Source organism: Mustela nivalis (assembly GCF_964662115.1).
Source record: "Mustela nivalis genome assembly, chromosome: 2".
NCBI classification, from domain to species: domain Eukaryota; kingdom Metazoa; phylum Chordata; class Mammalia; order Carnivora; family Mustelidae; genus Mustela; species Mustela nivalis.
In genome coordinates, this window is record NC_139021.1 from 187,122,376 (window position 1) to 187,191,487 (window position 69,112).

A 69,112-nucleotide genomic window follows, 5' to 3' on the forward strand; every position below is an offset into this window, starting at 1 on the left:
CTCAGATCATGGTTTAAGGTAAACCCAAGTTGAGAGCCCATCCTCAGCTCTGTCTCTGCTGCTGGCTTCTCCACTCCAATACCTGGGGGCTCTGCCACACTCAGGCATTCCCGGCCTTTCTGTGACCCTGTGGTTCCTGAGACCACACTGTCCCCACAAGGGCTCCACCCCCTTCTTAGCTTCTGGAGCAAAATCCCTTGGTGGAACAGACTCTACAAGTTCTGATTTTGTGCTCGCTGCTCTGCCCCTTGCCGGAAGCTGGCCCTTCCCCCCCGTGGTCTATCTTCCATATGTCACCTCGGAGTCACTTCTCTGCACATCCTACCTTCCAGAAAGTGGTTGGTTTTCTTTTCCTAGAATTGCTGCTCTTCTTCTCTTCGATCTCCTGTAGAGTTTGTAGGTGTTCAGAATGGTTTGATAACTATCTAGCTGCACTCCTGGGACCCGATGATAATTAGGTCTTCTAGTCCTCCACCATCTTGCTCCAATATCCAAAAAAAAAAAAAAATATTTTTAAGGGAGGAAAGACATTTGAATAACCCTACCATTATTGAACATGCAACTTTTCAACCATTAGCTGAACATTTACTAGATGGGCCTCATCTAGGCCAGTACTTCTCAAACTGTCTGTAGTAAAGAGTTGGTTTGTTTTGTGGTTTCAGTTGTTTTCCAGTCAAATATAGGCCAATATTTAAAAATTAGAATAAAGTGAATTACTAGAAAAAGGACCATGTGCTTAGAAATCACAGTGGTGTTAATGTGCATGGGTTTCTGTTTTCTCTGTTTCTGTGAGTCCTCACTGCAGACAGCACTGGTCTGTGTACCACATGGTAAGCAGCACTGTACCAAGCTGCAAGCTGCAAGGGCTAGTTATTTGTCCTGGGACGATTTATATCTATATGGGAAAAACAAATTTTATCCTTAGCCCTTACCATACATAAAGATCAATTTCACATGGATTTAAGATGTAATTGTGATAATTGACTTTCTCTGATTGACTTATAATTATCATGTGGTTTCACTTACTTGTGGAGCATGAGGAATAACATGGAGGACATTAGGAGAAGGAAAGGAAAAGTGAATTTGGGTAAATCAGAGGGGGAGATGAAACACGAGAGACTAGGACTTGGAAACAAACAGAGGGTTTTGGAAGGTGAGGGTATAGGGGAATGGGTGAGCTTGGTGGTGGGTATTAAGGAGGGCATGTATTGCATGGAGCACAGGGTGTGGTGCATAAACAGTGAATCTTGGAACACTGAATAAAAAAGATATAATTGTGAAAGGCAATTTTTAAAAAAGATTTTATTTATTTATTTGACAGAGAGAGATCACAAGTAGGCAGAGAGGCAGGCAGAGAGAGAGGAAGGGAAGCAGGCTCTCCGCTGAGCAGAGAGCCCGATGCGGGACTTGATCCCAGGACCCTGAGATCATGACCTGAGCCAAAGGCAGCGGCTCAACCCACTGAGCCACCCAGGCGCCCCATGAAAGGCAATTTTTTTTTGTTTTCTTTCTTTCTTTCTTTCTTTCTTTCTTTCTTTCTTTCTTTCTTTCTTTCTTTCTTTTATTTTCAGTGTAACAGTATTCATTGTTTTTGCACCACACCCAGTGCTCCATGCAATACGTGCCCTCCTTAATACTACTTTGGGTAATCCCATTTGGTTTCTGGTTTCTTTCTTTTTTTTAAATTTATTTTTTATTTTCAGCATAACAGTATTCATTACTTTTGCGCCACACCCAGTGCTCCATGCAATCCGTGCCCTCTATAATACCCACCACCTGGTACCCCGACCTCCCACCCCCTGCCCCTTCAAAACCCTCAGATTGTTTTTCAGAGTCCATAGTCTCTCATGGTTCACCTCCCCTTCCAATTTCCCCCAACTCCCTTCTCCTCTCTAACTCCCCATGTCCTCCATGCTATTTGTTATGCTCCACAAATAAGTGAAACCATATGATAATTGACTCTCTCTGCTTGACTTATTCACTCAGCATCATCTCTTCCAGTCCCGTCCATGTTGCTACAAAAGTTGGGTATTCGTCCTTTCTGATGGAGGCTTAATACTCCATAGTGTATATGGACCACATCTTCCTTATCCATTCATCCGTTGAAGGGCATCTTGGTTCTTTCCATAGTTTAGTGACCATGGCCATTACTGCTATGAACATTGGGGTACAGATGGCCCTTCTTTTCACTACATCTGTATTTTTGGGGTAAATACCCAGTAGTGCAATGGCAGGGTCATAGGGAAGCTCTATTTTTAATTTCTTGAGGAATCTGCACACTGTTTTCCAAAGTGGCTGCACCAACTTGCATTCCCACCAACAGTGTAAGAGGGTTCCCCTTTCTCCACATCCTCTCCAACACATGTTGTTTCCTGTCTTGCTAATTTTGGCCATTCTAACTGGTGTAAGGTGATATCTCAATGTAGTTTTTATTTGAATCTCCCTGATGGCTAGTGATGACGAATATTTTTTTCATGTGTCTGATAGCCATCTGTATGTCTTCATTGGAGAAGTGTCTGTTCATATCTTCTGCCCATTTTTTGATATGATTGTCTGTTTTGTGTGTGTTGAGTTTGAGGAATTCATTATAGATCCTGGATATCAACCTTTTGTCTGTGAAAGACAATTTTTAAAAATGGGCAAGCATCTGATATTTCTTGGACAAAGAGAGATTTTTTTTAAAAAACCCCAAAAGTGTTAAGCTCAAAATAAAATATCAATAATTTAAAAGTATTTTTTTCACAATGAAAAGGTAGCCCAAAGAGTGGAAAATTATTGCAACATACAAAACTGAAAAAGGATCATTAACCAGAAGACATAAAACATCTTCTCCCATTCCGTGGGTTGCCTCTTTGTTTTTTTACTGTTTCCTTTGCTGTGCAGAAGCTTTTGATCTTGATGAAGTCCCAAAAGTTCAACTTCGCTTTTGTTTCCTTTGCCTTTGGAGACATATCTTGAAAGAAGTTGCTGTGGCTGATGTCGAAGAGGTTACTGCCTATGTTCTCTTCTAGGATTCTGATGGATTCCTGTCTCACGTTGAGATCTTTTATCCATTTGAGTTTATCTTTGTGTACAGTGTAAGAGAATGGTCGAGTTTCATTCTTCTGCATATAGCTGTCCAGTTTTCCCAGCACCATTTATTGAAGAGACTGTCTTTTTTCCACTGTATATTTTTTCCTGTTTTGTCGAAGATTAATTGACCATAGAGTTGAGGGTCCATATCTGGGCTCTCTACTCTGTTCCACTGGTCTATGTGTCTGTTTTTATGCCAGTACAATGCTGTCTTGGTGATCACGGCTTTGTAGTCTTCTCCCACGGAATGAGAGAAGATATTTGCAAATGATAGTACAGACAAAAGGTTGATATCCAGGATCTATAATGAATTCCTCAAACTCAACACACACAAAACAGACAATCATATCAAAAAATGGGCAGAAGATATGAACAGACACTTCTCCAATGAAGACCTACAGATGGCTATCAGACACATGAAAAAATGTTCATCATCACTAGCCATCAGGGAGATTCAAATGAAAACCACATTGAGATACCACCTTACACCAGAGGGATGTGGAGAAAGGGGAACCCTCTTACACTGTTGGTGGGAATGCAAGTTGGTGTAGCTACTTTGGAGAACAGTGTAGAGATTCCTCAAGAAATTAAAAATAGAGCTTCCCTATGACCCTGCCATTGCACTACTGGGTATTTACCCCCAAAATACAGATGTAGTGAAAAGAAGGGCCATCTGTACCCCAATGTTCATAGCAGCAATGGCCACGGTCGCCAAACTGTGGAAAGAACCAAGATGCCCTTTAACGGACGAATGGATAAGGAAGATGTGGTCCATATACACTATGGAGTATTAAGCCTCCATCAGAAAGGATGAATACCCAACTTTCGTAGCAACATGGACGGGACTGGAAGAGATGATGCTGAGTGAAATAAGTCAAGCAGAGAAAGTCAATTATCATATGGTTTTACTTATTTGTGGAGCATAACAAATAGCATGGAGGACAAGGGGAGTTAGAGAGGAGAAGGGATTGAGGCAAATTGGAAGGGGAGGTGAACTATGAGACTCTGAAAAACAATCTGAGGGTTTTGAAGGGGCAGGGGGTGGGAGGTTGGGGGATCCAGGTGGTGGGTATTGGAGAGGGCATGGATTGCATGGAGCACTGGGTGTGGTTCAAAAATAATGAATACTGTTATGCTTAAAAAATAAAAAATTTAAAAAAGAAGACATAAAATATCCCTACAGTGAGATAAAAACAGGAATCCCAAGAAGAAAGGGGAGCCAAGTACATGAGTAGGCGCTTTATAGAAAAGGAAACAAGTATGATGAATAATCATATAAAGAGATTCTTTGCTTTATTCATAATCAGGGGAATGCAAATTGGAACCACAATTAAATATCATTTTGTATCCACTAGATGAGCACAAATTAAGAAACCTGTCTATATTAAGTGTTGGAGGGATAGTGAACCAACAGGACCATGCAGACATAGTGGTAAGAGTATAAACGTGTTCAAATACTGAGAAATGATATGGTATCATGTGTTATGTTGGCGAACATAACGGCTTAGAGATATTCTTGCAGGGTGTTCCAGAAGCACCCATGAAAATGTTCCAAGCAACATTCTGCAACAGCAAAAACTTGAGAATAATATGATAGGGTGTTAGGTAAGTCATGCAGTTGGTGCAACCACATCTGACAACAGGCACATGGAGGTAAAGATGGCCTCAGAGAATATAAATGCTATGAAATATCTTTTAGAAATTTAAAAGTAAGAAAAAATAAACAGTACAAAAACATAAGAAAAATCACAGAGAGTATTAGAAGTGAAGTCAAGACAGTGGCTGCCTCTGGAGGGAGGCAGTCACGTGTGAGAGAAGTGTGCAGGCAGGTGAAGTTTAGAATGCAGGGTTGTGGTTTTTGGATTTGGGATGGGTTGCTTGGTGTTCACAATGTTATAATACTGTATATTTTATAAAAGAGATACCTCACACTTTTTAAAAGATTTTATTTTTTATTTGTCATAGAGAGATAGAGAGAGCACAAACAGGGGGAGCACCAGAGGGAGAAGCAGACCCCCCATTGAGCAAGGACCCTGGGATCACAACCTGAGCTGAAGGTGGGTGCTTACCTGACTCGGTCACCCCGGTGTCCCTTCAACATTCTTTTCAGACATGTTTTTAAAGACAATAAAGGACCCAGTTGCTTCAGAGCTTCTTTGTTCTTGCGCTTTCCCTCTGCTGTCCTCGGGTGGTCACCACAGCTACCGGCCCTCTTTGGGCATCATGTATTCTGGGGACCCTTTTGTTGCCCTGCTCCCCACCACTGGTCACTGGTGTGTTGGCATCTCCTTTGGAGTCTTGGTCAGTTGAAGCTACACATATGAAGTCCAAGAGGCTTCTTCTTCCACCCAGAGGGGCTAAGGCTTTTGCGTGTCAGAGAACAGTGTTCCTTGCTCCCAGAACCTTAAATGGCAGCTCACAGATGGAATCAGAGCCAACTGACAGATGAGAGAACACTTACATGTTGTCCCCAGTCCCTTGATGTGGAGAAACAATCCTTGGTCAAGCTGGTTTGCTTTTTGGACATTGTGATGTTGTGTGTTCTCCGCTTTTGTTTCACTTGGAAAAGATTTTTGGCTTTCGTCAAAAGTCATTATTTCTAATCAAGAGTTCATTAAACATTACATACTTGTTTGCACAAATTTCTATTTTAGTGTTATCAACCCTTTTACCATACAAAATAAGAGGAAATTTCCAGGGGAGGTTTCTATTTCTCTCTCAGTCTTTAAAGGTTTTAAATTTTTATTTTAAGTAAACTTTCCACCCAGCCTAGGGCTTGAACTCACAATTCTGAGATCAAGAGTCACATGCTCCACCAACTGAGCCAACTAGGTGCCCTTTCAGGAGAAATTTCTGAAATTAACTCTTACAAGCACATTTTCAACTCCATTTCTTTTTTTTTTTTTTTTTTTTTTTGCATCCAAAACCATAAGATACCTAGGAATAAACCTAACCAAAGAGACACAGAATCTATACTCAGAAAACTATAAAGTACTCATGAAAGAAATTGAGGAAGACACAAAGAAATGGAAAAATGTTCCATGCTCCTGGATTGGAAGAATAAATATTGTGAAAATGTCTATGTTACCTAAAGCAATCAACTCCATTTCTATGACATTCCCTTCTTGCTTATTCAGAGCCTTCTTGGTGCCCAGAGATATCATATTCTTCTAACTTTCTCCTCTGTGATCTAAGGATTTATGGTTACCGAGTAGCCTCTTTTTTAAAAAATATTTTATTTATTTATTTGGCAGACAGACAGAGATCACAAGTAGACAGAGAGGCAGACAGAGAGAGAGTGGGGAAAGCAGGGTCCCTGCTGATCAGAGAGGCCGATGTGGGGCTCAATCCCAGGACCCTGAGATCATGACCTGAGCTGAAGGCAGAGGCTTTAACCCACTGAGCCACCCAGGTGCCCCCAAGTTGTCTCTTAAAAAACTTCTGAGATTGGACGCCTGGGTGACTTAGTTATGTAAACATCCAACTCTTGATGTTGGCTCAGGTCATGATCTCAAGGTTGTAAAGCTGAGCCCTGTGTGTGGCCCTGTATTGGGCTCCATGCTCAGTGGGGAATGTTGGATTCTCTCTCTCCCTCTCCCTCTATTCTCCCTCTTGACACGAGTCAGCCTAACAGAAGCTGTTTCCCCCACAGGATTTGCCACTGAAGAGAATGGCATAACGGGAGGCAGTCAAGGAGCACTATGGTTTGACAATCATCTTGAGAGGGAGGACTACTCTGTGGGTAGTCACACGTGCCCCCCAGGTAGCCCACCCTCTCTGTATAAGGCCTGACTGAGCATAGGAGATTTTATATCACATGAACTAAAGTGCGGGTTATGAAGAACTGAGAGACCCCAGAGGTGCCTGTATGCAGAGGAGAGGCCATGTGAAGGAGCAGCCCAAGAACAGTGGTCTGCAAACCCAGGAGAAACACCTACAGACATTGTGATCTTGGAGGTGTAGCCTCCAGAATTGTGAGAGATAAATGTCTGTTGCTATGCCCCCGGTCTCTGGTGCTTCATTTCAGTGGCCCCAGAAAACTAACACACATGGCAATCCTCCTCAAACTGACACACAGATTTATTATGTTTATTATTATTATTATTATTTATTATTATTAATTCCTACCAAAATCTCAGTTGTCTTTTTTGCAGAAATTGACAAGCTGAAAATTCATGTGGAAATGCAAGGGACTCAGAGTAACTAAAAAAAAATCTTTAAAAAGTGAAAAGAAGGACACATGCACCTCAAAGTTCACAGCAGCGATGTCCACAATAGCCAAACTGTGGAAGGAGCCGAGATGTCCTTCAGCAGAGGGACGGATAAAGAAGATGGGGTCCACATACACAATGGAACATTCCTCAGCCACCAGAAAGGACGAACACCCACCATTCGCATCGACACGGACGGGATTGGGGGGATGATGCTGCGTGAAGTAAGTCGAGCAGAGAGAGTCGATCACCCTGTGTTTTCACTCCTGTGTAGAACATGAGGAATGACATGGAGAACCACAGGGAGGGAAATCAGAGAGGGAGACAAACCATGAGAGACTCTGGACCCTGGGCAACAATCTGAGAGTTTCGGAGGGGATGGGGTGGGGCAGGGGGTAGCTGGGTGATGGATACCAAGGAGGGCACCTGTTGTGATGAGCACTGGGTGTTGTACACAACTGATGAGTCATTGAACTCTACATCAAGAACTAATGATGTACTGTACGGTATTTAACTGAGCATAATAAAAATTTTAAAAAATGAGCAACACAAAAAAAAAAAAAAAAAAAGGAAGCAATTTGGAGGACTCACTTCTTGACCCAAAAACTTATGGCAAGCTACAGTAATCAAGACAATGTGGCACTGACATAAGGACAGACACATAGATTAGAAGAATAGAATTTAAAGTTCAGAAATAAGCACCCACATTTATGGCCAATTGGTTTTTGACAAGACAAAGGACACTCTCAGGGCTCTCTCCATTGCTGAAATAGTTTTTTCAACAAGGGGTGTTGGAGCAAAAGAATGAAGTTGGAGACACGTCTCATGCTGTGAAAACCCTTACCTCAAAGTCGATCAGAGACCAGAGAAAACCAGACAGCAAGTCTGTGTGACCTTAGATTTGGGAATGGTTTCTTGTATACAAACCAAAAGCACAAATGGCAAGAGGGAAAATAGATTAATTGGACTTCATCAAAATTTGCACCTTCTGTGCTCAGAAAACACTACCGAGGAAGTAAAAAGACGGCCTTTGGAATGGGAGGGAACATCTGCAAATTGCATGTATGACAAGGGATCTGTTGTTCAGGTGCAGCTTGGCTCAAGCTCATCTTCCATCTGAGCTGTCAATGTTCATGGCGGTTTCCCTGCATGATTGCGTCCTCTGTGATGTTAGGGGCATTGTATGTAGCATCTACTTATTTTTTTACTTATATTTATATTTTATTTTAACTGCAGTACAGCTGACACAGTGTTGTACGAGTCTCAGGTGAAACAGCATCATGGCCCAGCACTTGCACACGTCTCCCGAGCTCAGCACAAGGGCACGCCTCCATCCCGTCACCTAACCGTCCCCCCAACTCCCCGCTGGTGACCATCAGCCCATTCTTTAGAGTTAACAGTCTGTCCCTTGGCTCGTCTTTTTCTGTCGGGTCATTTTGTTTCTAAATTCCACATATGGGTGAAATCCTATGGCATCTGTTTTTCTCTGACTTCCTTTGCTTAGCACAACACTGTCTAGCCCCATCCTTGTCATTGTAAAGGGCGAGGTTTCATTCTTATGGCTTAATAATTCTCCACTGTACTCACAGACCCCTCTCCTTTCTCCGTTCATCAGTCAGGGGACCCTTGGGCGGCTTCCATCTCTCGTCTACTGTAAATAATGCTGCTAAAAACATCGGGGTTCGTGTGTCCCTTTGAATTGGTGTTTCTGTATTTCTTGGGTAAATAGCCCGTCGTGCAAGCCCTGGGTCATATGGAAGTGGTATCTGTAGTTCGTCTGCGGGACCTCCACACAGTGTTCCAGAGTGGCCACCAGCTCGCATTCTCATCAACAGTGTAGGTGGGTTCCCTTTCTCTGTATTCTCACCAACACCTGTTTTCCTGTGTTGTTGATTTTAGGCAGACAAACTTCTTATTTATTTATTTATTTTTATTTTTTACTTTAAGATTTTATTTATTTATTTGACAGAGACAGATCAGAAGTAGGCAGAGGCAGGGAGAGAGGGGGAAGCAGGCTCCCTTCTTAGCAGAGAGCCTGATGCAGGGCTCGATCCCAGGACCCCGAGATCATGACCTGAGCCGAAGGCAGAGGCTCAACCCATTGAGCCACCCAGGCACCCAGGCAGGCAACCTTTTTAAAAAGAAGGCTCTGCTAGTCTCCTAGGACTTAATTTCAATTCCCTACTGCTAATTCTTCAAGTGTTGAAGGCTCCTACCAGGAGTGAGAGGTCCTATCAGCACACGGGAGGTTGTTTAAAGTTAATGGCAACCAAGGCACTTGTTTAATTTCCCTTAAAAAAAAAGTTTTTATTTATTTATTTGACAGACAAAGATCATAAGTAGGCAGAGAGGCAGAGAGAGGGGGAAACAGGATCCGTGCCGAGCAGAGAGCCCAGTGCAGGGCTCAATCCCAGGACACTGAGATCATGACCCAAGCCTAAGGCAGAGGCTTTAACCCACTGAGCCACCCAGGCGCCCCTAACTTCCCTTTTAGGTGTACGCATGAAGTTGATATACAGAATTAAGTCAGTGTAAAAGAACTCTTTATGTCTTTTTTAAAAAAGATTTTATTGGGTGCCTGGGTGGCTCAGTGTCTTAAGCCTCTGCCTTTGGCTCAGTTTATGATCTCGGGGTCCTGGGATCAAGTCCCACATCATGCTCTCTGCTCAGTGGAGAACCTGCTTCCCCACCTCTCTCTACCTGCCTCCCTGCCTACTTGTGATTTCTCTCTTTGTGTGTCGAATAAATAAATAAAATCTTTTAAAAAAAGATTTTATTTATTTATTTGAGAGAGAGTGTATGAGCATGAGCAGGGGGCATGGCAGAGAAAGAAGCTGACTTCCTGCTGAGCAGGGAACCAGGCATGAAGTTCTTTCTATCCAGGACCCTGAGATCATGATCCGAGCCAAAGACAGACACTTAACCAACTGAACCACCCAGATGCCCTCAAAGGAAATCTTTCAATAAGTCTAACAAAAATCAGAAATAACAAAAAAGAATTGGTAGCAATTTTTCTTTCCTAATAAGTCTTAAAGTAAGAAAGCCACCTCTGTAGGGAGGATCTGGGACTCCCACTTTTTGCTTTATCCAGTTTTGTATTGTTTGAATTTGTTACAAAGAACATGTTTTACTTTCTTAATTAAGATGGTCTTTTAAGGGCGCCTGGGTGGCTCTGCCCTCAGCACAAGTCATGATCTCAGGGTCCTGGGATCGAGTCCCGCATCAGGCTCTCTGCTCAGCAGGGCGCCTGCTTCCTCCTCTCTCTCTCTGCCTGCCTCTCTGCCTACTTGTGATCTCTCTCTGTCAAAAAAAAAATTATAAAAAAATATGGTCTTTTAATCTTTACAAATAATTGTTTAACTTCAATAAAATCTCTCCATGTTGTTTCACTAGTGAGTTCTAACAACATTTCAAAGTCCAGATAATTTCTTGATGGTTTAAAGCATCTCAGACATAAAGAAAGATGGAGGGCATTTCAATTGTTTTCTTGAGTTAGCACAGTTCTTTTTTTTTGTTTGTTTGTTTTAATGTTATGTTAGTCACCATACAGTATATCGTTGGTTCTTGATGCAGTGTTCCAAGATTCATTGTTTGCATATAACACCCAGTGCTGCATGCAATCTGTGCTCTCCTTAATATCCACCACCCTGCTCACCCACAATTCTTATGCAAGAACCTAATAAAACATAAGAATCTGCCCCCCAATTCTATTTACAGACACAGATACAAAATAACCAAAAGTACTGTTAATAAGTTGAGTCCACCAGCTTGTGAAAAGAGGGTCACCCCATGAAAACACTGGGGGTGATGTCGCGCTGTGAGTGCTGTCACATGAGACCCTGTCTGCAGCCAGCACCGTGCAGCAGACCCAAGGAGAAAAGTCACAGGACTGTCTCAGCTAGAAACTATTTTATCCTCTCTGCACTCACCCAAGGTCCTCTTAGTGAGCTAGGGAGACAAGAAGGTGGCTCCAGTGTGACTGAGTCTTTGCCACAAACTACCAACAGCAGATGTGATGGAAAGCCTGCCAAAGGACCTCATTCCTACCAGGCCAGCCCTGTCATCACCGTTCGTTAGCATCGTCCTAGAAGGTCCAGGCAACTGAATAAGATGCAAGATGAACAAAAAGGCCTTGCTTCTGAAAAGAAGTACTCAAAAATGTCACTATTTTCAAAAGATACGTATTCCTGTATTTAGAATTTGATGTTATTTGGGCGCTCTGCACCATTATGGCCAGAGGCCCTGGAACAGTGGGACCTTGCCTCAGAGCACAGCTGCACCCCTGTGTGGTCCAGGCTCACCAGCGCCTGCCCTCGGGCTCCCTCGCCACATTTACACCCTCGGGAAATGTGTACAGACACAGCTGTTCTCAGCCAGTGGGAGCCTGAGCAGACGTGAAGACTCTTAATGCATGAGATCCGGTACTCTGCCGTGGAGGCACTCACCAGCACATAATCGATGCGGCCTTAGATCTGGCCCCTAAGCCACCCCTGTAAACATAATCTGAACCCCCCTGTCCAAACCAGGGTGATCTTCTGACCCAAGGTCCAGCGTGGTATTTCCCTGGATGCTGTTGGCTGACTTTGGTGCAGGTGCCAGCACCCAGGGTTGATAGATACTGAACATCATAAGGTGGGTGCCAGGACAGAGTTTCTCTGATGCAACCACCTCAGGAGTCAGCTTTGGAAATGATGGCCAACAGTAGCTAATAATAAACTAATAACGCTGGGCGAGAAGAAAAGGAAGATGGCATTGGCTGGCTGGCCGCCCTCCTTCCCAAGGGTGCGTTATAAAAGCTGTGGCTTCAGAGCATTCACACAAGTCAGCAGTGAACCCAAAGGCACCATGGCTGCCTTGGGCATCACAGTTGCCCTGTTGGTGTGGATGGCCACACTAATGCTTATATCTATCTGGAAACAGATCTACAGCAGCTGGAAACTGCCCCCAGGCCCCTTTCCACTGCCCATTATTGGGAATCTTCTTCAGTTAGATATGAAGAATGTTCCAAAGTCTTTCACCAAGGTAAGAGAATTATTGTTGGTTAGGGGAGGAGAATTCAGAGATTAGACATAGTGTGTGTGCATTCAATTCACTGTCAGACAAGTTGTTATTCAATTCCAGCCTGTTAGGAGTGAACTGACTTAACAGTAGCATCCAAGAGGGATATTAACGATATTTAGTTAGTGGTACAGATTGGACCTTGAGCTCTTGAGTGGGCATTGGCCGTGGCTGGCCCCAGAAGCCTGCTTGAGTCGTGGGTTAAATGCTTTGTCAGTGGATGGCTAGGTGAGGCCAGTGTGCCTGGGGCTGCTGCTGTTCACCATCCCAATGTAAGGAGGACCATGTGTTCCCACAAGATGCACACTGTAGATGCCAAACTACAGAGTACAAAGTGGTGTTGACCCACCTCTGGTGTGGTTCCACTGTCCACAGCTGTTGTGAATAGTGAATGAGCTAACGAATCTAAAAACTGAATGAGTTGCTAAATCTATTCCATGAGTTAATAAAAGAATGCCATAAAGCACCTTACATGTGGGGAAAGTGTTTGAGGTAAGGGAGATGTTGATAGTGCTTTGTGCACCATGGAGGATGGACTTGTGGAGGTCAGGACAGTGCTGACTCAGGGTCCTCCTGCAGCACCGTGGGGTCTGGGACTTCGGGGATGGCAGACAGTGGGGGTGATGGGGCAGATGTTGGCAAAGGATCCTCAGGGGTGGGACAGGAGCCAGCCCACCAAGTTAATTTTGTCAAGGAGCCCAGGCATTCTGGGCCCTTGCTCCCTGCAGAACAAAGTTTCTATGCGAAGGGTCTTCCCTAGTCAGGCTGGACAAAGACTGTCTTTTTCCAGATCCCTCTGTGTTCTCTTGGTCAACAACAACTTTGGGTTTTAAGCGTGGCCCACCTCCTCCCTGAGTTCCCAGTGGTCTCACTTGGCTCCTTGCTTGTCTCTGCAGCTAGCAGAGCAGTACGGGCCGGTATTCACCTTGTACCTGGGCTCCCAGCGCACTGTGGTCCTGCATGGCTACAAGGCGGTGAAGGAAGCTCTGCTTGACCACAAGAATGACCTTTCTGGCAGAGGAGAAATCTTCGCATTCCAGTTGCACAAAGACAGAGGTGAGCCCCACTTTTCAGAGGACCCCTATGGTGGGTGGGAGCCAGGGAAATACCAGGGATGACGATCACCTAGCACAGCGTACAACCAAATGGAAGAGTAAAGAGACCCTCAGCAGTTCAGGTGCTTAGGACAGACTTTACTGAAAGCTCCTATGAAAGACTTGTAACCAAAAAAGCAGGACCTCCCGCACCATCACTCTGACCAGCAGGACAGGTGTGTTATAGAGAAATACCACAGAGGGAAATGCCTCTGGCGGATGAGCTGTGCTTTCCTCCCAGAGCTCCCAGCCTCCTGGGGCCACAGTTTGGAAAGCTCTTCTCACTCACAGCGCCCCCTGCTTCTGGGTGTTGGTGCTCCGTGCCCCGAGGCCCCTCACCTAAGACCAGGCACGGATGCCCCCGAGGTCTGTGGGGCTGTGGGCAGCTGCAGTTCACATTCTAACCCTGGAGGCCTCTGATACGCCACCTGTGCTGTTCTGAGCACAAAAGCCCCGGCTCGCAAAGGGACTTCCACGGGATCCCGTCCTGCCGGCCTCACCTCTCTTGGCAGCCTGTGTCTCCAGAGCCTGGGTTCCCATATCGAGAATAGGCAGTTGCCTCGTATTAGGGATCTGGTGGTCTGAGTGTTTACCGGACTCCCGACTACAGTGCCTACCTCCTGTGTCTCCTGGGACATCCTGGAGCCCCTGCGGGCACCTGCTCATAGCTCCTCCAGCTCACAGCCCCGTGAACTTGCTGCCCACCACTGCCTGTCCCCTGACCGTGTATGCTGATTCTTTCCCACTTGCTCACTGTCATTTTAGCATCCATATTCATCAGGGATGTTGGTCTGAAATTCTCTTTTTTGGTGGGGTCTTTGCCTGGTTCAGAGATCATGGTAATGCTGGCTTCATAAAAAGAGTCTGGAAGTTTTCCTTCTGCTTCAATTTTTTGAAAAAGCTTCAGGAGAATAGGTATTATTTCTTCTTTGAATGTTTGGTAGAGTTCCCCAGGGAATCCGTCAGGTCCAGGCTCTTGTTTGGGGGGAGGTTTTTGTTCACTGCTTCAATCTTGTTACTAGATATTGGTCTATTCAGGTTGTCAATTTCTTCCTGATTCAGTTTTGGAAGTTTATAGGTTTCCAGGAATACATCTATTTCTTCTAGATTGCATAACTTATTAGCACATAACTGTTGATAATAATTTCTGATGATTGTTTCTATTTCCTTGGTGTTAGTCGTAATCTCTTTTCATTCATAATTTTATTAATTTGGGTCTTCTCTCTTTTCTTTTGGATTAGTTTGGCCAATGGTTTATTGATCTTATTGATTCTTTCAAAAAACCAGCTTCTAGTTTCATTGATGTGTTCTACTGTATCTCTGGTTTCTACCTTATTGATCTCAGCTCTAATCTTGATTATTTCCCTTCTTATGTGTGGATTTGGCTTAATTTGTTTTTGATTCTCCAGTTTTTTAAGGTGTAAAGAGAGCTGCTGTTTTCTGGATTTTTCCAATTTTTTTGAAGGAGGCTTGGATGGCTATGTTTTTCCCCCTTAGGACTGCCTTTGCTGTATCCCGTAGGTTTTGGACAAAAGTGCCTTCATTCTCATTGGTTTCCATGAATTGTTTCAGTTCTTCCTTGATCTCCTGGTTGATCCAAACATTCTTAAGCAAGGTGGTCTTTAGCTTCCAGGTGTTTGAATTCCTTCTGAACTCTTCCTTGTGGTTGAGCTCCAGTTTCAAAGCATTGTGATCCGATATGCAGGGAATAATCTCAGTCTTTCGGTATTAGTTGAGCCCTGATTTGTAACCCAGTATGTGGTCTATTCTTGAGAAGGTTCCATGTGCACTTGAGAAGAATGAGTATTCTGTAGTTTTAGGGTGGAATGTTCTATATATATCTATGAGGTCCATCTGGTCCAATGTGTCATTCAGTGCTCTTGTTTCTTTATTGATTTTCTGCTTGGATGATCTGTCTATTACTGAGAGTGGCATGTTAAGATCCCCTACTATTAATGTATTAATATCAATATGACTCTTTATCTTGATTAACAGATGTCTTATGTAGTTGGCTGCTCCCATATTGAAGGCATAAATATTTACAACTGTTAGATCTTGGTGGATAGACCCTTTAAGAATGATGTAGTGTCCTTCTGTACCCATTCTCAACAAGATCCTAGCTAATAGAATCCAACAGTACATTAAAAAGATTATCCACCATGACCACGTGGGATTTATCCCTGGGTTGCAAGTGTGGTTCAACATTAACAAACCAATCAATGTGATAGAACAAATTAATAAGAGAAGAGAGAAGAACCACATGGTCCTCTCAATTGATGCAGAAAAAGCATCTGACAAGATACAGCATCCATTCCTGATTAAAATGCTTCAAAGTACAGGGATACAGGGAACATTCCTCAACTTCATAAAATCTATCTATGAAAAACCCACAGCAAATATCCTCAATGGGGAAAAGGGGAAAGCCTTCCCACTGAGATCCGGAAATGACAAGGATGTTCACTCTCACCACTCTTGTTCAACATAGTATTAGAAGTCCTAGCAATATCAATCAGACAAAAAAGAGAAATAAAAGGTATTCAAATTGGCAATGAAGAAGTCCAACTCTCTCTCTTTGCAGATGGCATGATAGTTTATATGGAAAACCCAAAAGACTCCACTCCCAAACTACTAGAACTCATACAGCAATTCAATAATGTGGCTGGATACAAAATCAATGCACCGAAATCAATTTTTTTCTTATACACTAACAGTGAAAATACAGAAAAGGAACTTAGAGAATCAATCCCATTTGCTATAGCACCAAAAACCATAAGATACATTGGAATAAACCTAACCAAAAAGGTAAAGGATCTGTACTCGAGGAACTACAGAACACTCATGAAAGAAATTGAAGAAGACACAAAATGATGGCAGACCATTCCATGTTCATGGATTGGAAGAATAAACATTGTTAAAATGTCTATACCGCCTAAAGCAATCTATACTCTCAATGCCATTCTGATCAAAATTCCACTGACGATTTTCAAAGAAAGGGAGCAAACAATACTAAAATTTGTATGGAATCAGAAGAGACCCTGAATTGCTAAGGAAATGTTGAAAAAGAAAAACAAAACTGCGGCATCACATTGCCAGATTTCAAGCTTTACTACAAAGCTGTGATCACCAAGACAGCATGGTACTGGCTCATGTAGTTTTAGTGAGATTCTAAAGTAGATGAGGAAGAAAGCAGTCTCCCATCTACCCTAAAAACTCAGAAGCCTCTAGTTTTTCCTTAGTTAACTTTGGTGACAAATCTCTAGAATACCTGTATCCACTTTATGCAGAAATTTCCAAGTGATGTGCTTATAGCTGTGTCTGCTGTTCTTATGTGCTGTCCCCTCATTCCCATCGACATGCACAAGGTCGAACCCTGTCACTGTCAGTGACATTTGATTTTCTTTCTTGGACGTTGTGGGCTGGTTTTACATCTTTGGGGTTGCCGAAAGCAAAGTTAACTTCCTCAGTTTTTATCATTAACACAAGAGGAGCTTTGCTGCCCCACAAGAGCAGGAGTTGTGGGGTCAAGGAGCTCCATCCTGGTTCCAGGGAGCCCTTATCTGCCACCCCTGGTCCAAGTCATGGGCCCCTGAATGCAGCCAGGTAGGGGCCATATTCACATTCTGTGTGTTGGACTCAGGGGGCTTTGTCCTGTCCTGGCTGTGGTTCCCAAGTCCTATTTTCACATGTGCCACGTGGCCCAGACCCTGTCCATGGGACACCTCTGATGCCCTAGACATAATGATGCAAATGTTATCTGTCAACATTATACTGAGCACAGGGCCCACATTAATTCCAATAAATTTCACTTCAGTGAATGTTTATGAGGCTCTGACCCAGAAGCATTACTGTCTCTATTTCAGCCTGTTTTGGGTTCCAAAGTCTTAGCTCCTCTGGGATCTCCCTCTCTGTCTCTCTATCTCTGTCTGTCTCTCTGCCTCTGTGTTTGTCTCTCTGTCCCTCTCTGTCTCTTTGTCTCTGTCTTTGTTCATATGTCTCTCTGTCTTTGTCAGTGTTTTTCTTTCTTCTTGTATTCCTCTGTCTCTCCGTGTCTTGTCTCTCTGTCTCTGTTTTATCTCTTTGTCTATGTCTCTGTCTTTGTCTCTCTCTTTGTCTTGTCATTCTGTCTCTCTTTGTCTCTGTCTCTCTCTCATCTCTCTGTGTCTTGTTTCTTTGTCTCTGTCTTACCTATTTGTCCCTGTCTCTCTTTGTCTCTGTCATTCTGTCTCTCTGTCTCTGTCTCAGTCTCCAACTCTTTCTCTCTGTCTCCCCTTTGTCCCTCTGTCTTTCTCTGTCTCTGTCTCTCTGTCCATTGCTCACATTTTCGGGCCTCTCCCACCTTCCCCCTGCTACACAATTCTTTCCAGAGCCATCTTAAAATTGTCTGTCTCCTTGTCCACCCCGCCCAGCCCCCATGTCACAGCCATTTAGGTCCAGGGCACTCCCACTTTCTGCATTCCCTGTCAGCTTCTCAACCCTTAGCCCACAGCTCTGGCCTCTGGCCTGCCAAGGGCACACTCTCTAGTGACCCCCGCTTGTCTGCCCCACGTCCTGGGGCAGGATCTGTCTGCTGCAGCCACTGGAGCCACTGCTGAGACGTCAGTGGACCCCCCAGACACGTGGGGGTATGGTCACACATGTCTAGGATCCCTCTTGGGCTGCCCAGCTGTGTCCCCGGCATCCACCTAGCAGGCTCCATAGGGCCCTGCAAGCACCCAAAGCTCCTCATGCACAGACCCAAATGCAGGAACCCAAATGCCATCCCTCGATGGACGTCCCCTCTAAGGAGGACCCTGGGTGCCATGTACCCACCCAGCACTCCCACCCAGTCAGGGGCCATGCTGTCCAGCCAGCTGTTGTCTCTACCTCATGTTCCTTTCGGGTGGAACTGGGCCCTAGTGTGTCCAGTGCCCCCTTCCCGCCTCATCTCGCACCTCCCGGTCCCTCTCAGACCCTCCAGACTTCCTTCTAGGATGCGCTGTGCCTCGGCCTTTCTCAGACTTCTGCTTGCCCCTCCGAGGGGAATGTGCACGAGGTCTCCCCATATCCAGAGGCTGGCAGAGTCTGGGAGCCGAATGACAGCTCAGGTTTCAGTAAGGACACTTTTTAATTTGTAGTGTGGAAGTTCGAAACCAGTGGAAACAGCACAGCTTCTGGGAAAGGGGCAGGGGCTTTCGCTGGTGGGCAGCTGTGGTTTTGTTTCACGTGGGAAGACTCTGGGCAAAGTGGACAAAGGCAGTAAACTGATGGTGGGAAGAACACCGGGGGAGGTGAGGTGTCAGGTGGAAAGCCAGCCTCGGGGCACCAGCCAGGCGTCTGGACACCCAGATGCTTGGGTGCCCAGGCCGGTCAGTTCACCACTTGGGTCCCTCCCGCCTGGAGCCGCTCACCTTGTCCCTCTGCCCCAGGGCATGCAGTAAGTGCTCTGCTGTCCCCTCTTCCCCAGGGATTACTTTCAACAACGGACCAGGCTGGAAGGACACCCGGAGACTCTCCCTGACGATGCTCCGGGACTTCGGCATGGGGAAGCGTGGCAACGAGGAGCGGATCCAGAGGGAGATCCCCTTCCTGCTGGAGGCGCTCAGGGGCACCCGGGGTGCGTGTGGCCACCGGGTCTTTGCACACATGGTCTGGTGGGCAGCCTTGCTGGGCCTGCGAGACCCCGGACTGAACTGAAGCAGTTGGAGCTGAGAGGGTTGCCTTAATCCACAGACACTGTCTGCAGCTCTGGTCCTCTCCATGTCCGGTGTGTTTATCTGGAATAACTGGAACGTAAAGGGACCCCCACCCCCCACCGCAATAGCCTCCCACAAGCCTTGTAGAATTACAGGGATGCTTAGGACGACAGATCACAGACTCTGGAAAGTGTGAGTGGGTGGGAGCCGGCCTGACCACTCCCCTGTGTTGCAGGCCAGCCCTTCGACCCCACCTTTCTGCTGGGCTTTGCCCCCTGCAACGTCATCGCTGACATCCTCTTCCGTAAGCACTTCGACTACACGGACGAGACGGCTCTGAGGATCCAGAGGCTCTTCAACGAGAACTTCAGGCTGCTCAGCACGGGCTGGCTCCAAGTGAGGCCCCTTAGTCTGCACTTGCCCTTGTCTGCTCCTCTGAGGTTAGGAAAAGGATGAGGACGGGACCTGGGGACAGGAAGACAGGACCACAAAAGCCAGGGAACCCCCAGGGCTGGTGCAACTCACCATCTGAGAGCCTGGATGTTGCTTCTGAAGACATCCATGGGCCCAGTGTTTGCCTTGCTGACCACGGGAGACCGTTTTACCCTTTAAAACAGGACCCTGCTAACACGCGACCCCACACACCCACAGCGTGGTGCGGAAAAGATACTGTGAGCCCAAATGTTCTAAATATCACAATATGACATCCATGAGTTCAAGTCGGAGGACATATATAGCCCAGTACATAAAACCATGTTGCATCTGGACAAGAAAATAGAAATCCCTCCCCCTCTTTTTCTAGCTTTATAACATTTTCCCAAGCTATCTGCACTACCTGCCTGGAAGCCATTGGAAAATGTTAAGAAACGTGTCTGAAATAAAAGACTACACTTCGGCAAGAGTGAAGGAGCACCAGCGGTCGCTGGACGCCGGCTGCCCCCGGGACTTCACGGACTGCCTGCTCCTGGAGCTACAGAAGGTGCGGTGCGGACGCCGGCCCCCGACCCCACCCAGCTTGTGGGCAGGGGCGTGCAGTGCACATGGTGGTTGACGCTGTGACACTCCTGCGGCCCCCGGGGGCATGTTCTGATGTTCCTGGTCTGACCGCACCCTGGCTTCATGTGACCATCCCACCTGTGCTAGAAGTGTGGGGACGCAGACCTTGCCTGCCCAGCTGGCCTCACTGTCCACACGTTGGGCAGCAAGGTGGCTTTGCTGGGGACGCCCTCAGTGGCTGCCAGGCGGGTGTGTGGGCCCCTCATGGTGGTTCCTTCCAGGCTGTACTTCCTCACCATTTCAGACTTTGATGACTGTGTCTCCTTTGGGGAGAAGCCTTCCACCCTCCTCATCAGCATGTAAACCCCAAATTGTACATGACTTCACGGGCTTCCAGCATCATCTCTTTGACAGCCCTCTGGGACCCCCACCCAGATGGTGAAGCTTCTCCTCTCTCCTTTGACATCTCTTTGCTTCTAGAACAGTATGTGAATTCCTGGACAACTGCGGGGGGCTGTCTGAGAAGCTCTTCCATGAGTGGGGCTCCTCACTGCCCCTCCTGGGTGTCTGGCGTCCTGGTGACGTCCCTGCCTCCTCGACCCAGTGGTGCTGACTATAGGTGTGGAGAAGGCCCAGGGAAGCGTGTGGCCCTTGGGTTGTTAGCATGGACCCCACAGCTCAGTCCCGGGCAGCTGGAGGTCATGGCTCAGGACTAGGGAGATTCTTACTACACTCCTTGCTCCCCCACCCCCCACGACTCCGCTCTGTAGGCGGAACACCAAAGCTGCACAGCCCAAGGGAGGAGCACAGTCCTGCCTGTGGCCGGTCTTCTGGGAGCCTTGGTTTCCCTAATTGTGCCATGGAGATGATCATGTCTCCACAGGATAACTTCATGCACATCTGCCCTCTTCTCTCTGTGGAGCTGACAGCAAGGCTGTTGGGTGTGTTTGAGGTGGAGGGAGACAGAGGTCTCTTTCTCATCCACCAAAGAGCTCTTCTTTTTTATTTTTAAATTTTTTTTAATTTTTTATAAACATATATTTTTATCCCCAGGGGTACAGGTCTGTGAATCACCAGGTTTACACACTTCACAGCACTCACCAAAGCACATACCCTCCCCAATGTCCATAATCCCGCCCCCTTCTCCCAAACCCCCTCCCCCCAGCAACCCTCAGTTTGTTTTGTGAGATTAAGAGTCCCTTATGGTTTGTCTCCCTCCCAACCCCATCTTGTTCCATTGATTCTTCTCCTGCCCCAAAGGGCTCTTCTTATGGAGTCCCTGTGTGTCTCTAATGTCTGCAGGAAAGATACAGTTCGGAGCCCTGGTTCACCCTGGACAATATTGCTGTGACTGTGGCTGACCTGTTCTTTGCGGGCACAGAGACCACCAGCACCACTCTGAGATATGGGCTCCTGGTTCTCATGAAATATCCAGAGGTCGAAGGTATGCTGCACAGGAGACAGGGTTCTGGGGCCACACTTTGTCAGGCCAGAGTGTTTGGGGTGCAGCTTTCTGCCTGTGAAATGAAAGGCTGGCCGTGCTTGCTAAGCCTCATGGCAGTGACATGGGGTTCACCACCTGGGTTCGGTGGAAGTGCTGCTGTATGATGGGTGCCTGGTGCTCTGGGATGCCGTGCCCCGCGCCCCACTGACACATACCTGACTTCAGAACGGAAGAGCCTGCAGCAGCGTGTGGAAAAGCCAGGCCTTCTGCATTCTGCTCCACAGAATAACCTACTTTTGACAGTGAAAATAATGTCTACCTTGCCCTGGAACAAGACCTGGCTGGCTACACATAGCACAGAGAGAGAGGGCAGGGTGGGGTGAGGGTGTCCTCATGCCTAAGACCTGCCCCAGCGTCCCGGCTGCCCCTGGGCTCTGCTCCGGGAACACTAATCACCCTGAGGCAAGCTTGCTGCTGCTGCCCATAATAACTTGGCTCCTGCTGTGTGCCAGGCGTGGGTAGGAGCCCTGAAATACACTGTGTTCTTAAGGGCAGGTATTTTGGATACGAGGTAATTTCCCTCAGGGATGCGGACTGTGACCTGTGCAGGATCAGACCTGGCCCCAAAGGCATTGCTTTTTCTGTCTCACAGAAGGGTTAGGGGTGAAGGAGCCCAAGTCTCTGGAGCAAAGCCTTCCACAGATCTGAGAACTTCTGACCAGTCTGGACCGGGGGGACTATAGCCTGAGAAACTGTGATTAGTTGTGAGCAATCTCCCATATAGAGAAAAAGACAGAAAGTAAATAGGACTGACACCCTCACACCATTGCTGGATCTGACATGTGTTAGCCTTCACAGGAGCTGCTTTGGGGCTCTTGGAAACCTGTTGCCGAAGCCCTGCCCACCCCAGGCTTGTCCCAGGACTGTGTGTCACCTCTGCACTCAGCTTCGTACCCTTAGTGCTGGTTCAGTGTCAGCATGAGTTTCACACTTTTACCTGGGAACCATACAGCACACGACTTTGTCATTCACTCAGCATACTGCAAAGGCCCCAGCAACTTGTCAGTAAGGGAGGCCCAGACTCTGCTCCTCCATTCTTCATGCAGAAGGCCACATGCACCCGTTTCCATTCTGCCTCTCACCTCCACAGCTCCTGAAGCATGCAGTAAACCAGCCTGGGGTAATAATTAATACAGAGATTTCCCTCCGACTGAAATTTCTAAGACCTTTTGTTACCCTCTACTCCGGGCGTCAGGTCAGGCACTGGGTTAGCTGCCATCAGCTAGCAGCTGGCCCTAGCCTCACAGAGCGTGACTCTCATTGGCCTTCGTGGAGGAATTATCCAAGGGTCCCCAGCATCCAGGACACCCCCAAGCACTGCTGAGGGTGCCCTGTAAGCCTCTGCTGGGCGGTGAGTGGGTGTGAGCTGGCCCGGAGCGGGTCCTTTGCCTCTGTCCTCTTCACGTCTCGGCAGAGAAACTCCACGAAGAAATCGACAGGGTGATCGGGCCAAGCCGCATCCCTGCCATCAAGGACAGGCTGGAGATGCCCTACATGGACGCCGTGGTACATGAGATTCAGCGGTTCATCGACCTCCTGCCCTCCAACCTGCCCCATGAAGCAAACCGGGACACGGTGTTCAGAGGTTACATCATCCCCAAGGTCAGATGGGGCCTGGCATGCATGTCTGAGCACCACCCGCCAGCCCTTCTGCTGGCCCACGGGAAGGCAGGGTCCCTTGACAGATGTGGCTGAATGGGGGGGGGGCAGGCCAGTGTTCTTCCCCCTGGAGTGCTGCTTCCCCAGCTGTCCTCACATGGACCTGGTGACCAAGCCGTGGAGGAAATGGAAGGGAACCCTGGGCCAGTGCCTGGCTTTGTGGTACTTCCACCCCAGGAACCACGGATAGTACCATCTAGCTGGTGAGCTCCTCCCGTGATGAGATTAGAGCTCTCGCTTCTGTTTAGAATCGGCCCCTGACTGCCTCCCATCTAGTCCTGAAGCAGACGACGTCTCCTGCCGGGAGCCCCCGTGGAAAGCCCATGTTCTGGCAACTTCACTGACGCCAGCCTTTGTTCCTTCTAGGGCACGGTTGTAATTCCGACCCTGGACTCCCTCTTGTTTGACAAGCAAGAATTCCCTGACCCAGAGACGTTTAAGCCAGAGCACTTTCTGAACGAAAATGGGAAATTCAAATATAGTGACTATTTTAAAGCATTTTCCGCAGGTGAGAAGAGGGAAGATGTAGGGAGGGTCTTCCCTGGGAACTGTCCCTCATTGCCGCTCTCTGCCGTGGTCACGCACTGGTGCGGGGACCCAGATGTCTTCTTCCCGTCCACAGAGGCCAAATGGCATCTTCTCGTCAGAGGTCCTGGGAGCGAGAGGGATTTTCCCTTCTGCATAGCAGATACCGTTCTTCAGCGCTAAAACCCTACCCAATGGTGCTTAGTGAAAATCCCTCAAAACTTTATTACCTAATTCTCCATACTTTTAAACAAGGGTCAGTAACTGAAACCTCAGGGTTGGTTACTGAGACTCACCATGGGACACTCTGGCCTTCCCTAGGCTGTGTCCTCGCGTCCTCTCTCAGACCCTTGGTCTCTCCCAGGGCACTTTCAGTGCTTGGCGGGAGGGAGTCCATGTAAGCAAATCCCTGATACTCCGTGTTAGAGGCCGCCTTCCAACTGTGGCCCCACTTCTTTCCTGCAGGATGTTAGGGGAGCACTGGGCAGGGATCACTGTTCCAACCCCATATAGGTTTATGCTGCTGAGTCCTGGTGAAGGAGACCATATGAAGCCCTATCCCTAAATATGTCTATCACAGATATTTTTATACTGAACGGTGTCATGTGCTTCCTTCTAAGGGGCAGAGAGGGGTCCGTTCTGCTTGAGGGTGACAGTTTACCCACAACCCCCTCCACCCAGTCCCCCGCCCCGCCTCACCTGTGCTGCCTCAGAATCTCAGGAGCACTGTTGTCACTTCCAGGAAAGCGGGTGTGTGTCGGAGAAGGCCTGGCTCGCATGGAATTGTTCCTGTTCTTGACCGCTATTCTGCAACACTTTAACCTGAAGTCTCTTGTTGACCCCAAGGATATTGACCTCAGTCCCATCGCCATCGGGTTTGCCAAGATCCCACCCCATTACAAACTCTGTCTCACTCCCCGCTCAGGCTGAACACCACCCCCACCCCTGCCCCAGGCTCTTTGGGGCAAACCTGGAGTTAACCCAGGCCCCCACACCCTCTCGGCTTGGCCCCTCCAGGAAGGCCCTTTCTGCAGAGTCTCAGTGAAAGCAGTCGGCTTCACAGGGAATAAATCGGGCTAGAGATGCTGCTTTCCACAGTTATGTGCATCAGATGAAATTTGGCAGCAAAGTCCAAAAAAGAATGTATAAAGCTAATTAAACAAATTGAAACAAACTGCGACCTAGTTGAGTCTGTGCTGGGGTCCTTGGAAACAAGGGTGAGCGGTACTCTGGAAAGGTAAACACGCCTTTTCCAGGAAAGCAAAGTAGCCCAGCCACCAGGGTTCACAAAAAAGAATACCAATGCTGTTTTGTAGTTTGGAAAAGCAGAAAATAATAGACCTTTGAAGGCTTGTTAACCATGTCAAAAATGTATCTGCTACCATCTGTCCCTGGGATATGACGTTGTTCCTTTGGGTTCACTTCTCAGCATCACGTGCTATATTTTAAGATTAAAATATGTCTGAAAAGTCAACATAGACATCTGTTTCTATCTCTTATCATTAAAACGTGACTTTGTACCTGGAACAGAAACTCTAGGCTCGTGGGAACCCCGGGTAGAATAAGGCAGAAGTGAGGAGATAACTAGCGATCAGTCTGCTCAGTGAACTAAATCATGTCGTGAAGCAGAAGAGGAGTTTGGAACAAGAACTCTGTCCGCACCCTGTCGGCTCTCACCAAAGCCCCCTGGGTGCTCGGCCTTCATGCTCTGACTGCCCACCTGTGGGACGAGACTGATGGAGGCCCCTCTACCCCATAGCCTGTGAGGGCTGGGCCGTGGAGGCTTGCAGAGTCTTTGGAACCTGTGGGGCAACCAGAAGTCCTGCATAAATGTTCCTTAATAAAATGAGTAATTTTCGAAGCCAGTTGTGTAGCAGCTTTCAGTCTCTCTCTGGCTGACCTCCCGCATCCCTCTTATATGGGTCCTGTGAGGATCATGGGCCCCCCCAGATAACACAGGATAGTCTCCCTGTCTTAGAGCTCCTACCTTCATCCCACATTCAGAACCCCTTTTCCAGGTAAGATAGCATAGCCCCGGGCTCCGGGATTGGGACGTGTGTGCCATCCTACCCACCACGAGGCACTAGCAAAACCAACACTGACAGAGGGGCAAATCACAAACTGAGGGATGGCTGCCCCATTCTGAAAGCTGTCTGTCATTTTCCTGACACACCTACACAGAGTAATACTGCTTCCAACAGAAAAAGATAAGAACGTGTCTTTTCATTTTCTCTGGGAATTTAAAGTGAGAGAATGTCTAGGAAAATCCTAAAGTACTCAAAAGTGATGGAAAACGTTGGGAGGGAGAGTGGGGGGTGTTGGGGTGTGAGCGCTCAATGGATTCGGGCAGCAGCCAGCTCTCAATAGACTTGGGTTGGTTCCTGATCAGCACATTCCAGAATGCCTCCATGCTGTGGTCTCCTGAGCTCCAGCTCTTACGAGCCCTGTTGTCCCCTCAAGGGCAAGCATGGACTGCCAGGTAAAACTAGCTGGAAAATTAGTCTGAACTTAAGAAACCCTCCACTGATCTGAACCACCTTTGGCAGAACAGAAAGAGAAAGGGTGGGGTGGACAAGGGAACAGAGGAATGACTTGGTCTGTTTGCTGTAACGAGGTGCCACAAGACTCGGGCTTATCACTGACTGAAAGGTCTGGAGGCTGGAAGTGCCAGCTCCAGATGCCAGCAGAGTGGGGTTCTGGAGAGGGCAGATGGCTTTTGGGTTGCAGATGTATGACTTCCTGCTGTGTTCTCATGTGCAGAAAGGGAACTAGGTAGCTCTCTGGCCTCTTTTCCTAAGGGCACTGATTTCCTTCATGGTCAGAACACCTCCCAAAGGCTCCTCCTCCTAAGACCATCACATTGGGATTAGGGCTTCCACATAGGAATTCTGGGGGGACACAGACATTTAGTCTATAGCATTCCATTCCTAGCTTCCCCGAATTCACATCTTCCCAGTGTAGAATACCCTCCCTCCATCCCAGCAGCTTCAAAGTCTTACTGCTTGCAGTCAGCGTTTAAGTCCAAAATCCTTTCTCCTCTAAATACCCACTAAATCAAATGGGGTGAGGCTGGAGGCACTGTTTCTTCTCAAGCAAAACCCCTCTCCAGCCGTTACCCATGATGCTAAAGGAGTTATGTGGTGGGGCAGGCGTCTGATAGACACTCCCATGTCAAAAGGGAGAAATGGAGTACAGAGCCTTTACCTCCTTGGTCAGGCTTATTCTCAGGTGTCTTATGACTTTTGGTGCAATAGTAAATGGAATCAGTTCTCTAATTTCCCTTTCTGTATTTCCATTGTTAGTATGAAAGAGAGCAACTGATTTCTGTATATTGATTTTGTATCCTGCCACATTACTGAATTGCTGTATGAGTTCTAGTAGTTTGGGGGTGGCATCTTTTGGGTTTTCCATATAAACTATCATGTCATATTCACAAATGACAGTACAAAGAGCTGATATTCAAGATCCATAAAAAACTCCTCACACTCAATATCCCTCAAACAGATAATCACATAAAAAAAAATGGGCAGAAGACGTGAGCAGACACTTCTCCAAAGAAGACATACAAATGGCCAACAGACACTTGAAAAATGTTCAACATCATTAGCCATTAGGGAAATACAAATCAAAACACAGAGAGATACAACTTTACACTAGTTAGAATGGCAAAAATTAACAAGACAGGAAACAACAAATGTTGGCAAGGGTGTGGAGAAAAGGGAACCCTCCTACAGTGTTGGGAATGTAAGCTGGTGCAGCCACTCTAGAAAACAGTATGGAGTTTCCTCAAGACATTAAAAATAGAGCTATGCTATGACCCAGCAATTGCACTACAGAGTATTTATCCCAAAGATACAGATGTAGTGAAAAGAAGGAGCATGTGCACCCCAACATTCATAGCAGCAATGTCCACAATTGCCAAACTGTGGAAGGAGCCGAGATGTTCTTTAACAGATGAACAGATAAAGAAGATGTGGTTCATATATACAATGGAATATTACGCAGCCATCAGAAAGGATGAATACCCACAATTTGCATCGACATGGATGGAACTGGAGGGGATTTGTAGGTGAAATAAGTCAATCATTTGTATGTCTTCACTGGAGAAGTGTCTGTTCATATCTTCTGCCCATTTTTTGATATGATTATCTGTTTTGTGTGTGTTGAGTTTGAGGAGTTCTTTATAGATCCTGGATATCAACCTTTTGTCTGTACTGTCATTTGCAAATATCTTCTCCCATTCCGTGGGTTGCCTCTTTGTTTTGTTGGTTGTTTCCTTTGCTGTGCAGAAGCTTTTGAACTTGATGAAGTCCCAAAAGTTCATTTTCACTTTTGTTTCCTTTGCCTTTGGAGACATATCTTGAAAGAAGTTGCTGTGGCTGATGTCAAAGAGGTTACTGCCTATGTTCTCCTCTAGGATTCTGATGGATTCCTGTCTCACATTGAGGTCTTTTATCCATTTCGAGTTTATCTTTGTGTACGGTGTAAGAATGGTTGAGTTTCATTCTTCTACATATAGCTGTTCAGTTTTCCCAGCACCATTTTTTGAAGAGACTGTCTTTTTTCTACTGTATATTTTTTCCTGTTTTGTCGAAGATTATTTGACCATAGACAGATAATCATATCAAAAATGGGTAGAAGATATGAACAGACACTTCTCCAATGAAAACATACAAATGGCTATCAGACACATGAAAAAATGTTCATCATCACTAGCCATCAGGGAGATTCAAATTAAAACCACATTGAGATACTACCTTACACCAGTTAGAATGGCCAAAATCAGCAAGACAGGAAAAAACGTGTGTTGGAGAGGATGTGGAGAAAGGGGAACCCTCTTACACTGTTGGTGGGAATGCAAGTTGGTGCAGCCACTTTGGAGAACAGTGTAGAGATTCCTCAAGAAATTAAAAATAGAGCTTCCCTATGACCCTGCCATTGCACTACGGGGTATTTACCCCAAAGATACAGATGTCGTGAAAAGAAGGGCCATCTATACCCTAATGTTTATAGCAGCAATGGCCACGGTCGCCAAACTGTGGAAAGAACCAAGATGCCCTTCAATGGATGAATGGATAAGGAAGATGTGGTCCATATACACTATGAAGTATTAAGCCTCCATCAGAAAGGATGAATACCCAACTTTTTTTTTTCATAATTAGAAATCTCTTTATTGACAGTAAGTTAAATACCACATTATTTTTTTAAATTTATTTTTTATTTATTTTAAGCATAACAGTATTCATTATTTTTGCACCACACCCAGTGCTCCATGCAATCTGTGCCCTCTATAATACCCACCACCTGGTACCCCGACCTCCCACCCCCGCCCCTTTAAAACCCTCAGATTGTTTTTCAGAGTCCATAGTCTCTCATGGTTCACCTCCCCTTCCAATTTCCCCCAACTCCCTTCTCCTCTCTATCTCCCAACTTTTGTAGCAACATGGACAGGACTGGAAGAGATTATGCTGAGTGAAATAAGTCAAGCAGAGAGAGTCAATTATCATATGGTTTTGCTTATTTGTGGAGCATAACAAATAGCATGGAGGACATGGGAGACGGAGAGGAGAAGGGAGTTGGGGGAAAATGGAGGGGGAGACGAACCATGGGAGACTGTGGACTCTGAGAAACAACCCGAGGGTCTTGAAGGGGCAGGGGGTGGGAGGTTGGGGGATCCAGGTGATGGGTATTAAGGAGGGCACGGATTGCATAGAGTACTGGGTGTGGTACATAAACAATGAATTCTGGAACACTGAAAAAATAAAATTAAATAAAAAAAGAAATAGCAACAACAGAAAATTAAAATTATGTGAGAAAATCCTTAAGACAGCTTCTTTTACTGTGGGCAAAAAGCAAAGAAGAATACTGGAAACAACAGAAATGTACCTTCTTGGGGGAATGATTTATTGAGCGTGGTGTATGTCAATGTAAAAATGAACAAATCTTTTAGAATCTCTAAAAAGAAGAGTTTTGTTCGAGCCCAAGTGAGGACAGCCTGGGGAGCTGCCCGGGGAACATGAACTTCACAGAGAAGGGGACGCCCCAGGAAACAGCATTTGGCACAGGGCTGTGGACATTTACATAGAAAGTTACAAGTCATCAGACAAAGGTCATCAGACAAGGTTGCAGACCTCATTTTCAGCTTCTGGTGTGTGCGGGACTGTGTGACCTTGATTATATGGGCACAGGAGAGCTTTCTTCCTTTTGCTTATCTTTGTGTTTGGAACGCCCCTATTTGGTTATATTTTAAACAAAGTCGATGTACAAAGTGCGCTAGGGCAGAAACAGAGCCATGTTTTGAGGCTTTGGTCATTTTGACCTTGGTAAATGTTGAGGGATGGCTTCTCTGGGAACCCAGGAGCAGGGCTTTAAAACATTAAAAGTTGAAAATTTTCTTTATTTTCTCATGTATCACACCATAGGATATTATGCAGCATTTATTTTATTTTATTTTTAAAGATTTTATTTATTTATTTGACAGAGAGAAATCGCAAGTAGGCAGAGAGGCAGGCAGAGAGAGAGGGGAAGCAGGCTCCCTGCTGAGCAGAAAGCCCAATGTGGGACTCGATCCCAGGACCCTGAGATCATGACCCGAGCCGAAGGCAGAGGCTTAACCCACTGAGCCACCCAGGCGCCCTATTATGCAGCATTTAAAGGAATAACGAGAATCTGCATCTATTGATTCAAAGAAGACGCCCAAGAAATATTTGGTGAAGGAACAAAGCACAATAGGCAAGGGGTTCCTGGGTGGGTCAGCCAGTTAAGTGCCTGTCTTTGGCTCAGGTCAGGATCTCAGGGTCCTGCGCTCTAGCCCTACAGTGGGGTCCTTGCTCAGAGGGGAGTCTACTTCTGCTTCTTACTTTCCCTCTCCCTCTGTGTGTGTACTGTCTCTCTCAAATAAATAAAAAAAGGAGAAGGGAATTGAGGGAAATTGGAAGGGGAGGTGAACTATGAGAGACTGTGGACTCTGAAAAACAACCTGAGGGTTTTGAAGGGGCGGCGGGGGTGGGGGTGGGAGGTTGGGGGAACCAGGTGGTGGGTATTAGGGAGGGCACGTATTGCATGGAGCACTGGGTGTGGTGCAAAAACAATGAATTCTGTTACGTTGAAAAGAAGTTTAAAAAAAGTCTTATAAAAAGTAGGGGAGTGGAATAGCAAGTCCCTGTTTTTTGTTTTAAAGATTTTATTTTATTTTGTTATCCACAACTAATGAATCGTTGAACACTACAACGAAAACTTATGATGTACTATGTGTTGGCTAACTGAACATAATGAAAAATAAAAAAAGAATAAAAATAAAGATTCTATTTATTTGAGAGAGAGCATGATTACTAATGGGGGGAGTGGCAGAGGGAGAGGGAGAAGCAGACTCCTCGCTGAGCAGGGGGCCCTAAGCGGGGCTTGATCCCAGGACGCTGGCATCATGACCTGAGCTGAAGGCAGAAGCGTCACTGACTGAGCCCCCCAGGCGTCCAGCAAGGCCCTGTTTTTTAGGATCCAGCAGCACTGGCTCCCCTACCCCACCTCCATGTGGTCATACATGTGGCCAAAAGGAGCAATGTGTCTCTGGCTGATGACCCCAGGGACTTTGCAGGGGTGAGTCCGGAGGAGAGATGGGAGAGGTAGTAACTTTTTTTACCTTCACATTGTTCCCCCAGTTAAAATGAGGATCTATCTCAAAGAAATGGACTTTAATTTATAATGCAGGAAAGGAATAAATGGTCATTACATTTCTCATGTAAAACATTGTCTTAATATCCTGACGTGAAATTTGACTAACTGATACATAATTGGGGAACATGTCCAGTAAGTTAATGTGCGTATTGTTTGGGTAGATGGTGTTATCGCCTTTTTTGAAAATTGGCTGTATCATTGAAAAATCAGTAAGGTAAATATCTCCTTAGAAAAGTGGTCAAATAACAGTTCAGATATTACCAATGACCCATAAACCTAAAAATACTAATTGTTAATCTTGTTGATAACCAAATACCAGCCATTTGAATGAAGAAGCAGCCTGCTGTGGGGCGGAAAGCAGGAAGAGCTACGGAAAGCGGGGAGGTGCCTGAGGTGCAGGTGCCAGGGGTTGTGGAGAGCACCTGTATGGTAGAGACATGAACAGCTGGACCCCATCCCCGGGTCCACAGTGAAGTGGGCACCAGCCCACTGTCCTGAACTCCACGGTTTCTATCCAAACCCAGCGGACCATCAGAGTTAATGTATAATCACCACTTAAGACATGAGAGAAGACAAGGTCGTTGTGGCGAGTGTGCAGGAGAGGCTGGGGGCTGGAGGTGCAGGTGAGTCTGCAGAAGAGGCAGAAAGGGCATCATCAGAAGCAGAGGAAGGGGCTGGGGCAATGCCCTGGAGACCACATGGCATGGACTATTCTTGGAGCTGAGTGGTGGGAGGCCCCACAGGGCAGGAAGGCAAGGTGCAGGCTCGTGTGTGTGGGGGGGTCTTGAAGGTCTTTGGGTTTTACCCTCGGGTAAATTCCTGGGAACCCACTGAGGGTTTTTCAGCAGGTGAATAACCTGGCCTGATCTATGTCTTTTTTTTTTTTAAAAGATTTTTTTAATCCATTTGACAGAGAGAAATCACAAGTAGACAGAGAGGCAGGCAGAGAGAGAGAAGCAGGCTCCCTCTGAGCAGAGAGCCCGATGCGGGCCTCGATCCCAGGACCCTGAGATCATGACCTGAGCCGAAGGCAGCGGCTCAACCCACTGAGCCACCCAGGCGCCCCTGATCTATGTCTTTAAAGGAGATTCTGACTGCTTTGTTCTAAATGGACCTAATGGGGCAGGCATGATGTAGGGACCCAGCGGGAAGGGAGAAGAAGGTGCCACAGGTGAAGGCACTGCCAAAGCCAAAGATGGAGAAGATCAGGCAGGACGTGGTTGGGAAGAAGAGGGGCTCAGGGCCTCCAGTTGAAGACCATCTTCCATCTGCCTGCTCTATGTCTGCTGGAGTAGGACTCAGTCTGGCGGCTGCCAAGAGACACCCAAGTTTTCCCTTTGGGGTTTCCTTTCTATTCCAGGAGAAGAGTCAAACTCATGATGAGATGGGGGACAAACAAAGGGACGAGGAGGAGTCCTGTCCCTGGGGATACTGTAGAGTTTTAATTAAGTGACTTTGAAGATGCCAAACCCATCACATTTCTAAACGTGGCTCAAGGGAGCATGTGGGTCTCCTGTAGACTTGATTTGCAATTACAACAAACTGTCTTCAACCGTGGCTGACATTCTAAGGGACAGTTCCATGGCCCACACAGGGTGGTGACATGGCTCTGCTCAGTCTGCCCACCCTCCTGGTGGCTTGTGGGGCTTTCCTGCTGTTCACCTTTGTGTGGAGAAGAGGAGGCCCACCTGGCCTTCTTCCTCTTCCCATCATTGGGAATATCCTGCAGGTGGAACTTCGGGACCTGCCCACCTCTCTCTCCAGGGTAAGACCCCCTCAGGTATGACCAGCTGCTCCCTGGGCTTATATAAGTGCTTTACTCAGGTTTCCCAGCCAATGTTGGTGGGGGGAGTTTGTTTCTTTCAGTTGTACTAGAATATCCCATTTTTTGTTTATTTGATCCTCTTAAAGAGACCAGGAGTTGTGACCCCTCAAACATGATTCCATTCCTAACTGACGGCTCTCTGAGGTCCCTTTCATGGTCTCTGACATGAGAGGAAGCTTCCAGCTTTGATTCACACTGACACTGAACAAGAGCCCCATAATACATGGGGCACCTGTTTAGTGAGGATTGTATCCACGGCACAGTGTGGTCGTTTCCAAAGCTGCACCCCATTGTCATGGTACAAAGTGCCCACCACCCATCTGGCTTTCCAACTGTAGATCTGGAGGTCAACTCCAGGGAGACCTGTCAGCATGTTATTGCCACATCCCTGCCCTTTGGTTAGTCTAGTGCCTTGTGGACCCAGGGATCAAAGGCATCCCCTCAGGAAGGGCTATGAGGGGTATAGGGGCATCAGAATCCTCAGACAGCAGTGGATTGTGACCTGAGTGAGGGAGAGGTGGATGAACATGTCCTAGACTTCCTTGCGGTCTAGAAGCTTCTGCAGGGCCTTCATGAAGTCCCTCATCCCCGCTGGTGGAGAGAAGGCCGTGGGCACTCAGTGTTGCCCACTGGAGTGTCTCCACTTTTCCCCATGCCCATCTGGGCACCTTCCTGCCCCAACCTGGCTGGGATTCTACTGCTAGTCATGTGCTTCTCTCCCTGGCATCAACTCTCCTCCCCTTTCTCCCTTCCAGGAATCGATGCCTCTGCCAGGTCAGGCTCAGAGGGACACGGGTGGCCCTACTCACAGTCCCCAAGCTCCCGGGGCCCCTTCATACTCCTGCAGCCCCAGGATGTCCCCTCCTTCCTTTTCCCCGCTCTCCTAGGGGACTATTTCTCCTTTCCTGCCTGCTCTTATTTCTTCAAACCTCCATCAGTGTCCCCTCTGGCCCCCATGTGGTTCTCACCTCCATTTCTCTGAGAAAACCAGGCTGTCAGAGAACACGTCCTGAGGCTTCCACGCCAGCAGCCCAGAGCTCTTCAGCTTCCATACCATGAAGCTCACGGGCTCTTTGCACTGACAGGCACGCAGCTGTGCCCCTGCTTCCTGACTCTGCACCTCCCCTGGCTTTCCTCTGTCTAGAAGGAATGCTCTTGTTCTCGGCACTACTCAGACCAGAGGCCAGGAGTCATCCTGACTCCCCTCTCCCACCACATCGTGGCCACCAGCAAACCCCTTACTCTACCAAGAAAAGACATCAGGAATCTGGTCTCTCTGGACCTGGATCAATTCAACACAGCTTCCTGCCTACAGAGGCCCTTTCTTCCATTCTGTCCGTGCTCCACACAGGGAGACCCTGGAGGGGGAAGTCCACTCCCTCAGCAGCCAGTGCCCCTCTCTGACACACACAAAAGGCCTCACGGGACCTGGACCTCCCACTCCCCCAGACCCATCCTCCCACCACCTAACCCCCTGTACCATCTCCCATGCTCTCCTGTCCTCCGCTGCCCACCATGGCCACTGACCTCCTCACTTCTTCCCAACACAAACACCCTCAATTCTCAAGGCTTTGCTGGCCCTTCTGCAGGGGCTACTGTTCCCACAGATATCCACCTGGCTGGCATTCCCATCTTTCTTGGTGTTAAAATGCTGCATTCGAAGGAAACCCTCCCCAGTGGCCTTCTCTTGAGGATGAGAGCACCACCAGCCTTCTGCCCCTCCTCACTGGTGTTTCCCAACGGCATGTCTGCATGGAGGCATACTCTGGACTTGACTGTCATATGTTGCCCACTAGAATGTGTATCAAAGAAGATAAATTTCTTGCCATGCCCTGTCTTTCCTCAGTCCTGAGACACTGTGTAGTACCTAGTATTTGTCGAACGCTTAGTAAGTGGTTTGTTCTTTCCAATAAAGGAAGGGATTAGGGAAAGGCACAAGAGGTTGAGAGGCCAGAGTGTGAGTCCCTGCACAGACATGCTTCCCTCATGTCAGCATGGCCCCCGTCTGCAGCCCTGAATCTTGGCTGGGAGACACTGATGGAGAGGTGCTGGCCAGACATGGGGGCTGCTGGGAGGGAGTGTCTCCATTTCCAACTGCCCCTGTGCATCCAGGAGTTGGGACAGTTGTTCAGGTGTGCCTTGCCACTGTCTCCAGCTGGCTAAGCAGCATGGCCCCATGTAACCACTGTGTTGGGGCCCCCCATCCAAGTGTCGTGCTATATGGACACCAGGTCCTGAAGGATGTCCTGTGCCCTCGGGAAGTCACTGCAGATGTTGCAGAAACAGCAAGAGAACTTGAATCAGAAATGGGGCCTGAAGATGGGACTGGATTGTTGTGATTTCATGACAAAACTTCAGCAGATCAGGAGTTGCTTCTTAGGGGTGAACGAAGAAAGTGGTTTCTTGAGAAGGACTCTACTGCTGGTGGTGATGCCGTGAAGACTGTTGAAATGACAACAAAAGACTGGGATATCAGATAAACCTAGTTTATTAGATAAACCTAGTTGATCAGGTAGCAGTGGGGCCTGAGAGGACTGACAGCAACTCTAGAAGAAGGTCTGTGGGTAAGATGCTGTCCAACACCATCCCATGCTACAGAGAAAGTGTTCGTGTTTCCTCCATACGAGGATTTGACCAGTTAGGGACAATGTCTCTCATTCGGTGAAATCAGGATCTCCCCGGGATCCTCACGAAGTTAGAGGCCAACTCCCCGGCCCGCACCCCCTCCCGCGCAGCGAGACACATCACCCACCAGGGCTCCTAAAGGACTGGGCGCAGAGGCCTGTGGGAAATGTAGTCTCCCGCGACAACGACGGATCCCGCGCGGGACTCTGGGTCTTCGGGTTCCTTCTGCGCACGTGCGGACCCGCCCCTCCTCTTCCGCCCGGAAATCCGGCTCCCTGCGGGTGTCGGCCGCTGTGGCTGCGGGGCCCGGGGCGTTGGGTCCTGTGTCCCCGAAGGTCGGTGCGAGGGAGAAAGGGGAGCCCTGCGGCCGGCGGGAGCTCGGCGGGGGCGGGGCCTGAAGTGCAGGCGCGACCCGTGGAGCGAGACCCGGTGCGCGGGGCGACGGGCTTCGGGGCCCGCGGGGTCGGGCGCCAGCCGGGCGCCCTCGGGCTGTGCTGGCGGCGGTCGCTTGGCCGGAGAAGGCGCGCTGCGGGGGTCCCCGGCGCGCACTGCGGGGGGCTGGGCCCCGCGGCGGCGAGGGCGGGGGCGGGTCTGCAGGCGTGCGCGTGCCCGTTCCCGCTCCGGCGTGGCGCGAGCGTCTCGGTGCGGAGTGCGGGGGCCCCGGTCCGCGGCGGCGTCCGCGAAGCTCCTCCCGGGAGCGGTCGTGCGTGGGCTCTCTTGAGGCTCCCCCGAGGCCGGGGGTCGGGCCCCCGCGCCCCCCGTGCGGTCTGCCGGGCGCTGGGCTCTGCCCCGTGTGCAGGACCCGGTCTGCAGGCGCCGCTGGCTCGCGAGCCATGGCGCGGCCCCCGACGGCCGTCGCGTGTTCTCTGGAAGGGGCGCCTGTGACCTGAGCGGAGGCGCGAGAGTCCCGGCAGGGAGAGGACCCCAGCTCCGCATGGCCAAGCGCGCACGGAACCGGGCTGGGGGTGCCACTCCCCAGAGGCCGCGAGTGACGGGAAGGGTGGACCCGCCCTCGGGAGACCTGCGCCAGGCGGACAGGGGCGGGCGACGGCGCGAGGGGTCACGCGCCCGAGGGGCCCGGTGTGAGGGGGAGGGGGACCTGCTGAGGCTGAGAGGCCGCTCGCCCCAAACCCTGCCTGGCTCGGTTCTCCTCTCCCGGCTTCTGTTGCCCGAACTCCCTCCGCTGGCGCGGCTGGCGTGGCCTCGCGCGCTCCCCGCGGTGGCCCGGGAAGGGTCTGCGGGTGCGGCGGGGGTCTGCGAGGCGGCTTCCAGGACGCGAGCGGGCTGCGGGCTCCCCGGCTTGCGCGCGTCGGGGAACCCGACCTGGGGGTGCTGTGCGTTCTGTTCTCTCTTTTGCCGCAGTGAAGCCACGGCCCGTGTCTGTTTCTGACCTCATTTCTGACCAAGGCGGCCACTTAGGACTGCGCTTCTTGGGGGAACTGCCTCAGACGTGCCCGTCCCACTTTCCCTGACGTCTTCCCTGCCCTGCGGGGCTCAAGGCGTTTCCGGGGCAGGTGTTCGCACGGAATGCCAGCGACCTCTCTACCGCGCGATGCCAGCGGCCTGGTGTCCATTTTCCGTTGTGGGAAGTGGGAAAATCGGACGCAGTTTTCTTGTCTAACGCATCTTCCCGGACCGCACATCCAACCCCGCATGCGCCCGGCTGTGGCCAGCAGACTCGTGGCGCCAAGTCCCGGTGTTAAGACGGGTGTCTGCGGGCTCCCCACGGCGGGTCTTCCAGGGCCTCACTGGCGTCCAGCGAGCGGGCAGTCTTCCCACCCCTCAGAGGTTCGGTGTGCGTTGTCAGGTTCTGTCGATGGTCCTCGGTGTGTAATTCCAGACTCTCTCCCCGTGTACACACTGAGTTGGGGGCTCACGTGTATCACGTGAGCATTTGCTGGGTTACAGGCCAACCGCATTCAGCGACTTTAAACAACAGTCATTTTAGGTTTTGAGGTCCTGTGGCTCCGCACTTGGGGCTGGGTGTACTCGGTCGGTCCCATCGGTGCCTGGTTCCCACCAGAGGCCGTGATCTTCTGGTGCCAAGGCTGGGGTCGGTTGGTGAAAGAGGAAGGTCGGTTGGTGAAAGGTCGGTTGGTGAAAGGTCGGTTGGTGAAAGCCTCGTATCAGGCCAGTCCCGGGCCTCTTCACGGATGTCCGCAGAAAGGCGCTCCTCCACCTGTGTCCAGGGTGTGTGCTGCGTTCCTTTTGACGAGAGCAGGTCACGTGGCAAAGCCCACCTCTGTGTTGGAGGAAGTGAGCCGAGGGGAGCAGGTCACGGAGAACCATCACTGGAAGAGTGCCCTGCAGCACAGTGTCCCATGTCCCTTACGGGTGTCTCTTCCTGTAAAGTCACGGGCCAGCAGTGTTGTTGCAGGGTGTCTGCTTCTGTGAAGACGAGCTGTTTACACCGCGGGTGTCCTCACATAGGCACGACTGTGAAGCCCTGCGTCTGCGTCTCTACTAATAGGAACATAAACAGTCGTTGCTTTAATGAGCATCTTCAAGATCTTAAATTGATTCTTTCTCTTCACTGTTGATAAGTCAGTAGGGAATGTGTGTTTTGATGAACTGTATGTGTAAATTAATGGGCCTGTAATAGGGTCTTTCCTGCCCTTTCTCAAGGTGAAAATTCTCTCGTCCCACAGGAGCAGCACGCTCGCTCCCTCTCGTCTTCTCTGGCCACTGTGGAGAGCTTCAGACAGGACAGTCCAGGTGTGGGAGCCGAGCCCCAGCGTCTGGTCCCGCAGCCAGTCCGTTCACCTCCTGTCCCAGGGGTCCCTCCAGAGCCCTCTGTGGTTTCCCGGAGCAGCAGAAGATGAACACCTCTCTGGTGAATTGTCCGCTTGTTTGGCGTGGCGCTTCCTGAGCTCGGAGAGGAAGGGCTCAGGCTTTATTTATTTAATTTTATTTTATTTCTCAGTGTTCCCGATTCATTGTTTATGCAGCACACCAGTGCTCCATGCGGTACGTGCCTCCTTAGTAAGGGCTCATACTGTAAAATAGAAAAGTAGAAGTCGGTAAAATGCAGCTTCGGGGTGATACGCGGAAACACGGCAACAGTGGCATGCGGATGTGGACGGGTTATATGACCTTCGAGTCATCCAGGGTGAGTGCAGGTTGGTCTCTGGGCTTTCTGACGCCGCCGCAGAATGACACACAGCGTTGCTGCCTGTTCAGAAAGGACCCTCAGAAGAGGCATGTCCCGTTCTCACAGGACCTGAACATTGTAGGCCCAGCAGTCTGAAGTGGTGCCTTTGTTGGTCACACGGCTGAGGGGGCAGACAGCGGTTTGCCACCAGTCTGGAAGGTCACCTGGTGCTGGAATGCTGTTTGCCTGAGAAGCTTTGCTAGAGTCGAGTCCCAGGCAGCTTCTGGAGGGCTCTGCTGGGTCCACGGCCCCACTGCAGCCACGGCCCGAGCCCTGCTAGACTCAGACCCTGGGGTGTCTGCAGGTCTTACCCTCCACGTGTTTCTGTCAGCCGGTCTGTGTAGGCTGTGTGTCCGACTGTGGAGAGTGGTATTTTCTGAGAGAGAGTTCACGGCGCGTTTGCACCTTACCGTCCTCCGTGTCGTGTTAATCCATGTCTTCTAAGTGAAGAAATAATCCTACAACCTACAGAGCAACCCAGATTATGTCTGATTCAGTGACGGTGCTGTGGGCTGTGCCTTACTCGACTCTTCTGCCGTAGGAAAACTGCCGTCCAGGGTCTTCTCCTGGACATTCTCGTCTCTTAGCGTCTGGGGCGGCCTCCCTGGTGGTTTCTTCTGCTTGTTTCCTCTCCTGAACGCAGCTCATCCAAGGGTTCCGATCTGGGCCCCTTTTCCACACTCTGGTTTTCCTGCACTTGTCCGGCCCTCTGCGGTTGGCGGTCCTGACAGCGCCTCTCCCCAGCTCGGGCCTCTTCCTGAGCCTTTCGACCACTAGTTCAAGCCCCTGGGGAATGTTTTCGTGCGGCTGTTCCAGAAGGCACCTCACGCGGAGTGAGTCCTGTGGGAAAAGCACATCTTCCTTTCTTCTCTCCCGTGTCCTTCTTCGTTAGCCAGCCACCGACACGACCAAAATGGAGTTTCTCTTCTCCCGCTCTCTCCCCCTGAACCTCGGCTGGCGTCGAGATCCGGACACTTGGATCATGAGATGGAGCCTCCGTGTCAGTCACAGCCCACTGCAGTCATACAGAACAGCGTCATTGTCCTCCATGTCCTCCGTGCTCCTTCCGCTCGTTTTCCTGCCTCCCAGCCCTTGGCCAGTGGTGATGCTTTTCCAGGCTCCGTAGTGTTGCCTCTGACAGGCAGGCGTGCAGTTGGAATCCCAGTGTGTGGTCCTTGACGCCTGCTCCTCTCCCTTCCTGGGGTGCGTTTGCGCTTCCTCCCCCGTTCTTCCCTTGCCCCGATAGCTCCTTTGTCTTCAGCCCCACGTGGCATTCCGTTGTCAGAGGGGAGCGCAGTTGATTCGTGCATCCGCTGAAGACGTTGGGTCACGTCCAGGTTTGATGGTTATGAATAAAGCGGCGGTACGCATCCTGTGCTGGTGTCCACGTGGACGTGCGTTTTCAGCTCCTCCGATGCGTACCAGAGGGGCGAGGCAGGGATCGTGGGTTGGGCGTTTGTGCTTACCTGTGCAGACGGTACCAAACTATCTCCCAAATGGCTAAACCATTTTGGTGCCTCGCTACGGCAGCCGTAGCAAATTAAAACTCTGCACTTCATTCCGTTACCTTTTTATTCACTCCTCACAGGGTTTACCACACAAGTCTTTACCAAACATACTGAGTAGTAGTGCCCTACTTCATAGAAAATAGGAACTTTTGAACAGTATAAATCCATTTGCTGCCCTGTCATGTGTACTGTGGATAGTAGACACATGTGTACATACTGAGCCTACAGACGTTATGAGTGCTCTGTACATCGTTGCAATGTTTTCCCTAAAGGATCATGTCTTTTGTAGACGTAAGGAAGAAAAGTGCATATATATATGTATATAGTTCCTTATGTTTACCTACACATTGGCATTTCCAGTGATCTTGATTCTGTCTTATGGATCCAGATCATCTGGTGTCACTTTGTTTCAACCACGGAGAAGGTCCTTTGCCATTGTAGTGCCAACTTCTGATGATGAATTATGTTAGTTTGTGTTCCTCTGAAAATGTTTGTATTTCACTTCAGTTTTGTAGCATAACTGCTCAGTGGGTGCAGAATCAAGGAATCGAAGGATTTACGTTCACCACGTTGTTTCCGATAAGTTGCCCGTCCTTCCCCGTACTTGAACCTGAATGTGCTTGCTCTTCTCTGGCTGCTTTCAAGATTTTTCTCTCTCTTCTTTTTTTTTTTTTTTTTTAAGATTTTATTTATTTATTTGAGAGAAAGATAGAGCTGAGTGAGGAGAAGGTCAGAGAGAGAAGCAGACTCCCTGTGGAGCTGGGAGCCCCGTGCAGGACTCGATCCCGAGACTTCGGGATCATGACCTGAGCCAAAGCAGTCGTCCAACCAGCTGAGCCACCTGGGCGTCCCAAGATTTCTCTTTATTCTTGGATGTTGGCAGGTTGGCTGTGATGTGCCTAGAATAGTTTGTTGGCTTTTTGTTTTTTGTTTTCTTCCTAAATCTAACTTATGGGCACTGAAGTTAATAAATCTGTATATTCAGATCATTCACGAAATTTGGGAAGGTTGGAGCCATTATTTCTGAAATATGTAAGTGCTCTATTTTTCCTCCTTTCCTTACGGAACTCGTTACATGTTGTTAGACTGGTTTTTAAATTGTTCATGGGCCTCTTTATTTGTCTTCATTTTTTTCTCTCTCTCATAAAGATTAGAAAATACCTGTTGATCCATCTCCCAAGTTCAGAGACTTTCTTTGCTGTTGTTTCCAGTCTGAGGTAGGAAATTTCTGCTGTGGGATCTCTTTACCTTACCCGGCAGTACAGACTACAAACCATGGGTGTATTTTGTTCAAGACCAAACACACAAAAAAGAATGAACTCCTAGACTTCCTGTTCTGATCCAGGCTGATGCCTTGAATTGAGGCACATGTCATTCCAGGAATTGGTGTCCTTTGAGAACGTGACTGTGAACTTCTCCTGGGAGGAGTGGCAGGACCTGGATGATGCTCAGAGGACCCTGTACAGGGCCGTGATGCTGGAGACCTACAGGAGCCTGGTGTCCCTGGGTGAGTGAGAGTGTCCCAGCAGGGGCAGGCACTTTCCTCTTCATGGTAAAGGTGCAGCGGTGTACGAAGTGAAAGGCTGCTCAGGGTTAGGCTCCGCGGCCCAGGAGAATGTGCGTGCTCACCCTCTAGTCGGAGGTTCATGTTGGCCCTTCATCGTACAGTCCTTGGAGCTCTGCTCATGTCATTCTTCAAAGGCCCTGAAACTGAAGCAGTTTGTGAAAAGTCCCACTTATTTCTGATCAACAGGACACTGCATTTCCAAACCTGAGGTGATTGTCAAGTTGGAGCAAGGAGCAGAGCCGTGGGCTGTGCGGGAAGCCCCAACCCGGTGCCTCCCAGGTCAGTGAGTGCATACTGGACAGGGGTCTATGAAGAGAAGAGCACAGCCAGTGTGGGCCGTGCCGGGCTGTTTTCCCAGGTGCTTTTCCCAGGCCCAGACCTCAGGAGAGGGAGTCTGTATGGATCACGCTCCTGCCTTCTTCACTCTCACAGTATGGCTCTCACCCACAAATGTCCCCTTCTTTTCTTAATTGCCCACTCTTTTCTTAGACTTATCCAAAATCCATTCCAGTATTTTCTTCAATAGCCGTTGTCTCTGGGTTCAAAGGTGCCCTCCTTGCATACACTGTTCCCTTTCGAGTGTTTATTTATCCCTCATTTATTCTTTTGACACAGGTAAAGCATGGGTCATTTTGTAGTTGTGGGGATTACAGTGGTAATCAAATACATGCCGTCCTTTCTAGGAGATTCCTTTCAGTTGAGTCAGAATGAAGCAAATACACAAAAGACTAAGAAGTGGGTCACAATCAGAAATAATGTTTTACCACTCTGAGAGAAAAACTGGGGTGTGTTATTTTAGTAGGGAAGCCCAGAGAAAGTATTTTTGAGGGAATTATCAAGACTTTACTTTCGGATAGCTTTAACCTGAGGTGATGATTTAGATTTTCCAATGTTGACAACATAACCCATACAGGGTATAGTGTCTGCAGTAGAGATTGGGTGTCACTATTAGAAGTTGCAAACTAGAACAGTCTTTAGCCTGACTGGTATCTGAGGCACAGGATGAGAGGAGGTTGCCCAGGTAGTTGCTAAGGAAGTAAGGGAGCGCAGGACCAAGCCTTGTCAAGCGCAGAATCAGTGTCACAGGGGGCGGAGAACCATGCACAAGCTGCAGTGTGGAAAGGGGTGATCCATGGCACGGGGGGAGACTCTGGAGTTCATGCGTTCTCAAGGCCAGTGGAGCCAGGGGTTTCAGGATGCAGTTGCTCCTGCTAAGTAACCCTAGAACAGAGAGAATCCAGTCCATGCATGGACTCCATTTCCATTGAAAGTAGGACACAGCTGATACTCCAAAGTTCAAAACAGAGCCTTTAGAAACAGCACATTGTCAAGTAGGGATGCACCAGCAGGAAGCAAAGCACAGCAAAACAGGTGAGACTGCTTTTCCAAGAAGCAGCCAGAAAAAGACTTTTCAGAGCTCAGGAGTGCAGCCTGTGTTGCAGAACCTAAATTGTTTAGACCAGCAGGGAGGGTAGCCCAGGGAGGAGAATTGGAACTTGGTTGTAAGAAGCCAAGGCATAGGGTCTCATTAGGAGTTAGCAGAAATCTGTCTTTGGCTAGCATGGAGAAGGAGAGAGGATGCCCATAGACATCCCCCAAGAAGTAGTGAAAAAATAAAGAAACATGGGTGCAGATCCTTGTCCCTAAGCAATATCCCTGCTTAGGTGAAAAATGGCCATCTACTGCATCCTAAAGTAGCCAATACAGGACAGTCCTGTCACCTTCAAAGCTGAGTGATGAGGAAAGGCCAAGCAAAAAGGACTGCACAGTTATTGTGAGAGAAAACAGGAAACAGAAGGAACACAGATGGCAGATGAAAAACTCAGCCGAAACTGCGGCTAGGGAGTAGGTGACTGTTGGGATTTCCTCCTGGATCCAGTAAGGAAAAAAGAAACTTGGAAAAGCAGATCTGAGGGCGCCTGAGTGGCTCAGTGAGTTAAAGCCTCTGCCTTTCGCTCGGGTCATGGTCCCAGGGTCCTGGGATCGAGCCCCACATCGGGCTCTCTGCTCAGCGGGGAGCCTGCTTCCTCCTTTCTCTCTGCCTGCCTCTCTGCCTACTTGTGATTTCTGTATGTAAAATAAATAAATAAAATCTTAAAAAAAAACCGACAAATAAAACCATGATTTGATATTCAATAATATATTAGTGTCATTTGTTACATGATTTTGTTAGGGAGAAAAATAATATGCTTATCATAACATACCCATTATTGATTCTTCAAAATTCATATCCTGCTGTTGTTGGGTCCGTTATCAAAGGCACGAGGCGGAGACAAAGTTACGCAAAGCCTTATTCTGTGCCAAGCAATGGCCAGTCAGACTGACCGGCCAGGGCCGTCTCCGAAGAGAGCGATGCCCCTTGGTCTTACAGGCTAGTTTTTATAGGGCACAATCGCAGACATCTGCATAGGTGGCTTTGGCTGATTGGATGTCTCCTACCTGTGTGTTTTAGTAGCGGTTACCTGGAACCAATACTAGTAACTGCTGAGGCATTTATTAAACAACCAAATGGCTATCTAGGCAACATGGAGTCACTCTGGCTAAGCAGGCCCAAGCAGGCCCTAGGGGTTTAACAGGTTTTAACGTGGATTTGGCCCCAATACTGTGATGGAAAGAAACGGCTTTACTCCTACACAAACCTTCCATAAGAAATGCTTAGATGTAGTTACCAGACGTGTCTGGTAACCAGACATGGTTACTTCGTCTCATTTCAGATGTCCAGAGTGCAGGTGACCTGACAGAGACCCGCCAGGACCATCAGAGCAGACATGTGGGGCAAGTTGGGTTCTCCAGCAACAAAAGGTCAACTACGAAGAGAACCGCCTTGGGCAAACCATTTAATTTGAGCGCAATCCACATTTCAGACCTGGTTATAAATAATGGAGACTGTTCAGGAATGAAGCCAGAGGAGTTTGATGTGTGTCAGAACATGTTTCTCCCTGGTGAGCCTGATGAGATGCGTGGTGGAGAGAAGCCCAAGGACTGTAATGTGAGCGGCAAACCCTTCAGGTGTGAACACCATAGTTTTCATCAGAAGGGTCAGATTTTGCAGCCACTTTTTGAATTTGGTGGGCAAGGGCATGACTTGAACAGGGAGACAACCACCTTTACACATAGCAGTGCTCCTGTGGGAGAGACTGCCTATAACTACGATGACTGTTGGAGAGCCTGTGACAAGTCTGCTGTCGTTGTCCGAGAGAGAACTCACATAGGGGAGGGTCACTGTAGGTGTAACAAATGGGGGAACACCTGTGTGAAACCAACCCAATCGAATCTTCACAGAGCTGATTTGGAGGAGCAACACTGTGAATGTGATCAAAGAGGGGACAATTTCAGCAAGAAATTACACCTTACTCGGCTTTCAAGAACTCAGGAGAGAAAACTTTTGAATGTGACATATGTGGCAAAACTTTCCATGCAAAGTCTAATCTCCGTAAACATCAGAAAATGCACACAGGGGAGAAACCCTATCAATGTAGTGAGTGTGAGGAAACCTTTATCAGTAAAACAGTTCTTACAGTACATTGGAGAACTCATACAGGGAGAAACCCTACGCATGTATCAAGTGTAAGAAAACTTTCTGCCGTAAGTCTCACCTAACTGTTCATCAGAGAACCCGCATGGGAGAAGAACCATATGAGTGTTACGAATGTGGGAGATCTTTCTCTGTGAAAACCAAACTCACTGTGCATCTGAGAGCACACACAGGGGAGAAGTCCTATGAATGCCACGGGTGTAGGAAATCCTTTTACCAGAAGTCAGCCCTCACTGTACATCGAAGGAGTCACAATAGAGAGACACATCATGAATGCAGTGATTGTGGTAAAACCTTCTGTCAGAAGTCCGTTATCACTGCGCATCGGAGAACTCACACAGGAGAGAGACCTTACAAATGTCCAGAATGTGAGAAATCCTTTGGCCATCGCCCAGCTCTTACCGTCCATCAGAGAACTCATACAAGAGATAGACCTTATAAATGTAACGAGTGTGGGAGATCTTTCTGTGTAAAGCCAAAGCTCACTGTGCATCTGAGACTTCACACTGGTGAGAGACCATATGAGTGTAAGGAATGTGGGAAAACTTTCTACCAGAAATCAAAACTCACTGTACACCAGAGAACTCACACAGGTGAGAAACCTTATAAATGTGACGAGTGTTGGAAGACCTTTTGTGAGAGGTCAGCTCTCAGTAGGCATCAGAGAACTCACACAGGAGAGAAGCCCTATGGATGCAAAGAATGTAGCAAGACTTTCTACCAGAAGTCAGCCCTGACTGTGCATCAGAGAACTCACACAGGAGAGAAGCCCTGTGGATGTAATGCATGTGGGAAAACCTTCTGTCAGAAGTCACACCTCAGCAAACATCAGAGAACTCACACTGGGGAGAAGCCATGTGTGGCAGAGACTGGCGATACGTACACCAAAACTCACTTTCTCTTTGTGTCGGGCACACAGTTCGCCTGCATTTTTTGGCTCCCGTTTACTGTGGGTGGAAGCACGTAATTGAGCTCTGGCCAAGAGATCATGAACACAAATTATGAACATTACTTCCATGCCTGGCCACAAAAAAACTTACTTGCCTTTGCTGATTTTTCACCCCTGGAATGCATATTACCCACAGGTGTGTTTTTGGAGCCACATGGTGAAGATGGCAACCAGGACTTAAGGCAGAAAGGACTGACTGGGGAGGGCAAAGATCTTCCCAATGCTGCCTCACAAATCTTCACCTGCACTTACCTGAGGGAGAAGTAGTCACTGTTGAATCCTATGTGTGACCTATTTCCAACAATGTGAGTCCATTGTAGCTAGTTCAGTTTGCGAATTTGAGGTCGGCTTCTGTGAGACGTTACCAGTCCTTGTGTAAGAGAGTCACACAGGAAAGAACCTTTTGTTGTTACTTTTCATCCCCAAGCAATGGATGTAAAAATCAAAGAAATCATAGGAAAAAAATTCAATAAATGCAGGAATGACTTTATTGGGCAGAGACAGGTCATTGAACACTGAGGATAAAGTAAAACCTTATAAATACCTTTAATGTGTCCACTTTTCAACAGAAGGTCCAACTTTGTATCAGTGAGTTTTTCATGAAGCGCAAACTATCAGCTTAGGTAATGTGGATAAAAAAATTTCAGATAGAAATGATACTATATTAAAGAAGATTTTTGAAAGACTATAGACCATTTTTTCTCTGGGGTGATTTTTGCCTCTATGGGGACACTTGGCAATGCTACTCCTGGTAAGTAGCACAGTCACTTCTGAATTTTTCTATTTGGGGTTGTTACAGGGCCCACGAAGATCCTAAGGGGTGGAGAAGTAGAGTCCACCTTTACCTGTTGATGTAAAGGCATCTCACAAGAGTGTGTGGCCGTCTCTGGAAAATACAGTAGGACACCACCTGCTTTCTGGCCGCAGAGTTCACATCACTTATAAATGCACACTACACTAACACTCAAAGAATTCCAACTTATAAAGCTGTTTGGCTGAACATTGAGGACATCGTCATCTGTATCAGGACAAGGAGCACAGTCTCTTTGGGAGCATGCCTTCTGTGTGGTTCCTCTTAGCCTGAAGCCATGTGACCTCAAGTGGCCACTTAGATGGTCCACAGCGTAGCATGGAGATGGGGAGACTCCGTCCACTCAAAGGGGAGGGCAACTGGGAGGCACTCAGCCATCTGTGGTCCCCATGAACTCTGAAGTCTAGCAGGGCACCCCATCAGCCCCTCGATCAGGGTGCAGTGGGTCTGAGAGTGACTTCCAAGGCTCTGGGTTCTGCACTCTGTCATCTCTCTTCTACCAACACATAACCAGCTTTTTGTTTGCTTTTACACTAACTAGTTTCTTCAGGTGTATTTCCTGCCCAGAGGGCTCTTTTCATTTGAACTGTTTCTAAACTTATTTCAAATTGATTTAATTTCCTTTAAAAAGTTTTTGGATTTTTCATCTATTAAATTATAATCCACTCCATTAGATGAAAGCCATCCCCCACCACTCTGCCTCAAACAGAGTGATGTGGGGACAATGCCCCTAAGATTTGCAAAAACCCTCTGTGTAATCCGTCATGAAGATTTACAAGGCTTAAGAGACTAAGGGTCTTCGAGCAGCATCCTTGGTCTGAGATTTACCCTGAGGCTCCATTTTGTGGATACTGTCCTGAATGTGATCTTTAGCCTGAAGTCATTTCCTATCTCAGGGATCCTTTTTTCTGCCTGGAGAAGCTGGGAAGGAGGAACAGTTCCATTTTCAAACCTGGGAAGTCCTGGCTCCTTGGTATTTTGTCTAGATTAATCTTTAAGACTGAACAGTTTCTTTTAACTCATCTGTCTCTACGTATACCTTCTGGTAAGTGACGCTACCAGCTACGTCTTTCTGTTCGTCTCAGCTAGGGACCCACCCTAGGTAGCCCAGCTCTGTGGTGATGGGGCTACATTCCTCCTTTTCCAGGCGACACGATCTTTGGGTTTCCAAGGAAAGGGCCAGCATTTCTCATCGTGAGCTTAGCTGAACTGCAGTTCTCTGGTGATGTTTCCATTGTTGTGCAGGGGAATAGACCAGTTTCCAGGAGATGCGAGTTACTTTGATGGTACCAGTTCATGTATGATACAGGTCTGATGAACCCCATCTCAGAACACTGGGAGGTTGATGCTTGGTGTCATATTTTTCCGTTCTTCCACAGAAACGGTGCTCTCCAGACTGGGGGCCTGTTTGGACCCCTCTCTATCCCACCACGTTACTGTCCTACCTGGATGCGGGAGCCTTTCAAGAGAAGGCATCTCTTTCTTCATAGTTACTGTATTTTGGCTTAGGATCAGACTCTGACAAGCCTTGCTGCCCTGAATTGGGCAAGTGCATTTATGTGGTTTGAAACATACTTCAGAAGTACACAACAGTCTTGGGTGACTGAGTCCCAGGACACTGAAGAACCCTAACACACTGTGTTGTAGTGATGGGTGTCTCAGTTACCTATTTTGTTCCACAAGACCACAGACTACACTTGGCCTCCAACTGTGTTTCTTTTTCTCACTAATTGGTGGGGACTGTGGGCAAAGGACTGATTGGCCGAGAACCCCAACACCCTGCTCCTCATTTTTGGGGTTTCTGGGATCCCGTATAATCCAGGCCTGAATAAGGAATTGAAACAATCACAGGTGAGTCTGCAGAATGTGAATCCTTCTGCCTGGAGACCTAGAACCACAACTTAAGTCCTAGGAATGAGCAGAGCAGAGACTATAAGGTTAGGGAAGCACTTACTGAGTACCTGCTGCAGAACTCTGGCCGAGGCCAAGAGGAGATGTGGCCAGGGCTTTACCAAGTCTCGAGGGTCAAGGGTCTTGGGCCAGACAAACCCTTCCACCCGTGCACAAACTCTGCTGAGGCAGTTGTACTGAAATAGTGCTTTTATTTCTTGAATTTCATGGAACATGCTCCAGGGCAGGGAGAGTCCTCCTTGCCTAGGAGGGCACAGGACCTTGCTTGGTGGGCAGCTCTGGGTCTTTCTCCTCAATGACTCCTAGGAGCTTGGGATTGGCCTGTGGGAGGTCAGGGTCTGAGGAGGGAAGCCTCCATGCATCCCTGTGACCACACCCTCACTGGGACCTGCCTCTTTCTAACCCACGCCGCCAGCCTCTGCACTTTTGTCTTGGTTGTGCCCTGAGAACACCCTTCCCCAAAGACTCAGATCCTCTGAGGACTCTGTGGTTCCCCTTCCTTGCTTTCTTGTGCCCTGTTCCTTTCGTGAGCTATCTCTGCTCCCTGCCACCTAATTCTAGGACTCACAGGTTCTCCTGGGCCAGCCCCTTCCTCTTGTTTGCTTTGGCCTCGAGCAGGGATCTGCATCCCAAGCTTTTCCAGCTCCTCCTTAAGCCTGGACCAAAAAGGGAGGGTCAGGGGGAGGAAAAGGGACAAGAGGGTGTGAGGAGACCAGGAGATCCGTGAAAGAGGAGCCGAGATGTCCTCAGCCACTGTCCCCTTGGGATTAGGGGCCGGGCCTCCATGCCCACCTCTGCCTCCTCTGCTGCAGCTGCCGGCACTTCTGCTGCAGCTGCTCGTGGTGCCGTGCCGAGGCCTCCAGGAGCTCCTGGGCCTTCCTGTTCTCCTCCTCAAACAGATGCCTGAGGGTGCAGCTGTCAGCCATGGCAGCTCCCTCCCTCCTCCCCATTCCCTGTCCCCGTCGTCTTTATCTTACACTGCAGCTGCTGCTTCCTGGCTGCGGAGAAAGAGCCCTTCAGCAATGGCCGAGCAGCCATCAGCCCCAAACTGGGAGCACAGGCGATGCTTCACGTCCTCCAGCTTCGCCTCCACAAGCTTCTCTGCAGCAGGAAGGGACCGATGAGCAGGGCAGGCCAGGGCAGGACACATCAGGGTCGCCCCACCTGCCAGGCCTCACCTTCTTTGAGCAGTTGCTCCTTGCTGCTGTCCAGGGTGCCTATCTCCTGGGCCATCTGCTCTGGCCTCTAAGTAGGTAGAGAGGAGGCCTGTCCAGGTGTCCTGTCCTCCTCTCACGCACCTCAGAGAACCCTACCTGGATGTGGTCCCTACTTAGCCTGCCTCGCTTCCTCCTACTCTGGGCCTCCGGGCACACAAGGCACATTCTGGATTCAGGGCCTTAATGCTGGCCATTTTCTCTCCACCACTGTCTCTGTCTCACCCCAGATCCCGTGATGCTGTGCTAGGGAGGCCAGGAGGTTTGGAAGCCTTGAAATCAGGTCTGAGGCAAGTATTTCTTACAGGGGATCCTGAAAACCTTACGAGTCAGTCTGTGCCTGGAGAATCAGTCACCAGACCGGAACTGCAGCTCCTCTTCCCTCTGCGTGGCTTCTCCACCGAACCCCTCCGGCCTAACACTGATCCTCTCTGCCCCTTTTATTTGGCACCGGGACCCTTGGTTTCCCACTCTCTGCCCTGTACCGGTCATCGGTGCTAACACACCCAGGGATCTCCCTTATGGATAACCTCTCCCTGGTTTATCAGGGTTCCTCCTGGCCACTGAAGAGGGCGGGGGGGGGGGCTGGGAGCAGCAGGGATGGACGGGCAGGATCAGTGAAGTGGACAGCACTGGGTGGTGCCGAGGGACTGAGCTGAGGGCCATTTTATGTATGACCACAAGGGCTGGATCAGGAGCTGGGTGTGGCAGGTGTGAGGAAGGAGGCCTGCAGTGGAACCCTGAGTTTTGGGCCTGGGACTTCCAGGAAGATGTGGAAAGTGGTAGGAGCAGCTTTGAGCGACTCACATGGAACTTCCAGAGGTCCTTGTGCTGGCCCATCAGATCCTCCAGCTGCTCCTCAAAATCCAGCCTATGGACCAGTCACACAAGATGAGGCACCACGGGCTGAGACGTTCCCCCCCACCTTGGCCCAGGCTAGGGGTCTTCATGCACAGACCGTGGGAGACTTGTTCCTGTTCTTTGCTCTGCAGGAAGCACCTTCACCACCTTGACCCTCCAAGCCTCAGCCCCGCCAGCTCCTCTTCTAAGCACCATTCCCAGTATTACCACATCCACAACCCATCCCAACCCATCGCCCCCATCCTGCCTGGCACTGGGCTCTGGGCTTTACCTCAGTTGCCTCTGTTTGTTCTTCTCTTCGTCAATCTGGGAATTCAGGGCAGAAATTCGCTCCTTGCACTCCTGCAGCATGGTCTGCTTCCTGGGAAGAGGCAAGGCGGCCCTCAGTCATATTCTCTCAATGTTTCTGAATGATGGGGCTGGGGTTGGGCTCCTGCCTCCTCTTGGGTCTGTTCTGGCTTTCCCAGCTGAGGCCCTTCTTTAGTAACTTCGTGGGGGGTGGGGCATGAGACCATGACCCTGGAATCCTGTTGCGAAATCAGGGAGCTCAACGCTGACACACGTGCACAAGCACACATACATACGGATCTCATCCAAATTTCCCACATAGTTCCAATGTTGGTGTGTGAGGGCTTAGGGGCAAGGATCACAGAATGAGCTAAATCAGGGTTCAGGAAGTGGAGAGATGGATTCACAAATACTGAGGTGGATGGAAGGACAGTGGACAAATAGAGAGACACTGGTGGCTTGATGCCTAAATGAAGGGGCAGACGAGTGAAGAGTGAGCCAAGGAGCCGATTTTAAGAAGAGTCACGGGCATAGAATAAGAGCGAGCTGAGAGCTCTAGCAAATGAATGATTATGCCCGTGAGTCCGGGTACCCTCAACACTACTGTGCACCATGGGGCCAAGGTGGGAAGCCATGCACCTGGCCTTTTTTACAGATTGGAGACAGTGTGACCTGTGGATCCAGAACTGATTTTCCTTCTTTCATGAAAGGGGAGAGCAGAGCAAGTCCCAGATGTAAGCTCTTACCTCTGTGCCTCACTTTCCTTCTCCTGGCAGTGGAGCCTGAGGATCCTTAGGGTCTCTGCAGGGAGAAGAGCCAAGGGCCCATGAAAACCCATGGAAGCATCAGGATTGGGCATTCATGACAGATCATGTGAGGTCTTATGGACACCTGATAGGACTTTGTCATTTGCCAAAAGTGTGGTGGAAGCCACAGGAGGGCTGCAGGCTGATTCGGGTTTCAAAGGGCTTCAGCTGCTCTGGAGAGATTGGCCTCTGCGGGGTGACAAGGGCAAAAGCCTGGAGATAGAGTGGCTGCAATTACCTTGCTTTTTGTTCAAGATGTCTTTCAGGTGTACTTTCTCTCCAGTCACTGGAAAACACAGGAACACATTTAGGCATCAGGAGGCATCACCCCATCCTCAGGGAGCGCATTTGCCCCTCGTCACACAGGCAGGTTGGGACAGCACCACCTCAATCCCAAATGTGGACCCCTTGAGTTGATCCCCCTCCCCTCTTGAGCCCACACTCCGTCTAAGCAGCAGAGGGCCCTGGGGTTGATCAAGGCTGACTGTGAGGACCCTGTGGAAGGCCAGTGTGTCTCCATGGACGGGAACAAGAAAACACATCCCTCAGACTGGGACATGGGCTAGGAAGAAACCCAGCAAGCAGTTAAGGGGAATGCGATCAGGTGGGGACAGGGTGCTGTCTCTAGATGGGATGACTCGGGGGAGGCTGACCTGAGAAGGGGACACTGAAGGTAAGAGCTGCTGAGGATGTCGGCACCAGCAACCTGCACTATCTGGGACAGAACAGCCTAGCAAAGGCCCTGAGGTGGGATTATGCTTGGAGGACTCCGGAAACACTCCTACCCACAGAGTGGGGCTGCAGAGGGGTAGGAGCCCTTGGTCGCAGCAACAATGTTGTGTCCAGAATACTGAGTTCAGGAAGGCCTGACACTGAAGGCCTCTGCGTGAGCCCAGTATGCTTACATGAGTCCATTTCCCTCTGCAGGGCTTCCCAAACAGCCCGGGCCTCTCCCAGCTCTTCACTGGCCTTCTTTTTTGCTGTGCCGAAAAGCAGAACAATGTGTAAGTGCAGCCTCCCACTGCGTTATTCCTTGGAAGATGACATTTCTCTTGTCTTCCAGGAAATCTGGGGTGGGGGCAGATTTTAAAGCAAGAAATGAGGCTTCCAGAGCACAAGCCTTTCTTGTTGGGCTCAGCTGAGAGCAGCACCAGGCTCATGGACATGTGACCACAGCAGCTGCATTTAGATGGTCCCATCCTTGGTTTAATGATTGCTGCTGCTGTCATGACCGACTCAGTCATCTTTGAACAAGGAGCCCTGCACATCATGTCGCTGGTGCCTGAGCTTACCTTGCTGAACCTCATTAATCCGATTAATCAGGACTTCAACCCTAGGCTCCAGGCTTCCCACTGCAGGAAGGAGAGAAGTTGAGTGGAGAGGAGAGCAGGCAGGGGGAGCTGGGGGCCCTGTGGGGATTTCCCTGGGTAGGGGAGGCGAGGACAAGAATTAATACAGGTACTGAGTCGGGCGGTAGTCACTGCAGCCAAGACGCACAGACGGGCAAAGAATGAGAGAGTGAAGGAGTGGGGCCTGCCCCTCAGATAGGGGAAGCCCTGGTAAGGGCCCCGTCCGCGGGAGGGCAGTTCCTGGGGCGGGTGGAGACAGTGAGGCCTGCCCTGAGGTGGGAACGCGGCTGGAAGGAGGCTGGTCAGCAAGCGGAGAGCAGCAGAGCTAAGGGGGAGGGAAGGAGGTGCAGGCGAAAACCTGGACCGAAGGCAGTTGGGGCCAAATGGGTGGCAAGTTAGGAGGTTTGGGAAAAGCTCTGGCCTTCCATCCACTCATACTTGAATTTTGAATCATGGGGCTGTATTTGAGCAAATGAGCTGATTTCCCAAGTCTGTGAATTGTGGGGGCTACAGAGGGCACATGTGACCTTTCTGCAGCTTCTTCACCATTTCCAGCAAGTCTTCCGTTTTCTGTGAGGATTTGGCTTGCCCTGTGGAGACAAAGCCAGACATGTTAGAATCCCGAGGAGTGGGAGTCCAGCAACTTTGGCCTGGAACCGAGGGGGCTCAGGTCTCCAGCCAGAGAGGTACGCCCCCCTGCTCCGTGTCCTGAGGTGGGTGCATACTGAGTGAGAGATGAGTCAGGCCATTTCATAGTCAACTTCTAAACTGTGACGAAGCCAGACCACAGATTTCCCCTTAATAAAACCCAGGCCAAGGGGAGGGGTGAACTCCCACTGCCTGTAGTAGTCAAGATTGGGTCAAAGCTCATGATATACCAGTGAAAAAAAAGAAGGGGTACAAAAGACCTCCGGAAACAAGGAGTCAAAAATCATTAACTGTGCGTGGCTAATTAACTAGAAAGTTCTAGAGTTCTTATAAGAAAAATCCCACAAAGAACAAAAGAAAATTCAAGACATCTCATTTAAAAAATGCAGTTCATCCATGTACACTCACTCATTCTTCTGAAGCCTCCCAGGACGATATTTCATGTCAACCCACTTATAACCAATACAGGCTCTTATTTTTCATCCCTTCATGAACGGCAGATCCAAGCCATTATTACTCATGGCACTAACCCATCACAGTAAAGATAACTGGACACTATGAGCCACCTGAGGTAAAAATATAGTATAGAATTTTTGCCAAGAAATCAGACGAGTATCTTGCAAATCCTCTCATCCTAAATACTAACTCAGAGGAAATACAGGGACACAGGACCCATGGGGAAGCAATTAGCAGCATCCAGACTGGAGCAATTAGCAGCATCCAGACTGGGAGCGTCATAGGAAAACCAGCTCAGTTCCTCTACCAGCTTCTGCAGGGAAAAGGAGAAAGAAGAGCCTTGCAGACTGAAACGGGTTCGAGACGAAGAAATCAGTCTCAAAAATGGACACATTTAGATCTTGATTCAAATGCACTTTAAAAAATGTTGATGACGCAATCAGGGCATTTTGGAAACTGACTGGATAATGGATGAAACTGAGGAATTACTGTCGTAGTTACGCAGCTATGACCCACTGCTGTATTTCGTTACCCTTTAGACACCTGTTAGAGAGTCACATGGAAATATTTAGGGATGCCAGGCTACGAGGCCCGTGACCCTCCAACGCCACAGTGGAGTGGGCGGCCGCGAGGGGGAGGGTACAGAGCAAACAAGGTCGGTCAGAAGCTGTAACTGTTGGAGTGGAAAGATGGGTTCACGGGGTAATTATACTTTGTTCTTGCCTTTTGTGTATGCTTAAATTTTCCATAATATGTTTCAATCAATATAAAGCAGACTAGCAATCATTCCTATAAAGGGTGGAGAAAAGGAGTGAACGGTGAAGCAAAAATTATACAAATGGCCACTAAATATTTGAAAAGATGTACAATCCAGTCATAATTAATGAGCTAAAAATAACATCTTGTACCTGTCTGATTGGTAAAGAGGAATAAATCTGACAATGGCCAGTGAGATCGCGTTTACTGAGAAGTTGTGGAAATAGGGTCCACAGCTCGCATCCCCCGTTGCTAACATCTCTGAACCCGAGAAGTCGCAGACGACGCCTCATGACCCCGTGACGCCCCAGTGTGAAGTGCCAAGTACACGGACACCCCCCCAGGCAGTGACCACCGAACAGCAGGTGTAGAACTGGTCTGGTCTGGGGGCGCCCGGTGGTCAGTCGGTCAGGGGTCTGCTTTCAGCTCAGGTCACGATCCCGCGGTGCGGGAGCCTTGCTCAGCAGGGAGCCTGCTCCCCTCGGTCGTGCCCCGCCCCCGCCCCCCATAAATAAAATCCCAGGGAGGGAGGAAGAAATACAGCACGCGATGTGACCACTCCGGGAGGGGACTGGGTCGTGACGGCGGACGGAGCGCCTCGACAGAGACACGGCCAAGCCGCCCGGCTGCGAGGACGCAGACCCCGGGAGCGGGTCTCCGCCGGCGGCAGACTCCCGGCCTCCCGGCCTCCGAGCCGCGGTCTGCAGGGCCAGTGGGCCTGGAGCTTCGCGGCGAGCAGCGCAGCCGAGCCTGGCGGAGTAACCCAGCGGCCGGCGGACCGGAGGCGCCCAACGGCCCTACGGAACGGGTCCGTCGGCGCAGGCGCGGCCGCGGCCGGTGCACTCGAGGGCGGGGAGCGCCTCGTACCCGGCCCCGCGCCGCCTCCGGGCGCCGCCCCGCTCCGAGCGCAGGGACCCCGAGGCGCCGCGGCGGACCCCAGGCTGCCCCCGGCGAGGACGCTGAAGGGAACCAGCAAGGCCCGTGCCGCGGCCGGCGCTGCGAGCTCCCGGGAACGCGCCCGAGCCGGTTCCTGCCGCCGACGGCTTGGCTCGGGGACAGCCCCCGCTTCCCCTCGGCGCCGGGCGGTGAGCGCGCCCCGGAGGGCCTGCGCCGGGCTGCCCAGCCGCGTCCGCTGCGCCGGGGGCCGTCGGTCCGCAGGGCGCGTCAGGAGGAGGCCCCGCGGGGCGCTGCGCGGAGCCGGGGCGGCCCGACGTCGGTAACGAAACGCCCGGCTGAGGGCGGGTCTGGGGCTGTCCCGACGCCGCCGCCGGCGGAGCACCGGGGCTTCCCGAGGGGCCTGGCCGCGGGGGCCCAAGCGGCCGGGGTCGTTCCCTCGACAGCGCGCTCCCTTGGTCGTCGGCCCCCACGGCCGTCCCTGCGGGCTCCCCTGCGCTACCTTCGACCTTCTCAGCCCGCTGCGGGGCTCCTGCCCGTTCCGCGTCCGAAGGCCCCGGCCGCCCGGCCATCTCCTCCGCTCGCGGGCGCCTGGCGGGGGCACCTGGGTGGGGATTGGCCGAAACTCGCGCCCGGGGCGGGGTTTCCTGCCGCACGCCTGCGCACTGCGCTTCCGAGCGCGGTGGGCCGGGTCGCAACCGCCGCGGACGGGCGCTAACGCGCATGCTTTAGGCCGTTTCGGCCGCACGTTTGGGGGAGGTGGGGCTGGGTGCACGTGGCTTTGCAGCCTTGCGATTGGCCAGTTGAGAAGTCGGGGCCTGCGCAGGCGCAGACGGCTCTGGAAGAACCGCCCCCGTGGCTGCGGCGGCGGCGGTTGGAGCGAGCAAGTGCGCAAGTGCGCCCCGCGGCGGGCGTGGGGTCGGGTCTTCGGCGCCGGAGCTCGTCTCTGCGCTCGCGGCGCTGGAAGTCCTGGGGCGTCAGCTTTGCGCCGCGTGGCGTTTCCGGGCGTCCGGCGCAGGGAGCGGCCTCGGGAGAGCGGGGCCCCGGTAGCGCGGGCGTCGTGGGGCTGCCGTCGTGCCGGCCCCGCCTGGAGCTCGCGGCGCTTCGTCGGGGCCTCCGGCTGCCCCGTGCGCCGGGCGCGCTGAGCCCGCAAGGCTCGGGGGCTCTGTCCGAAGCGTCTCTGCGCGCCTCGGGGCGGCGGAGCGGCTTTGCGGACGGGGTCGGGGCCGACACGCGGGCGGGGAGGCGAGGGGCCTGCGGACGGGCCGCGGCCCGGGGCGAGGGGGCCCGCGCGGTCGGCCCCGGGGGACAGGGCGACAGGGCGCTCGTCGCGGGGCGCGTCCGGAAGCGCCGACCCCCGCGGTCCACCGCTGCGGGCGGGGGTGGTCGTCCGGCGGCGCCGTGCCGCGCTGCCCGCGACGTGCCGCTCGCTCCGACGTTCATTTGTTTTAGTTTTAGGGTTTACAGATCTTATTTACTTACTTTCATGTTGATTTTAGGTTTTAGTGTTTACAGATCTTATTTATTTACTTGAAGATCACACGGAGGCGGTGCGGGGGAGCCCGACGCAGGGCGCGATCCCAGGACCCCGGGACCATGACCTGAGCGGAAGGCAGAGGCTGGGCCCGCTGCGCCCCCCAGGCGCCCCCAAAGTGCCGTTTATTCTACCCGCACATGATGGGCTTTGGGGTTAGCAGAGAATCGGGACGGGGCCGGGGACAACCGCGCGCGCGAACCCCCGGTGAAGCCGCAGAACCGGCGAGAAGAGGCCCTTCCGCGGAGGCGGCGGGGCCGGGGGCTGCGGCGGACGGGAGCGGGTCGCGGGGGCCTGCGGCCTGGAAGAGCCGCGGCGTGTGCTCGGCGGCGCGCCCCGTGCACGGCGCCCCTCCCGGTGCTGTAGGACCCCCCCCCCCCGCCCCGCCGCTCGGCGCAGCGGAGTCTTCGGCTTCGGGAACACTTGCCGCCGCGGGGGGCGGGGGCGAGGGCGGCGGGACCCGGCGGAGGCAAGGCCTGGGGTGGGAGCCTTCAGTGTGCGGGGCGGGATTCCGTGCTGGGGGGACGTGCTGCGTTCTGCGGCTCGCGTCCGGCGTCTGACCAGCCGACTGTCCCCGGTCGCGGGCTGTCCCCGGCCGCGGACTGTCTCCGGTCGGTCGCGGGCTGTCCCCGGTCGCGGACTGTCCCCGGTCGGGGGCTCCCTGGCGAAGTCGCTGCGCGTGCGGACTGGGGTCCGTTTCGTTCTGCCGCCGGGACCCTTGCAGCCGCTTCCGTGTCCGGCTTTCAGGGCCGTTCGGGCTCCGCCGCGTCTCATCCGGTCTCGGGAGCGTCCGGCTGTGCCCGATCCTTCGTGCCCTCAGATGCGCTCTCGGACGTGCCCTCAGACGCGCTCTCGGACGCGCCGCAGGCTGTTGCTGTTCCGCGGAAAATGCCTCCGGAGTCTGGAGCTCCCGTGGGGTCCGCGCTCGCTTCGGGCGGTCGGACGGGGCCAGACGAGAGTGGGAGAAGCTCGGGAGAAGCTCGCAGGTTCGCTGGCGTCTTCGGGGGTGGATCAGCGTCGTCCACTTGCGAAGTCACAGGTTTTCACATCTTGGTTAAGTTTGTTCCTAGATGTTTTATTGATTTTGAGGACATGGTCAGGGACTCGGTTTTCTCAACTTTTCCTGGGATGGTTTGCTGTGGATGTGGAAGGAGCGGGAGCGCCCGGACCCGCCGGCGCCCTCCTCGGCGGACGCGCGTCCAGTTGGCGGGACTCACAGTGACCGGAGAAAGTGAATTTGACTCTGTGCCTACGAAGAACCCGGAGAGACGTGGCAACTCCACCATCAGGAAGAAGAGGCGTGTATGTCACCTGAATTAGGGACCAGGCACCTCAGAGGGAGGGAATGCACTTCCCAAGGAACAGAGAGTCCGTATGTTCGTGTGCTCTCGGACACTGAGGTGCAGCGGACTTAGCTCAAGTGGACCTGATAGGTTCCCGCCTTTCTGCCAGACCTGGTTCATAACGAGGTCGTTACCTGATTGGTGGTGATGGCTCTTCCTGGAGCCAGGCCTCTGGGATGGACGCCTCCAGCTCACCCAGTGGCTAGGGTTAGGGCTGAGGGCTCCGGCACGTCTGATCTGCCAGCTGTGTGGCGAGCGTCCCAGGGACTGGGTGGAGGGTGTGGGTCAGGGTGGGCCAGGCTTCGGGTTTGGGTCCCGGGAGGGGGTACAGAATGTGGGGGTGGCCAAGGGGGGCATGCAGGTTTCTCCTGCTGTCAGTCCTTGGAGAGATTCCAAGTGGCATGGTTTCCTTCTGGGTGACAGGCTGAGTCCTCTGGTATGGCTCAGAGATGCCCACATTCCCCCAGCTGCTGGTGGAGTACCTGTTACTCCTCTCTATGGAGGGCTCGCTCCTGCACCAGCGGTGCCTCCTCTCCTGCCAGCCACTGCCTGCTCTCAGTCTAGGAGGGTGATACCCAGGGGACAGAGCTGGTGCGGGTGGGACATGGTCTCCCAGGAGGCCTGAGGCCAAATCCCCACGGTGCTCACTCCTTGTGTGGGCTCACTGTGCCACGTCCTCTCAGGCTCCCTGGGTCCAAGTCATCCTCTGCTTGGGACCATCCTTGGCTCAACTCCACGTGCTGGGAGTGGGAGCACGTCATGTGGACCTTCTGCTCTCATGCTCCCATGCCTGTAATAAGGGTGCAGTCTGGCCTCCCAGACTCATCCGAGGAGACCCAGCACTGGAAGATGGAGGCCACTGCAAGGGAGATTCCAAGTGACCCCAGGGGAGTGCTCAGGATGTGCACAAAGCACTGAGCTCATGGGACCCAGCATGGAATGTAGGCACCAGGCCACAGGGCATGAGAAGTCCTAGCAGGGGAGGCTCTGGAAGGGGTGGGGGTTGGGGAGGCCACAGGAGAATTCTAGAAGGGGTAGGAAGGTGGGAGGTGACAGGACAGAGCTTCCCAAGGACATCGAGGGAAGAGTCAGAGGATCGAAGAGCGCTTTGGGAAAACTCAGAGGTCCTGGAGATGTTTGCTGAAATGCAGTCATTTGGTCACAACCCCCCAGTTGACCCTGGCTGATTTACTGTTTGTTAGATCTCACATTGCATGAAGTCTAGGATATATTTACTTTCTGTGACTTTGTTCAGGACTAGGTGTTTGTAGAGCGAGTGCTAAGCATGGGTCTCCCTTCTTTCTGTGCAACTGGCCTCTGTTTTCAGGAGCAGATTCCTGGTGCTCATCCCCACTGCGAGCCCTGAGGCTGCCCCTGTCACCTCCCGTGACGGACGTGACCACGTGAGTTGAAGGGGTGCTCACTGATGAAGCCCCAGTGCTTGGTAAACACCAGGGGCCCCAAATCCTCTGCTGAATGAGGGGGACGTGAGGAAGGAAGGGGGAGAGGGGCCAGGAGGGGGGAGAGGGAAGGAGGGAGGACGAGGTGAGGCGGGGGGGGGGGGAGTTAGAGGGAGGGGGGAGGGGGGAGGAAGGAGAGAGGGAGAGGGATGGACTGGATGGCGAGGGACTGAATGATGGGGGAGGGAGTGAAACCGCAGAGGCCAGTCTGTGCATCAGGAGTGAGGTCTGAGGGAACCGCAGCTCAGGCCCTGAATGGTGGCTCGGGGCACGTCCCTCGGTCCTCCCAGTGCTGACCTTCCTTCTCCTTGGCCCTCTGTCATCCTGGATCCACTCTACGTCCTCCTTAAACTATTACGAATGTCCCCAGGAGTAGGGTGGCAGGAGTGGGGTCTCAGAGGGGCTGCCCGATCCTGTGACCCAGACAACACTGAGAAAGGAGCCCCAGGACATTGTGTCAGGAGGATGGGGATGAGGATCCCCTCCAACTCCTTGGGCATGAACACTGTTCCATTCCCTGCTGTCTCACCACTGCTGTGCCCAATCCTACTGAAAACACATCCGTGGCCAATCGAGCCAGAGTTTCTGGGGATGAGTCCCAGGCAGAGCCCTCCTAGGTGACAGGTGCACCTGTGGCCTGGGATGGGTGCAGCTCACGGTTGTCTCAGACAGGGGTGCCTGTCCGCCTTCTCTCCAGGGGCCCTGCATCGGACCTCTGCTTCCTCACGTTCTTCCCAGGGCTGCTGGTCCCCAGACCAGACACCTGCCAGTCTGAGGGTGACCAGCACTGCCTCCCCAGGGTTTCCTTTGCCTGAGTCCTTCCCCGGGAGCTCCTGCATCTCCTGACACATAGTGCCTGTGTGCCTCTCCTCCCCCTTGAACTTGCACGTGTCTAGTCTCTGTCCCTGTGGGACCCAGTGACTTGGAGCATGGAGTGGAGCAGACCCATGGGAGACCTTTCTCTGGCCTAGGGTTGTGAGCGATGCTTTTGCGCTCCGCGGTGTGTCTTCCAGCTTTCTGCATTTCCCTGGTTTCTGTGTGGGCCACAGGAGGAAACAGCCGTGTCCTGTCTGGGGACCGACTGTGGTGTCCCAGCGGGAACAGGGGCCTTGGCCCCGAGATTGTGCCCAGAATTCCTAAAGGGGTCCCTAGGATGACATCTCCTCTGTAATCCATTGGGCGTCTCAACAACCAAGAAGGGAAATTCTATGTCAAACAGAGAGAAGAAACAAAAACCAAACCTAACCATAAATCAAACCAAACCCCAAACAAGGGCCCTTTGAAAATTGGTGCAGACACAAAGGCACCTATTGAGGGATTCCACTTCCAGAAACCTCCAGAACACGGGCAGGAACAGCTTGGGGCTTGCCAGGGTCCAGGCTGGGGGAACAATGGGCAGGAGGGCTTGGGCTCAGGGTCTCCTCCTTTGGGGAAGGAGATAGCCTGCAACGATGTTCTGTGGCGTGGTGGCACAGCGTTGGGAATGCGCTTGATGCTCATGACGTGTTCAAGGGAAAACAAGAACTTTTATTTAAAATAAATAATACATAGCATAGAGGAGATGGACAGCGACGAGAATGGTGACTCCATACAGGAGAGGAAGGACACAAGGGGAGGGGATGAGAGATTCTGGGGGGATGTCGGGGTCAGGGGATGGAACTGACGGCATTTCTCTGGGGAGATCTCCCCGCAGAGTTGTGGGCTCTGGATGCGGGTCTGGGAGTCCCGCAGGAGAAGGTGTTGGGGCAGGGGTTGGGCTAGGGGCAGGGACAGGGTCAGCAGTAGTGGCCGGTGCAGGATCCAGAGCAGGAGCTGGGTTAGAGGCAGGAACAGGAGCACAGGCAAGGTCAGGGAAAGGAGCAGGAGCAAAGGAGAGGGACTGGGTCTGGGGTGGGAACAGGGGTCTAGGCAGGGCCAGGGGAAGGGGCAGTGGTCCTGGCAGGGCCAGGGGAAGGGATGGCGGCAGTTGAAGGGGAAGACGCAGGGACAGGGCCTGGGTCTGGGGCAGGAACAGGGGCACAGGCAGGGAAAGTGGAGGCCTTCCTGGCAGGGACAAGGGCAGGGGCAGGCGCAAGACCAGGGGTAGGACCTGGGTCTGGGGCATGTGCAGGGTTAGTGGCCTCTGCAGGGAAAGGAGAAAGGACAGGGGCAGGGGCAAGAACTTGGGCAAGTGCATTAGTGATGACTGGTTCAGGGTCAAGGGCAGGGGCTGGGTCTGGGGTGGGAACAGGGGCCTATGCAGGGCCAGGGGAAGGGGCAGTGTTCCTGGCAGGGCCAGTGGAAGGGATGGCAGCAGTTGAAGGTGCAGACGAAGGGACAGGGCCTGGGTCTGGGGCAGGAACAGGGGCACAGGCAGGGAAAGTGGAGGCCTTCCTGGCAGGGGCAGGGACAGGGGCAGGGGCAGGGGCAAGAACAGGGTTAGGACTTGGGTCTGGGGCAGGTGTATGGGCAGGTGCATGGGCAGGACCTGGGTCTGGGGCAGCAGCAGGGGCAGGTGCAGGGGCAGTGGCCATGTCAGGGAAAGGACAAGGGATAGGAGCAGGGGAAGGGGCACGAGCAGGAGCTGGGGCAAGTGCAGGGGAGACGGCCGGTGCAGGGTCAAGGGCAGGAGCTGGTTCTGGGGCAGGAACAGGGGCACAGGCAGGGGAAAGGGAGGCCGTCCTGGCAGGGGCACGGGAAGGGGCAAGGGAAAGGGCAGGAACAGGGTTAGGACCTGGGTCTGGGGCAGGTGCAGGGGCAGGTGCCTGGACAGTGGCCCTGGCAGGGAAAGGACAAGGGATAGGGGCGGGGGAAGGGGCAGGAGCTGGGGCAAGGGCAGGGGTGATGGCCGGTGCGAGGTCAAGGGCTGGAGCTGGGTCTGGGGCAGGAACAGGGGCCCAGGGAGGGGTCGGGGAAGGGGACGGACCAAGGGAGGATCTGGGACAAGGCCTAGAACAGGAGCACAGGCAGGAGCAGGGTAAGTGGGAGTCGCTCTGGCAGGGGCAGGGGAAGTGGGAGCTGCAGGAGCAGGGGTGGGGGCAGGAGCAGGAGCCAGCTCTCCCTGGACAGCATCAGCATCTCCGTGGGCAGGTGCCGGGGCACCTGTGGGCTCCTGGTCTCCTGCCGAAGTGACTCCAGACACCATGTGCCCCTCCGGAGTTGCTGAAGTTGGGAGTGGGTCTAGCTCCTTGGCTGGAGAAGCTGGGAGAGGAGAGAAGGTCACCTGCGGGCCTGCCTCTCCCTGTGGCTTTGCAGAGACAGAGCCCAGCCCGGGGCCTCCCGGAGAAGCCGCAGCCACGAAGGAACCTTCCCGGAGACGTCTCCCCGACTGCAGTCCAGCCCCTGGGTGCTCCGAGCCAAGTCTTGGCTCCTGGCCCCACACCAGCCTGTGGGGGCTTCTCCCTGTGGGGCCCAGCACCGACCCCTCCCCGCACAGCCACAGGCACCCTATGCCAGCCTTCTCACCCTCGGACTTGGCCTTCGAGGGCTCTGTGTCCAGGACCGCAATCCAGTGGAGTACCACGGCCAGTGGTCTGGGAGGTAGCGAGGGCCTTCCCAGGACCGGGGACTCCGGGGTCGGGGAGGGGTGCGTGTCTTCCCGCCTCCTTCCTAGTTCATCTGTGGCCTGCCAAGGCAGAGACAGGGAGTGTGCAAGAGGCGTCAGAGCCCTGCCCGGCCATACCCACTGTGCTCCTGCCCAGTGCCCCTGCTTCTCCCAGATTCTCTCTGTTTGACCCTTCATCAGCCTGCTTCTGCTGGGGGCGTCTCCACCCCCCATGAGCTCTCTTTACACACACACACACACACACACATACAGACACACGGGGAGGAGACCTAGGCCTACACGGGTCGGTCAGAAGGTGTGGGGCTGTCTGACTCTGAGCCTCCCGGTGTCACCTTTTGATTCTTTTTGCCAAAGGGCCAGAGTCGTCGGGGAAGCCTGACACGACCTGCCCAGTGGCCCCCCGTGTTTGGCGGGCGAGCTCTCCTCTGCCTGCATCCTCTGGGCTTCGGTAGGCAGCAGCAGAACATGTCGCTTCCTTCAGGATCTGCCCAGAAATGAGCTGGGCAGGGGGGTTTTCTCTGGAATGTGGGTGCCTGGATACGTGGGTTCCAATTCCGTTGGGCTGTGTCGTCAGGGAAGTGAGGTCACCACTGCCTGGGGGCTCCTTACCTGACTTCCTGCTCCCACCAGAGCTCCCTGAGGGTGCCCCTCCCACAGCTGCTCAAGGCTCCCCCTCAACCCCGTGCCCTGTCCATCCAGTGACCCCCACACAGCCTCCCCACAGAACCTGGGAGGCTTGGGTGCAGCTGTTGTTCCCGCTGGGAGGGCCCAGCGCTGGGTTCAGACCGGGCTCCTGCTCCTGCCCATGTCTGTGAGCCTGCACACACCCTGTGGCTCTCAGGGCCTCCCCAGTCTCCCCATCTGCACACTGGGGGTGTCCTGGCTTCTCCTCGGGATGCCATCAGGGGTAGGACCCCTGCATACGTTCCATGCCCGCTCTCCCAGGAGGCTGGTGCACACACTTGGCCAGGCACGGGTGAGACAGGCGCTGGGCTGGGGCATGGAACACAGCCCAGAGGGCCCTGCATCTGCTCTGGGATCCAGGCAAAGCCACCGTCCTCCTGCCTGTGTCCCATCCCCCGTGGCAAGGTTGCAGTGCATGGCTTCTGACCTTGGTGACAGGCTTCCCGGGGCTCCCATTAGGTTGAGGTCCAAGGGCCTCGTCTGCGCCCATGTGCTGGCCAGCCCCCACAGGGAACCCCGGGCATTCCCGAATCCGTCCTCCCAGGGTGGATGGCCCATGGGCCTGAGAAGGGGACACAATGTGTGGCTGTCATTTCCCAGCCGATGGAGGAAAGTCTGGGACTCCTCCTGGTTCCCTCTCTCCTGGGTTCAGTGTCTATCTCTGTCTCTGTCTTTGTCTCTGTGCCTGCGTCTGTCTCTGTTCGTGGGTGTCTCCCAGGAGCAGGATCTGTGGGCTCCAGGGCTGAGGGGAGAAACCTCCGAAGTCTCCCTTGTCCCTGTTTCCCTCTCCTGGGCTGGTGCTCAGTTCCTTGCTAAGTAAAGCCTTCTCACCCCGAGCAGAGCTCTGACTCTGGAACCTCTTCCCAATGGGGACCCTGAGGCTGCAACAAGGAGGGTCCTGCCCTGGGTCCCCAGACCAGGGGTCCAGTGCTCTGCCACATTCTGCAAGCCCACAAGGTCTGCCCCCCGAGTCCCCAGGCTGTCTTCTGCTCAGAAGGACCTCGAGGGAGTCCAAAGCATTTTCCCAAGACTGGTAGCACAGTGGGTCAGGGATAGAGATTCAAGGCCAACAACAGGCTCTTCTACAAGCCTGAGGGAGACTAGGGACACCCTGTCTCTATGGCCCCACTGGTAGAAGAGAAAGGGGAGGCCTTCGGTGTTGTAGCCCTGTCCACACTGGGGGGTACCTCTTCCTACTTCCAGTAGTCCAGGGTGGTGATGGACACCAGGCCCCAGGACCCTGTCCCCACCCAGTGCCCTGGCAAAGACCCTGGGCCCCTTGGGGACCCCTTGACCATCAGCCTGTCCTGTCTCCCCTCCCCATGCTTTGGATCTCGGTCCTTGCCAGGAGTCCTGATGCCCCTGACCCCATGGCCCAGCTGTCTCTAATCTCTTTCTTCTTTCCCCCTTGTTACCCACCATTTTCCCAGGTTGTCTCCCCCTCTGACCCCTAGCTGGGCAGAGTGGGGTGTGTGTGCGTGCACACACACACACACACTACACACACACACACACACACACACACATGCACGCTCAAACACATGCCTCCCCACATATGTCTGGGGATGCCTGAGGTCATGTCCCCACATGGGATGGGGTGGGTAGCTCTCCCCAAGGATCTGAGGAGCTCTCACCCTCAAAGCAAACCTCCTGGAGGGTCAGGAATTGCCTAGGCCTGGAGGGAAGCACTGCCCCTTGGACTCTCTACCCGATTTTTTTCCTGGGCCAGTCGCTGCCTCTCTTGAGCCCAGGTTCCCAACTGTCCCTGAGGGTTGGACATGGAAATGCTTGAACCTGGCTGTTCCTCCAGGGGTAGGTGGAGGTGGAGGAAAGGTGCACCAGGCACACAGACCTCCATTCCGAGAGGGCCAGGTGTGGCCAGGAGACCTGCACACGGCACCTGTCCCCTGACCCAGCCTTGTGGTGGATGCGGACCCACCATGGCGCTGTCCCCGACTGGTCCACCATGTTCCCTCACCACTGCCAAGTCCTCTGTGGCCCCAAAGTCTGCTGAGCACCAGAGCCATGCCTACACTGGGAAGCAAGGCTCAGGGTGCAAGGCCAGATGGGTTGGACATCTGGGGATGGGAAAGTCACTGAATTCCCCCCACCCAGCTGGTCTGGAATTCAGACTCCATTACAGGGTCCAGCTAAATGCGGGGTTGAGCCAGAGGACTTGGAGACATCAGTGGAGGCCTAGTCAGGGCAGGGAGATCAGTCCGCCCCTTCCAGTTCTCCTCTCCTCCTTCTGCTTGTCTTCCCGGCTGTGCCCTGGGACAGAGCTCTAGCTTGTCCCTGGATTCAGCCCTGGCTAGAGTCAGAGGAGTGGGAAAGAGGGCAGGCAGGAGGGGGTCACCACCAGGATGCCCAAGTGTGAGGGTGTTGTTACTGTAATGAGGGGCCCTGTGGACACGCATGGATTTCAGCTCTTTTTAGACATGAGCTGTGGCCCCAGGACTCGGCCCCTGCCCCCTCCTTCACCTTCCATGAGGCCCGCATTTCCCCCAGCCCAGTCCTCGTCTGCAGCCAGACCTCCCTCCAGCCCCAGGAAATCTGCTGCTCCAGGAAGCTTGAAACTCATTACAAGCTGGTGCCGCGCCAGCCCTATGGGGCCTGATTTTAGGTCCTGGAGTCCCACAGCGAGGAGAGGTTATGTGGCACAGGAGCAGGGAGAGGCAGAATGGACTCTCCCTGGGGGCCATGGCTCCCTGGTCTGCACAGACCCTGTTGTGTGCTGGCCCCTAGGGCACCCATACTCCAGCTCCCAGGCAGGCTCTGGGAGGGAAACCAGAGTGTGGCTTGTGCTAGCTCAGACTGTCACTCTGTCCTATAGCTACAGCCTGTCCTGTCAGTTGGACTCCCTCTCCTAGTTGGTCAGCAACACCCTCAGAGCCAAGAACAGCCCATCATCCAGCTCAGGGGCCAGTGTGTGGCTGGGCAGGCAGGGGAGAGCTCGCCCTGGGCTCAGGGAATCCCTGGCTGGGCTAACGGTGGCTCGGGAGGGCTGGCCTTCCAGCCCCTCTGCTGAGCAGCCCTCTGACTGGAGTCATTTGCCTCCCCTCTCTGGGCCTCACTCTCTGCCTCTGTGCAATGCAGTGATCCCGAATGGTCAATCGCTCCCGTGGCAGGAACATACGGGATGCTGGTGATTGACCTGTTGTGGGCACAGAGTCTGGATTGCAGAGTGCTGCGGGGGATGGTGCACAGTGTTGCCAGTGAGCACCCCTCCTCCCAAAGCCATTCAGCCCTTCCACGCAGCTGTCAGGCCACTGAGAGACCACATTCCTGACACCAGGTCCCTATGTGTGGCTCTTCCTCAGTAGTGGGACAGGGTGGGACCCTGGAACACGGAGTCATCTCCTCACTCTGAGGGCAAGAGAGCAAGGAAGACTTCCCCTGGGGTCCCCCAAGGCCATGTAAGAGGGGAGGTGGCTGCCCCCAAGCAGTACATTGAAATTCTGCTTCAGTTAGAACCTGAGAACTGGGGTTTGGTTCTTTCACTTATTGGGCTGACAAGACACACACGCTCTCCATGACTCCTCCTTGAATGAAGAGCTCTCGCAGGGTCCTGGGTGTCCTGGACTTGGGAAGGGGGAGGGGCCAGTCCTCTCTCTGGCTCCTGAAGAAGACCCGTCATCTCAAAGACAGGATTGTTTCTAGTCATGATCCTGGGCCAGAATGGGAGACAGCCCCTTACAGCTCCTGACTCTGGGGCTGAGGGGGTCTTTCTCAGGTGCAGCAATGCCCACTGAAAGTGGGGGTTTCAGGAAGAACATATGCCTGGACCAGGTCCTGCCCCAGGGTGGTGGCTGACTTCTCCAGCTCTGGAGAAAGAGGGACATCCTCTGCTTCTCTGGGCGTGGGGTCCTCTGACTCATGAGCAGGCACTGGAAGTTTTCCAGTCTGACTCTGGAAGTGCACCAGTGGG

The 69,112-nt window shown here is 51.6% G+C and overlaps 3 protein-coding genes across 9 annotated transcripts; 2 read left to right on the plus strand and 1 right to left on the minus strand.

The window, feature by feature from the left end:
• Positions 1–12,087: 12,087 nt before the first annotated feature.
• On the plus strand, positions 12,088–25,265 carry CYP2E1 (cytochrome P450 family 2 subfamily E member 1). Its single transcript, XM_082719037.1, has 9 exons — positions 12,088–12,305; positions 13,238–13,397; positions 18,879–19,028; positions 19,343–19,503; positions 19,910–20,086; positions 21,406–21,547; positions 23,022–23,209; positions 23,633–23,774; positions 24,534–25,265. Exons 1-9 carry the CDS (start codon positions 12,129–12,131, stop codon positions 24,719–24,721), a joined length of 1,485 nt encoding a protein of 494 aa, XP_082575163.1. The 5' UTR covers positions 12,088–12,128; the 3' UTR covers positions 24,722–25,265.
• Positions 25,266–36,041: 10,776 nt separating this feature from the next.
• On the plus strand, positions 36,042–47,315 carry LOC309859149 (zinc finger protein 717-like). 7 transcript variants are annotated; one of them, XM_082719639.1, is made up of 6 exons: positions 36,042–36,344; positions 38,564–38,748; positions 38,864–39,024; positions 41,955–42,081; positions 42,328–42,420; positions 44,856–47,315. In XM_082719639.1, the coding sequence occupies exons 3-6, from the start codon at positions 38,941–38,943 to the stop codon at positions 45,710–45,712; spliced, it is 1,161 nt and encodes a 386-aa protein (XP_082575765.1). In that variant the 5' UTR covers positions 36,042–36,344; positions 38,564–38,748; positions 38,864–38,940; the 3' UTR covers positions 45,713–47,315. The 7 variants fall into 7 exon arrangements, with proteins under 7 accessions (XP_082575765.1, XP_082575766.1, XP_082575764.1 ...); XM_082719640.1 differs by having other exon boundaries at positions 36,042–36,250; XM_082719638.1 differs by having other exon boundaries at positions 36,043–36,344; positions 38,839–39,024.
• Positions 47,316–49,381: 2,066 nt separating this feature from the next.
• SYCE1 (synaptonemal complex central element protein 1) lies at positions 49,382–57,313 on the minus strand. Its single transcript, XM_082719645.1, has 13 exons — positions 57,122–57,313; positions 54,393–54,455; positions 53,809–53,868; positions 53,422–53,496; positions 52,755–52,802; positions 52,457–52,511; positions 51,694–51,783; positions 51,369–51,432; positions 50,526–50,592; positions 50,325–50,448; positions 50,140–50,250; positions 49,916–50,003; positions 49,382–49,668 (listed from the first exon to the last, which is right to left on the minus strand). Exons 1-13 carry the CDS (start codon positions 57,189–57,191, stop codon positions 49,591–49,593), a joined length of 993 nt encoding a protein of 330 aa, XP_082575771.1. The 5' UTR covers positions 57,192–57,313; the 3' UTR covers positions 49,382–49,590.
• Between the last annotated feature and the right edge of the window lie 11,799 nt (positions 57,314–69,112).

What these genes read in the sequence shown, in the direction of transcription:
- CYP2E1 (XM_082719037.1), top strand. Translation starts at nt 12,129, where the DNA reads ATGGCTGCCTTGGGCATCACAGTTGCCCTGTTGGTGTGGATGGCCACA. An exon ending in TCAGCACGGGCTGGCTCCAA is followed by an intron (nt 19,504 to 19,909) that starts GTGAGGCCCCTT and finishes CTCTTTTTCTAG; the next exon opens with CTTTATAACATTTTCCCAAG. An exon ending in TTTTAAAGCATTTTCCGCAG is followed by an intron (nt 23,775 to 24,533) that starts GTGAGAAGAGGG and finishes TGTCACTTCCAG; the next exon opens with GAAAGCGGGTGTGTGTCGGA.
- LOC309859149 (XM_082719636.1), top strand. An exon ending in AGAAGATGAACACCTCTCTG is followed by an intron (nt 38,749 to 41,954) that starts GTGAATTGTCCG and finishes ATGTCATTCCAG; the next exon opens with GAATTGGTGTCCTTTGAGAA. An exon ending in CCCAACCCGGTGCCTCCCAG is followed by an intron (nt 42,421 to 44,855) that starts GTCAGTGAGTGC and finishes GTCTCATTTCAG; the next exon opens with ATGTCCAGAGTGCAGGTGAC.
- SYCE1 (XM_082719645.1), bottom strand. Translation starts at nt 57,191, where the DNA reads ATGGCCGGGCGGCCGGGGCCTTCGGACGCGGAACGGGCAGGAGCCCCG. An exon ending in AAGGAAAGTGAGGCACAGAG is followed by an intron (nt 51,784 to 52,456) that starts GTAAGAGCTTAC and finishes GCCTCTTCCCAG; the next exon opens with GAAGCAGACCATGCTGCAGG. An exon ending in AACAAACAGAGGCAACTGAG is followed by an intron (nt 51,433 to 51,693) that starts GTAAAGCCCAGA and finishes ACTGGTCCATAG; the next exon opens with GCTGGATTTTGAGGAGCAGC.